The sequence below is a fragment of the Typopeltis vanoorti genome, chromosome 23 (assembly GCF_054136105.1).
Source record: "Typopeltis vanoorti isolate ZY-2024b chromosome 23, IOZ_Tvanoo_1.0, whole genome shotgun sequence".
NCBI classification, from domain to species: domain Eukaryota; kingdom Metazoa; phylum Arthropoda; class Arachnida; order Uropygi; family Thelyphonidae; genus Typopeltis; species Typopeltis vanoorti.
In genome coordinates this window covers 80,183,039-80,255,127 of record NC_143571.1, presented here as the reverse complement: position 1 = coordinate 80,255,127, position 72,089 = coordinate 80,183,039, and positions in this window count along the sequence as shown.

The following is a 72,089-nucleotide window of genomic DNA, read 5'->3' as shown; positions in this document are numbered from 1 at the left end:
AATTTAGTTTAATCCTTTATCCAAGTGTAAGCAAACAAAGTTTGCGCCTGAAGTATCTTCAGGACTGAGGCAACTCGTAGTAAAGGTGGACCAAGCTCTCATAACTCCTTGTTTATTAATTTCTTCCATAATACAAAACACTGTAACTTTAGCAACTGTAAATTGCTCAAGTGTGGGGACAATTATTGGTAGATAGTGTGCACACGTAGGCATACGCATGAGCACATACTATTGCCAAAAATAGCAAACTTGACTGATGTCACTTATTATTCTTAAGCATAAGAAAGTGCTGTTATGTTACATGTCTGATAAATTTGCCTTGGAATAATATTCTCCACACGGCTTTTTTGAAGAACTACAACCTCAGTTTCATCAAAAATGGATATTCAACACAAGATAATCTTTCCTATATTGACAATCTTCTCGAATATCTTTAGTTAATTTAAAAAAAGACTATAAAATAGCCTTTGTTTTAAAACACGTGCGGTAATGTGAGACTTCTCTAATGCTTTCTCATCAGGCTACGAAAAAAGGTAATGCAAACTTTAAAAAAAAATCCATTTTATTTAGTTTTGCTTGTAATCAGAGCCTCTAGAATGTGATCTTCAGTTTGATACTTAATCTAATAAGTGGTGGACAGCTGATGTTTTTATTAAGATGCAAGCCGATCTCTCTTTTTTCTTATTCGAAAAGTCCGTTGTCATCTTCAGGTGTGTCATTTTTCAGGAGAGAATTCTTTCTACATATTAGATGTTTATGAAAACCTCAATATCTTTCGACAGTGGCCGCGAAACTTAATGAACGTTTTTTGCGTTTTAAATCTAGTAATTGTTTTAAATACATTCTTTTTTATCGTCTTTTTTGTTACTTAGATGAAAAGAAAATATCGATTGTATATATCAGTTGATGGGTATTTTTTATTACGAGAAAGGAACCTAAGTCATAGACGATGAGAGAGAGAGAGAGAGAGAGAGAGAGAGAGAGAGAGAGAGATTGTTTAAATAACTGTATTGTTCTCTGAAGCGTTTAGTAGATTTGTGGCTAATATCCGCCTCTTGAATTCTCACCACACTTTCACAGAGTTATGCAGACAATACCATGTAGATCGGTCTTTGGGAATTTCGTCCTGTTTTGCTTCATTGACTTCTACATTGAAATAGCGAATAGTTTAAAGTGAATTTCTTATCTAAGCTCGAAAAACTATTTGAGCATGTTTCTTGTTGCAAGAAAAAGTCTAACAAAAATAGATTTAATCTTTAAGTGACTCCATGAATAATTCAACTGCTCTTTTCAAAGATTAGTTCACTTGATTCCCGTATGAGCAATAGAAGAAGACAAGGACAAATGCGTTTGTCTGTGTGTGTGTGTGCGTGCGCGTGAGTGAGAGAGAGAGAGAGAGAGAGAGAGAACTATGTAGAAAAACAGAAAAGATAAAACAGATACGAGTCATACAGTCGATAGACAAATAAATATATAAATATATATGCAAACGTAAAGAGTTATATAGATAGATATCTCTATCTATCTCTAACTAAAAATAATACATTTATTTTCCCAAGAATTATACATTGATATACTTTATTTATTTATTTAGCGTATGGCTCACACATGAAAAGTTACATTACATTAATTCTTAATATATATATGGACATAGTAATAGACATATGTACAATAATAAGACATAATACAGTCATAAAAGATACACTCAAGAATAGGCTACAACTGTATGTCTAGGTTGATTATCCAGTCAACTGCACTCGGTGTAGCATGGATGAAGTCTGACAGGTTTCCACTGTATGCACGTTGGACACATTCTGCTGTAACATGATTAATTGTCTGGCGGGGTGATCCACAGTCGCACCTGAGTGAGGCAATCATGTCCCATTTGTAAAGGCGGTCTGCACATCTGCCATGATTGGTGCGGATTCGGTTAAGGGTAGACCAAGTTTTCCGAGGTAAGTCAAAATCCGGGGTTGATCTGTGTTGGGTCCACTAATTCATGGAAGATCCCTGTTGAAGTGTTACACCAGGACTCTTTCCACTTCTCCTTCATGCTGAAGCTTGTCTCTGCAAGATCCTTCGCTGTTAAGATTGGAGGGTGCCTTGACTTTAGCCTGTTTATTTCTAGGGGTGGGATTTCTTCATGGATTGGAAGATTTTGGATTTCCATAATTTTGCTGTATTCATGTAGAAGAAAGTTGGATCTGTGGATGTGTGGAGGTGGGATGTTGCTTAGCACTGGGAGCCAGTAGGTTGGGGTTGATTTTACAGTTCCAGAAATAAAGCGCATAGTAGTGTTAAGCTGAGCATCAACCAAATACAAATGGGCGCTGTTCAGCCATACTGGTGAGCAGTATTCAGCTGCAGAGTAAACGAGGCCAAGAGCAGTGCAGCTAACCGTTGTTGCTGAGAAATCCCAAGTTGTTTCACATAGTTTTTGCAGTATGTTGTTTCTTGTTTTTAACATGGATGCTGTGTTAATGAGATGTGGTTTAAAAGATAGAGTTCTATCCAGAGTGACGCCCAGATATTTCGGGAATCTGTTGTAGCGTAGTAGCTTATGGTTGACGCAGACTATGAGTTCTTTGTTAGCCTGGTTATTGTTTAGTGGAAGCAAAACTTCTGTTTTGCTAGGATTCAGGCATAATGCCCATTTGCTGAATTATTCATCTAGGACTGCAAGGTCGTTTGGTAGTGTATCTTCCATTGTAGTAAAATTGGTGTGTCTGGTGGCTAGAGCAATGCCATCAGCATAGCAAAACTTCTTTGAGGATGTATTAGGCAAATCTGCGATGTATAAGTTAAAAAGGAGGGAAGCCAGAACTGACCCTTGTGGCAATCCATTATCCAGTGTTCTTTGTTTACTTTTGTTCTCGTCCATACACACTTGGAACAGGCAATTGCTTAGCATGTTATCGATTACTTTTGCTATTGTTCTGCATGGGACTGCACCGAGCAACTTGCAGACTGGGCCATGCCTCCAGACTGTATCATAAGTTGCGGTAAGATCTACAAAAGGTACAGCTGTTTTCAGGCATTGTTGGTAGCCTCTCTCTATATGTGTGTGTGTGGTGAGTGACAAAACCTGATTACAGCAACTTCGTTTATTTCTGAATCTGGCCTGTTCCACTGGAACTTGTTCTATTATCTTAGGGGAAATTCTACTGAGGATGCGCCTTTCTAGTAGGAGATTATAACAGATGCTAAGCACGGCGATGCTCGGTAGTTTTCTGGTTTGTTATTGGTTTTTCCTGGTTTTAAGATGAGGATAATTTTGTCCTCGTAAACTCTTTTGGAAGTCTACCAGTCTAAGGATGTCAGAGAAAAAGCAAGCCAACCACTGGGGAGCTTTTTGGCCTGTCTCCAACAGGAAATCAGGATGAATTACAAATTACAAAAACCTGGAGCCTTGCCTGTTTTCATATTCATTAGAGTAGTGTTAATATCTTCAAGAGTAAAATGTCGTGAATATAAAGGGTCTGATGGTCCGTTATTTTTCAAATATGTAAGTTCTCTTTTTATTTGAAGAGTGTGCTGTTTGTCCTTGGTCGTATATCGTGATGTGTTAACAATATGTGATGCATATTGATTAAGAGAAATAGCTGATTGTCCCCGGCAGTCAGGGTGCCACTACCTAGTTTCTTAGAAGGCTCAATGCTTTTCTACTGAAGTGCCGAAAATCGAGTCTTTCTATTGTCTCAGTCCATTTCTTCTGTCGGCTGGTGTCAAGGCTGTCAAGTTCATCTGCAATGTCAGGATAGCCACACTCTAAGTCTTCTTGATACAGTTTATTACTGTCATCGTTCCATCTAGGGATATACTCTTTCTGGAAGCCTCTTGGCATGGTCTTTTACCTACAGCTAATACAACTCCCACGAATCTCTTGTAATGTTGCTTGTTGGGAGGATCAAACGGACAGATTTGTCAAGAGAGGCAGCAAATGTATCCCAGTCGGCTTTCTGGAAGTTCCAGCTAGGACGTTGGATGGATCTGACGAGGGGTACCTGCAGACCTACCTCTAATATAATTGGTCTATGTTAGCTTCGGAGAAAGTTGGAAGAGACCTCTTCTCGATGTAAGTAACGGTCGTCCATTGTTGTCTTGAGTGACGAAGCAGAAGTTGGGGATATACTCCCTGTTCCAAGCTGCTGACCTGAAGGAAGATCTATCTTTTGCATCGAAATATAGGTGAATGTTGTGAATTTCTGCCCATTCAGTCAAAGTCTCTCCGCATTCACTATTGGAAGCATTTTTTCATAGCGTGTGGTGGCTGTTAAAGTCGCCTATATGCATCGCAGGGTGGTTGTCACACTGATAGAACTTGTGGAGGCCACAAGAAAGCAGAGGGGTTTATACACGTTGGGAATGGTTATGTTCCCTATCATAGTTGTTATCAGATTCACGCCGCCGACAATGCTGATTGTAATGCGGTGAGAATCTTCTAGGGTACATAGAAGACGTACATAGGTACGTACATAGGTGGCAAGGCCATGTGCATGATGGTAAGTGACTTCAATGAAAATGTAACCAGGAATTCGGCCCCTGCGGGGGGACTGATCCTCATCCTGACAGTGAGTCTCTTGAACAAGAACAACGTCGAAATTGTCATATAAAATCTTTGAGAGGTATTCACATTTTGTTCTACATATACCTTTGGCAAATTCGGACAACAGGTCCAATATTCCTAGTCATCTTGCCCTTAAGAGAGCTAATTCGTGTGTTTGAGTTCAAGTGTGCTGTAACCAGGAGATCGAAAAGATAGTCTTGTTGCAAAGTCGCTCTAGCTCTTTAGCGTTATCCAGGGTGCACCACGAGGAGGGGAGCTAGAATTACACCACTACATTGATTTTAATATTATTATTAGTTTCGAATTATTTTGGAATAAATAATTTTTTAACATAAACAATGATTTTAATAAATTGATATAAAAATTATTTTACGGACTATTTTGAAATATTTTGAATTTTCGGTCGAGATTTAAGAAGCCTTGCACTGTTACGAGGTCTGAAAAGTATTTTTAATGCCAATTTTATTTGTTAGAAGAAAGAAAGAAAGAGAAGTAAGGAAATAGAAAGAGTGAAAAAAGAAAACAAAAAACCAAGAGAATTTATTTCAGAACAAAGAAGAAAGGAAAATATGAAGCAAGACGATTTCGGGAAAAAGATATGAAGAGCGCTAAAAAAGGGAAATCGGACTCAATAAAGAATTCGAATTCAATACTAAATAAAGAGTCAAACATAAGTTATCTGTAAGTAAATAACTTATGAAAAGAGTGAAATAGAGAATAAAAAAGAATAAAAAAGAGTTATTATTGTTAGATTATTCCAAAAAAAATCTAAAGCTAAATAAGGTTAAAACAAAATCTACGTTCTTGAAGTAACTAACTTACATTCGTTTGAAAAGAGTTTAGAAAGATTTTAGAAAAGAAAGATTTTAGAAAGAGTTTAGAAACATATATGGAAATGCCTGGAAACAATTATAAAAAGGTGAGTTGTGAGTTTTGTAATCGCGTTCTGGTATAGCGACACCATTTATTTAAAATAATTAAATTTACAGCCACTTTTAAATGGTGAACTTCGCCAAATGTTTAGCGTCAGTGATATTCACCTTGTCTATCCATACGCATTTACAAATCTCTTTTTTTTATTATTGTAATCTGGGAATTGGAATCTTTCCTAAAATTGTAAATTTTAGGGAAGATTCCAATTTTAATTTAATCAGACTATTTTAGTGAAAAAAAATATGCAAAAAAATTCGAAACGTCAGAAAATTATGAGATAAAATTAACCGGTTTAATTTCTTTGTTTCTTCAAAGATAAGAAGGAACAAAACTCTCAAAATAATACGACAAAAATACTGCCAAAAACGATTCTAGGATTATAGATCATGTAATTTCTATTTTAAATTTTATTTTATTTTTTTTTCATCATGCAACTAAAAATGACTCGATCTGAAACACAACTGAAAGGAACAACAAATGTTGGCAAATATTCTAAATTTCTTCAAAATCCGTACACATTATGTTTATTTAAAATATCTTCGGACGAACAACTTATTTGATTGGTACTCAAGCATCTATGAAACTCACTTAAAATGAAAAAAAAAAAAAAGATTATGCAAGGGAAAGTAGAAGACAAAGTTAACAATGTCGTTAAACATGTGGGGCATTTTTTCCAGTTCAAACACGATTATTAGATATCTCTGTCGGTCTCCTGGAAAAGGAAGATTTTGTATTATTAATGAGCAGAGAAGACACTGTCTCTGTTTCTGTTCGCAGAAGTCAAACCACCAAAACTAATTTCCAGTGGTTCTAACACAGCCCGTTAACGATTCATTGATTTGCTTAATTGACAAAACGAATGGAAACAGATCGGCACGTGGACGCTAGCAGAAGGCGACCGCATCACTTCCGTGACGAAACCTCGAGAGAATGAGAAATGCTAAAGGTTTCTCGGAACCTTTGCGAATCGGAACACAAACGACCACTTAAAACTCTTTGCTTTCAGCGCTAATTTCGTTTCCACTTCCATCCGAAATGTTGACCCTTTTTATCAGAAGAACGGAAGAGCAAAAATAATAACGGAGATGACAAAACATTTCTCCATCCTTTTGCCAGTAATCGGATTATAGTGAAATAGAATGTAACGACGCGAGGATGAGAGGGAGGGAAGTGGGGGGCGTTGGAACAAATTGCAGAAGTGTGCAGAAAGAGATGCGATAAGTAATTTAAGGCTTAAAATAGGTGAGGAAAGCACACACACATGTGAAAGTTCGGGCAACTTTGTGAGTATAAGCATTAACTGGAAAACATCACGTGAAAATCTCTGACGTCATCACCTCTGCAATATGAAGTTTTTTTTTTTTCTTTTTGTGTTTTCTTTCTTCAACTTGATAGCGTTTACAAAACTTCAGATGAGCGTGATAAACCAGCAGATGATCAGGAGATGATGACAACTGTAGGAAGTTCGTGTAACATTTTTCTGACATTTCGATGAATAATTTGAATAATTATTTAGGACTTTTTTCGTGACCTTGAATTACACGTTGATTACAGGTAAGATGACTTTGACTTTCAAACCAAATTAGAAATGTTTATGTGCCAATAATCTTTAGTTTGATTCTTCTTAAAGCCTTGCTTTTTTTGTAAGTAGAAGCTATGTTCAGACTTAAGAATCTATTTTTTCTCATAATTTATGACAATGCAACTAAAGATCAACATAAAAATTTCTATGTATTGAGTATAGTAAAAATATTTTTTGCAACTAACGTAAGATCATATCAAAAATTGAAATAAACATTAAAATTACGAATAAATGAAAACTACTGTTTCATACCGAATTTGACTGGAAAACATACATATTTGTGTTCTGACAAAAAGGATGATTGCAGTGATTTTGCAATAGTATTATTCTCACTGACGTATCAATTATCCAAAATAAAATAATTAATTTGATTAATTTTTATATTATTAAAATTTTTTCTACAATAAAGAAACTTATTTAATAATCTTTGGGTACAAAATTTCGTATTATTTTTTCATGTTATTTATTAATAATATTATTCCAACACCAATTATAAATTCATATAAAGTGTTTAAAATAAAAAGCGGAACGATTATTGCAAAACATGGAAATTCTTATTTGACCCAGGGTAACGTATGGCAATGCTGTAGCCAATGAAGTTTTAACTGAGGCTCGGCTATTGCCGTTACCCAGCCATGACCAGAACGTTTAGCTCAATAACTCCCCATCTACACATTTTCTTCAATCAGATGAAGGGATCAAGAGTCAAGGACCCAGTCTATCTCAAAATATTTGACATAGGGTAATTTATGGCAATGCTATAGCCAATGAAGTTTTAACTGAGGCTCGGCTATTGCCGTTACCCAACCATGACCAGAACGTTTAGCTCAATAACACCCCATCTACACATTTTCTTCAATCAGATGAAGGGATCAAGATTCATTGCGGCTTGCGTTAGGTAGATATGTTAAGTTCCTGTAGAGAAAACCTAATGACTATTCAAATCAAGTTAGTAGCGGTATAATGGGAATAACGGTAATCAAAACTACAGCAGATTGTGTAAATCTATGCTGCTTTAGACATTAACATTACGAGCATCACTGACGCACATGATATTAAAAAAAAACAACGTGTGCACACGATTGATTTCTGTGGAGTTATAAGAAACGTGAGGTGCGCAGGACTTTTCTCCATTTCCCATCCACTCTAGGACGCTGCCCTTTCTATATTAATACATTACTAACACAGTATGACCCAGACGGAAAGCACTAGCATCAAATCACACATTTATTATTATTATGTGACGCCTTCCAGGGAGTCCAAAAACTCATTGAGGGGAGGGCACCTATTCTACAACTTTCCGTCTTCATCACTCAATCCGCCTTTCCAATTCACCAACTACAGCGAACCTCATCATCAGCACCAACGCCATCCACCGACCACCACGACTACTAGTATTTTCACAGACATCTGTGCGCATTGCGGGATTCGAACCCGAAGCCTTTTGGATGGAGAGCGGATACGCTAACCATTCGGCCAACTAGGCCGGCAGAGATTTGACAAATATTTGACAGATTGGCTGAAGGGCTTAGGATCCAAATGCAAAATTTCTCTGAGGTAATTTTATTACAGTTTCCTCTTCCGGTGAGGAAAAACCAAACTATATGGCCACATAAATCAGCTATCAGTTACCGAAGAATGTACAATAAAATGGCATACGTAAGCGTACCATACTCTCATCGAAATCATTACTCAGAAATATGGTGTCTAATATTTTTTCCAACAAGTGTAGTAATAATTGTTATTTTTGACTGTGGACAGTTATTTAGTGTAACATGAATATCAAAGGTGACACCATGCAATTTCTTTCCGATAAATTTCGTTCAAAGTTTTCCCAAAAGAAATTCTAACTTTTCTCATCATTACTCATTAAACGTCTGCGTCAAGGCGTGAAATATTTATTTATTAAACTGCACCATATTTTGTAGGTAATTACCGGACTCATTAATCAAACTTATGATGAAAATCGAAACCCCTTTCTTTTAAATTTCATAATGGTTTTAATTTTTTTTTTCTTTTTTTTTTGGCACCGTTCCCTGATAACACGAAGTTTTTAATTGCGAGATATACACACTAACAAATTGCTTTATAGCAGCTCCACCATACGGTTGCGTGTTGATAAACATACGCCTTTTTTTATCTCTTATCCTTTTGTTTAAAGAACAAACCGGTGACTGTGTCTTTGATTACTACAATACTTAATAAGGGTGCCCACACTCACAAAAAACGTATTAATGACGTTATCTGTCATGTTTAGTTAATAAAATTTGTTGCAAAGTTTGTTCGTTAAAATAGTCTTGTACTTTGCAGCCATTTTGAATTCACTAAGGTTAAGCTCACAAATAACAAGGGTAGAAACTAATTTTTTTTTAGACTTAAGAAAGTCAGAGAAAAATTCGATAATTTTATTTTTCAACATAAATTCTTCTTTGTAATTAGTCACAAAAGAGTATTAACAACAGAAATTAGCACTGCTGAAATAAAGGCTACATGTTCGTATTTTTTAAACAAAATCTTAATTCTTATTAAGATTTTATCATTTCATATAAATTATAATTTATATGAAATTATAAATTGTATAATCTTCATTTTTATTGAAAAATATTATTTAAAATTCAAACATTTAATCTATATATTAAAACACCATTTCACTTCGTATATATTTAAATTAAATCATGTATAGCCTAGTTATATTTAAACCAAAGAATCGTTGTTTAGAGCGTGGAGAATCAGGAATCAACCGTGATTAATACCCTTGGATGGTAATGGATGGCAATGCTGTAGCCAATGAAGTTCTAACTGAGGCTCGGCTATTGCTGTTACCCTCCATGATCAGAGCTTTAATAGCTCAATAACACCTTATCCCTACACTGTCCTCTACAGATAACAAGGCATGAAAAGCATTGTTGTTTCGCCCCTTCAAGCCAGTCCTTATAAGGATATAAGTTTGTAACGGATGCTAGAACAGTATTGGCAGTTTATTTATACAATTTATTACCTGAAAACTAGTTAATACTAAAGATTTGTATTGCTTTAAAAGAAGCGAATTAAATTTAGAAATCACTTGATTTCTTTTGTGCTGTGTATAGCAATGTAAACATGACAGTGGGTTATTAATAGATGTTAATTTAATACCCAATTACTACACAAACTAATTCAAAACAAAACTAAAAAAAAAAAAAAAAAAATATATATATATATATATATATATATATATATATATATATATATATATATATATATATATATATATATATATAATGTAGTGCAAATATTATTATTTGTACTCTTGTTATTATTACAACATAGTATGTTCTTTATCGGTATTTCTACCTAAAATATCCAATAAAGAACGAGAACGTGCGGTATGATAAAGAAAAAAAAAACAAAATGGTACTTTTTTGTTATAATTATCTGTTATCAGTTGTATCCAAAGGGCTAATGTGAATTTAATGACAGACACCATCCAGCATCAGTCTATCGGCCTGTAGATCTCTAGCTAACGGCTTGTAGTCTTGGTTCGTGCGATAATCGATTGATTTAGGAACTTGTAGCGGGCACACAGCTACAAGTTTGGATCATCAACAGTCTCCTGGAAACTTCTTGTCACTAACATATATAGTGGGGAAAAGTAATCATTTATAAGATTTCACATTTGAATGATGTCATTCATTATTACACAGCTGGTTGCTTGTAAGACGTTTTATCGTCTTTTTTTGTACAATACTAGCACCTGATTTCGTACTACTCTTTGCGAAATTAAAGGCATTAGAGAAACTTATGAAAGGTTGCCCAGCCGCGCCATCTCTATTTCATGAATTTTGCATACACAGAGAAAAAAAAATAATGGATGCTTACATATTATAAGCATTATTTCACAAAATATTTTTGAACATTTTGCCATATATTTTTGTCATGGTGACCGAATAGGTTTGTGCTGTTCTTTGAACTTTTTCATAAAAAATACCATAAAATACTATGATCCTAAATAGTTTTTCTTACATAGGACATATAAGAAAAACTATCTTGGAAAAATGTCCAATAACATAATTTCATGTTATACAACGACGGTTATCTAAATTTCTTCCCTAAGATTTATAGTAATGTAGAAGATTCTTAGTTTATTTTGTAAAAATCTAAGAACATTTAGTTACTCCGTGCTATTAACTTTTATGACTTTTACACCAATAAAGTTGTCATATAACAGGATCAAGAAGAGTTTTCCTTTTACCTATATTTAATAACAGAATAACATAAGGCCATTTTTTGGTGTAGTTATCTATATTTAATATACGCTAACGTAAATTTTAAAATTATTGCCCTAATAAATATGTATTAAAATTTGTTGCCTATTCATAAAAGAACATAACTTGTCTCTTCAACAACACGTACAAGTTATCTTTAAGAAGATATGAAAGATGCTTTCTGATATCTTTGAGGATGTATTATGATTCATTTTAATGGTACAATTATATTTTTTTAATTTTTGAAAACTGTTAATCTTTTATTGAATGATCCAAACATCAGTAGATGGTTCTTGAAAGTAAAATAATTATTTCGAATGTAAATGTTTTTAACTTAAAAACAAATATTAATATTAAACGTTTCATTTAAAATTAAGCCAATTAGAAAATTATATTAATATTCCAAATTCTTTCTAGCCAACTCCATAACCATTTATGATAACATAAATAGCTATTATATATTGAGAGAGAGAGAGAGAGAGAGAGAGAGAGAGAGAGAGAGAGAGAGAGAGAGAGAGAGAGAAAATTTCATGCGACAGTGAAATATTAGAAATATTAAACAAATACTTCGTTTTATATATCGAAAAGCATCTCATCAGTGCGAGCTGAAGGATAATAATAATAGTAGATTTGATTCTGGGATGTAAGTTATTAAGTTTATGCCGAAAAGATCTCGTTAAGTTTCACGTATCGAATAAACACAAATTTTTAATATTCAAAGCCCATAAAATCTACTCCTTCGAATTATCTCCTCCACATAAAATGAAGACTTTTATCTTCTTAAAAACTCACCATAGCTGGTATCTGGTAAACTCAACAATTGCTTATGCTTGGATCCGCCGAAACTTTTATAGTTTCTATATTCGGCTTTGAAATAATGTTGGAATTCAATATCCACTTAATCTGAACAGTTCCATATTTGTCTCTGATTTCTAATTATTTAATTTCTAATAATTTCTAAAAAATTATTATTATTAAACATTTCTAATTTTTTTCTAAAACTTTTCTAATTATCTAATCATTAGTTTACCCACGTTATAATTAATGTACTACAATTTGAAACTTTTCACAGATGGGATTCACATTTAAAAGAATGTAAAGAACAGACATAACTTGAAATTTTAATCGTGTCCAGAATGACATTGCTACCTTTTTTAGTGGAGGCTGGAAGGGGAGGAAAACAGTTCCATATTTGTCTCTGATTTTTAATTATTTAATTTCTAATAATTTCTAAAAATTTAAAAATTTCTAAAACTTTTCTAATTATCTTATCCTTAGCTTATCCACGTTATAATTAATGCTATGATTTGAAACTTTTCACAGATGAAATTCACATTTAAAAGAATGTAAAGAATTTAAAAATCTCAAATTTATTTAAAATGCGTTCGTAGACGTCAAAATCGTGTAGTGTGTAATCGCTCAAGCAAAAGATTAGTGGTGTAAAGAAGACGAAACCCCCGTCATCGAAGCATTATCAGTCTTCTATTGCTGTAGATTGAATCCAACTGTTATTTGGAACTTATGCTAATATGTGGAGAAATCTAATAATATAATATTACCTGTAGACTATAATATAGAATGAGTCTCCGTAGCTTAATCGATATAGAAGATATAATTATTAAAATTATAATAACTGAATTAACTGACGTAAAAATATTATTTATTAGTAGAATTTTCGCCTAAGTATCACATGCATCTTCAGTACATGTATAAAGCTAATTAAACAATAACTGATAAATCCAAAAGGCACCACCTAAGTAGCTAATGTAAGATAACTAAAAGAGGTCAATAAATATCCTAACTTATTAAAAAAATTATATATATATATATATATATATATATATACAATTAAAAAGTTAGGAAAGATTAGCTGATTTATAAAGTACTATTTCCCACAAAGGGGATAGACGTAAGCCATCGGATCTGTTTAAGTTAGGAGAGTGAAGTAAAGTTTCACATGGGCTTTTTAACTTTCATCAGGGCGTTTTAACTGAAGATCAGCTAGTCGGTCTCATATGGTGTTGATAGGGTTTTTCCTCCTGGATACACTGGTTTTTCATCCTGCAAACCGGCAGAGTGAACACACACTAACCGGATGCAACGATAAAATGGCGAGCCGTTTGTATTAAATTACCGGAAACCCCTAATTACAGGACTCAACTCGTCTAGGGTGAACTTGAAACTTGGACTCGGAATAGTATAATATAGTATATCCCTAAATGTAAAGGGTTCATCTGTAAAACGTCATTAAGCAAGGCATCGCGAATGGAACTCTAAATCTCCATAGTCCAAGTATCATGAGCTGTGGTCTTATTTCTAAAAATATAAACTAAACTATGAGCACTACATCAAAGTAGTAATTAAATAATTAATTAATAAAGCAATAATAAAGCAACACATTATTTAATTACCCGGTGTGGTGGCCGGGATAAGAATAGCTCCACTGAAACCCATGCATGTCGTACGAGGCGACTAAAATGGGTACCCAGGGAGGGTAATGGATGGCAATGCTGTAGCCAATGAAGTTTTAACTGAGGCTAGGCTACTGTTGTTACACTCCTGCCATGATCATAGCTCATAGCGCTATATTACCACATCAACACATTTTCTTCTACAGATAACGGGAAATATGAAAAGCATTCTTGCTTCAACCATCTATCCAAAAAAAAAAAAAAACTTAATTAATTATTGTTTACTGTTTAGAGATTGTTAAAATAAAAATCTGCAACTCTGAAATAAGGTATCTTTTTTTTCCTGGATAAATCTCTCTTTACCATTAAAAGCAAACTTCAGTTCTGTTTTGTTAAAAAGTTGTTAATTCCAAAACAGGATCATTAGTTCATAATTATTCATAAAAGTTTCATAAAGTTTATGAAATTATTCACAAAGTTAATCATTATTCAAACGTTTTCTGACCCAAGTCACTTTTTTTCAAAAAAAAAAAAAACTCGTAGTGCTATTTTAATAAGTTCCTTAATAGTATTCTTCTCTTAACACAAGTTCAGCAGTTCATTTAAATCTTCAATTGAGTTTCTCGAGCCAACTGATTTGCTGTCTCACCAACAGTTGTTGTTGCCTTTTCCAAATTAGATTTGAAACCTTCAAAATCTTCAACTAACTGTGAGCAAAGTTCTTTCCCTATTCTCTTCAGATTAGATTCGGCGAGTTCCTTGTACGCATCGCTAATGGTTTTTATAGCATTCAAGTTCTGAGGTTTCATCAAACTGGACTGTCTTTAGAATCTACTAAGTTTATCAGACCACATCCAAGCACACTAATCGTTGTTTTACGTTTTGTTTTTAAATTATCTGTAAAACATTTTATTCTTGACTGCATGCTGTGATTTCATTCTCGAAAGCCTGCTGAAGCAGCGCCCCATTTCTACAGTTCTAATACAAAATTTATCCCAGTTGTAAAAGCGGAGAGTCACGCAAGGCTGTACAGCTACTGCTTAGTATATAATAAAAATCATCGAAAACTAACAAAAATCAAGAATTTAATTAGAATGTAATAATACGTTACTTTATGTTTTATACTTAAAATAGTAGAGGAAAATTTATTTTTTTTTACATACAGTTACTTGAAAAAAGAAAACTAGCGTCACCTAGCGATTTCATTAACGTGTACAACCAGGATGTTAATCAGTTGAAGAAGAAAATTTTGTACCAACACTATTAGCACAAAATTGAAATTATTATTATGGACAAATAATAATGTCAAAACATATAGAATACCAAACACATCAAACGCATCAAACAGCCATCTAACGAAATTAAAAATATTCATGATGATGATGATCATCATCATCATGCATATCAAGGATTTAGGCTTAGCATGGCCTGTTCTGGCCTTAGAAGTCATCGTTGAATCGTTTAAGAGGACGTCCTGGTTTTCCTAATGGCTTGTACTTTAAGGCTTGTTTTGGTAATCTTTCTATTTTCATTCTTTGAATGTGTTCCATCCATTTATGTTTATATTCTTTAATTAATTTATTTTTTCTATTTGCTGATTCTTGGTTTAAAAAATTAAAAGATTAAAAAATTAAAAGTAATTAAAAACATTACTTAAGAAAATTGTTTGAACAGTGATTTGGAGGTCACATTTACCACAGCCAATAACAGAACCGCTTATGGCGATACACAAAATCCTGAGCATTAAAAAATTGGAACACTACATAATGTACTAAGGATTTACTTCAACATCACGTATCATAATAGTAGAGACACATATGGCACAAAAATCCACAACAACTCTTTACACCCTAATACCCTTGAACGACTCGTACGGTTCTGCAGTGAGATCACATCTTATACTCACGCTATTCAACAATTACTACAAAATTGTTAATATAGTATTAACACTTATATTACACTTCACAAATCACAATGGACAACATCTACATTCCATCCATAAAAAGTATCAAATAACATAAATAGTGTATGCTAATCCCACACTCTCCATAAAAGCTAATCCTAGCTTCAAAGTCAGTGAGTTTAGTCTGCCTCAGCACGTCGTACTCAACTAATCCCCATAATCATCATTATCGTAATTGTTATTAATATTGATAATGTTTCACTTAACACTGAACACCGAACTATTCGCTCAGACTGCAATGTGTTAACCGTATAACTGTAAATAGCCTGAATGATCATAATAATAATCTCTGGGAAATGTATGTTTATTAAAAAATTCAGAAGAATTGAGCACTTAATCCTTGTGGAGACAAAGGAATGTAACATCTATGTTTTAGTCGTATATAAAACATACAAAGTATGCAAGATGATGATAAAGATGATGACTTTTAATTTAAAAAATTTTTTTTTATATTTTTCTATTGATCTCTCAAATATTTACATATATATAATTATCATCTTGAGTAACATTCAGTATATTATTTTACAAAGTTCAGCACTAAGTGCTACATATATTTTTCACAATGAACATGAGATTTCATAATAATGATGATAACATATTTTTTTTGCTATTTTTTAAAATAATAATTAGTAATAATTTAAAATTATATAGTTAAGAGTTACACAAGTTAAATAATATCTTTTTTAATTTACAAAACATGTTGTTCAATTTTTTTTTTTGCAAGTGTATTTAAGCGCTGTAACTACAGCATTTCAATGTAATATATATATATATATATATATATATATATATTACATTGAGGTTGAAGAAAATGGATCTCTTCCCTTCCTGGACGTAAGACTTACTAAGACATCTGATTCCATTAAAATCTTAATCTTTAGAAAATCTACACGCACAGATAGATACCTGCATGCGTCCTCACATCACTATCCTGCACAGAAAGTGGGTATCATCTCAACCGTAGCACGTCGTGCCAGATCTATACTGTCAGATGATGAAGAGCTAAAAAATGAACTACAACATCTACGAAGAACCTTCACAAGTAATGGCTACTCGTCGAAAACTATTAATAAGCATGTATACCGCCGCCATCAAAACAACTCAAGAAACACAAGACAACCCTCAAAGGTTATACTCCTTACCATATATCAGCTCGCTCTCCACGAAGCTAAGAAGAATTTTACGAAAGTTCAACATAAAAATCTGTTTCTCTACTATTCCTAAACCGAGGTCGATTTTAGGCAAATACAAACAGGCTCACAACCATCTGCAATTCCCAGGAGTGTACAAAATCACGTGTGACTGCGGGAAGCAATACTATGGCCAAACTGAAAAATCCATCCTCCTACGTCTGTAAGAACACCAGAGGGACATTGCCTAGAAAAGAACTAGAGCAAGTGCCCTGTCAAGCCATGTACTGTTTTCAGTAAACACAAATGATGAATGCCGTCAACATGAGATAAACTGGACAACAACTTCAAACCTTCATATGCAGTGACGAGGTGGAGTGCCGCATAGTCGAGTCTAAAGAAATTGTTATGGACCCTCATCACATAAATAATAAGCTTAGCTATAACCTACCGGACTCTTTCAGCTCTGCTATCCGATATTGGCACACGCGTGAAATCAGAAGCACGCAGCTGCCTAACAATAGAACTTCAACACGAACTGTAGCTACAGCTCAAAGCTAACGTGCTGTATGCTAACGTGCTAGCAAAAGTGTTGGCTGTATCCCTTAAAATGGATAAATATATATATATATATATATATATATATATATATATATATATTCTTTCTGTTGATCTCGGTTGAGATATAATATTTAGGCTTGAATCCTCGAAGCTTTATAATAAGCTTATCGGTTTGATTGCTGTGTTGGAAGTAGGCTGATGTTTGAGGGTCAAATGAATGATCTGAAAGGTTTGATCAAAGTGAAATTGCCGATATATTCGGGTGTTCTTGATGGTTCACACTCATTTTTATTGTGATCTTCTTTTTGGACTAATTAGGAGACTTTTGTTTTCACTGTGGCAGCCTTTCTATGGCTTCTGGCTTTTAATTAGTATCGGCTTTGAGGTGTGCGACTTCCTGAAGGATATCTTGGCATCTCCGATCCACAAAAATTGGTAATTTGTTTCTGTTTTTGCTTTTCTTGCTTGGTAAAATAGATTCTGGTTGAATGGTGTTAAATATTCGGATAGGAAAATTGGTTTATTGTCTTTCAATACGTTCAAGTCTTTGGCAACTGGTTTTTTCTGTCTGCTGGCGTTTATGAGATTGTCTCTTGTGGACTTGCATGTAAGGCGAACTATGACTGGTGCAGGTCGTGGCAAGCCTTGTTTTTTGCTCTTCCTAGGAATCCGATTTAAGTTCTGAATGTCGTTGAGCTGCAGGGGGATATCAGTTGCATGGCCTAATTTTAAAACTACGTCTCTGAAGTTTTCTGCAGGTGTAGTTTCAGGAAGACCGTTTATGACAAGATCTTCTTTATGTTGTTGCTAATTTAAACGTTCGTCTTGTAGTTTTAGGGAATCAAGTTCTTAACGGAGTTCAGGTGTCTCTTTCATCAAATTGTGTTGCCTGTCAGTTAGTGTTTTAATGCTGATTTTAATGTTATCGTTTGCAACACTTCTATCACTGCTAAATTATTATGTTTGACCAAATCTTCATATTCGCTAGATTTATTTGTTTGTCAAAGAATTGTTGCTCAAGATCTACTAAACTGGCTTTTATAGTCTCTAGAATGTTTTCTATCAGTATATGTAAAGAGTTGAAATTATAGGACTCACCTGTATTTTTTTGTCTGCTCAGTTCTTCGTTTGATTATGCCTCCGGTAAAATCTGCTGCGTCGTAAGTGTCTGGCTGCCTTAGGTGCGTTTCTTTGTTCCTCCTGCAGAATACGCACTTCCATTCTTCGCGTGTTGCATCGAATTTACTTTGCAAGGTTGTTTCTGAAAAGCCGGAACATTTTAGGTGTTGAATCCTACTGCATTTCGTACAGGTTATTTGATTTCCGTCGAACGATAAATCCTCCAGTATTTGATGCACTTCATGACTCACCTTTCTTCCCTTGAGCAACTGTGATGTATTTGTAAGATGGAGACGTCCTTTGTTCTTCGCTCGTTGTTCACCGTGGTCCTCTCTGTTCACTTTTCGATACTTCAAAATTTGATTTCTTCTTAGACGATTTCGGTGGATTTTATATCACTGTCTTCGGCGTGACAAGTAAAGTTACTTGGAAACACTTTCAATTAAAAAACAGAAGTTGGAACCACTTTAAAACTATAAACAATGTGAGCAGAGATACACCATGCACCCGTTCTTATGCCTACACAGTGCCCTCTAGTAAACAGAGCTTCCAAACTCCAGTCGGAATAATTATAATATACGAGGGTGGTCTGAAACGTTCTCAGCCTCGATCATAGATGGCAACACTATCGGCAAGAGTTTTTTTTCTAAGTTGGTACATCTTTCATAAACATCCATGTGAAATTGCAAGTCATTCTATCAAGTACTGTAGTTTCTTTTATACAGTTGCTGAAGCAAAAGTGTTGACTGTATCCCTTGAAATGGATAACATTGAGTATCGTGCGGTTATAAAATTCTTTGTAAAAGGTTTAACTCCAAAAGAAATTCATTCGAAGTTCATAAAAGTTTATGGGCACTCTTCTCTTTCGTTTTCAACAATTAAAAAATCGGCTGCCGAGTTTACTGTTTTGATCATCTTCAAGGCTGGCCGTACCAGCTTTGAAGTGATCCACGTGAAGGACGTCCAAAAAGTGTCATAGCACCAGAAATCATTGATCAAGTGCACGATATGGCATTGGATGATCGGCGAGTCAAAGTGCGTGAAATTGCTGAATCTATAAGCATTTCAAAAGAACGTGTAGGATATATTTTGCATGAAGAATTGCAAATGAAAAAGCTTTGCATAAGATGGGTGCAGTGCTTGCTCACAGCAGATCAAAAATGCACTCGCATGAAAATCTCTGCACAGTGCTCGGAGCATTTTAACAAGAAAAAAACTGATTTTGTGCGTCGATTTATTACTATGGATGGGACGTGGATTCACAATTACCCACCAGAATCCAAATAGCAGTCAAAACAGTGGACAGAAGCCGGTTGTTCAGCCCCAAAGAAGACAAAGTCGGTTCTATCAGCAAGAAAGGTCATGGTATCGGTGTTTTGGGATGCTAAAGACATTTTGTTTATTAATTATCTTGAAAAGGGTAAAACAATAACCGGAGAATATGATTCCGATCTTTTAACCAGACTAGACGAAAAACTTCGTGAGAAACGATACGGTTTGCAGAAAAAAAAAACAATCTTTCATCACGACAATGCACCAATCCACAAAGGTGTTTTGGCAATTGGAAAATTACGGTACCTGCGCTACGAATTGTTGGAACATGCACCCTATTCTCCAGATTTGGCTCCCTCTGACTTCTATCTCTCCTCAAAACTAAAACTCCTCCTTGCTAGTCAGCGTTTTTCTTGAAATCAAGAAGTGATTGCAGCTGTAGAGGGGTATTTTGCAGATCTTACTGAGAACCACTGCAGGGACGGGATAATGGCGCTGGAGCAACGCTGGAATAAATGTATTAGTCTTAAGGGCGATTATGTTGAAAAATAAAAATAAGTTTGAAATTATAAATTAATTTTTTCATTGTTAGGCTGAGACTATTTCAGAACGACTTTATATGCTTTGGTTGAGAAGCCCTAGTTTGGACCCCAGGGCTTCGCAATCTTTGAGAGGCGCCTTTTACATGGGCTTGGGGCCCTTTTAAAAGGCCTATCACTTGAATACGAGTAGCTAGTCTCCTGTTCAATGAAAGATGGCAGGATTTATTTTCCTGAAAACTATGGATTTCATTCTCTCCTAAAGTAGTTACACTATCCTTGGAACACATGCATTTGGTAGATTGCAAAGTATATTTAGAATAAACACCCTAATTCATATCACAGGTTTAAGAAGAAGTTGAATTGTGTAAGATTTCCCGAAACAACTAAGGTGATGAGGTAGTGTTTTATTCATGTTAATTGTGGATTTTATGTTTTGTCCTGTTTTCATTGATGAAAAAACTAAATTTTCCAGGAAAGGGAAACTCTCCGACATTCATTTGAAAACACAAAGTTACATTTTAGGCCTAGTGACTGTAATAAGTTATTAAACCTAATACGTAAACGAAGAAGAAAGAATATAATCATTATGGTAAAACACATTAGGTTTTAAATATCATTCGGAGACCTGATATGGTTTCTATGAAACATATTTGACTAATTTTGTTTTTTACATATTTACATTATTATACACACCTACAGTTATTTGTGCCTTCCTGAATATGCACTCAAAAAGTTCATTTAACACATGCATTAAGCCTCATGGGAAAGCTAGAGTCAATAAACACGAAGGGTACAGACATGAAAGAAGCACATTTGTGTTTCATATGAAAATGCTGTTCCCCCATCAGTCTTGTCAAGCTATTTTGTTCTCATCACAATGCATATATAAGGTATTGATCACTCGGGGAGATACTGCCACTTGTAATCACAAAGGCGAGTGGCTTGTCAGATACTCCTTGGGAAAGAAATGCAAATCAAGAATGAATACTTCCTGTTGAGGGCATCTGCAGAGTATAACCAAGAGAAGGTTATATGATCGAATATTCATTGTGTTAAATATTGAAGATGACGCAGACCTTACCTCATCCTTTTAGTGTTTGCAGTAAGAAGCATGGAAAGCAAAATAAGTCACTTAAAAGAATGCGTAGTAGTTCTTTAAGAAGCGGAAGGAAATATGAAAGGTTTACTGATCAATACAAAGGAAGCATTAAATTACCTTGAAAGTGAAAAAAAAACGTTAAGCAGAAATGAAAGGCCAAGACAATGTTTACCCTGAAGACGACTTGCATTACAATATAGCCAAGAAAATCTTATTGGCGAAGAACATGCCCATTGAAATCACAATGGAAAATTTCCAAGCCAAGGAAAGTCTTGACAAATGTAGCAGAGAAGTATCTTCATATATTGTAAAATATATGCAGTAGAGAGTCAGCAGGGAATCCCAGAATTCAAAGAAACCAAAATATTTCTAGACGACAGTATTTAAATAAATTCGAAAAGTTTTTAGTTATTAGAAGAAAAATTCAGATCACACAGTTGAACCTACTACTTGGCATTAAATAAAGTTACACTTAAAGAGCTGATAGTATAAGATATATTCATCGTATCTATCGACAACTGATATCTTCTCACAACTACGGTTGGTGTGATTCAATCAGCAAAAACAAATAGAGAAAATAGTATAAAAATTGATTTTAGCCCAATTAAAATTGGGCTAAAATCAATAAAAATGTGAAATAATAATACGGGAAGTCGAAATTTTAGAGAAGCGCTATAGTCCAAACTATACCCACGTGAATCTAGACTTCAAGAGTAAAGTACTCACCTGGGTACTGTACACTAAAATGCACAGAGTACGATGACTCCATCCAATCGGTATTTCCTTCTGAGTACATAAAATCATCACCAAACTTAAGAATAGGAAAGCACCAGGCCCGGATGGGATTTGTAACAGAATCATCAAATACTTCTCAAATCCGTATTGTTGCTGTTATTGATGCATATCACTACTTTCCCGCACGATTGAAAGTAGCAGATGTAATCTTAATCCCCCAAATCAGGAAAAGGAGCACACTTCCCCCAAACTATTGCCCGATCAGCTTGTTTTCCTGCCTAAGAGTAGCCGAGAGGATAATAGGTCATGTTTAGCAGCCCCTTTCCATTTCAAGCAGTAGACAAATCCTTAGAGGTAAAACTAGATAACAGGATTCGCTTCACGACTCATGTCGATCATGTCTACTTCAAAGCAAATAGGACAGCTATACAAGTTACCCAACCGTCGTAGCCGGCTAAGGGCAGAACTTAAACTATTCCTATACAAACTACTGATCAGGCCAGTCCTGATTATGGTCCACAAGGAAATATCAAGAATAGTGAGGGAGCTTGCTCCACCTTTACTTCGAATTGCCTTCGCCGATAGTTTTTCGGCATGAAACTTATAGATCGTAGTTATCGATCTTTAGTTTCGCTTACTGGCTATAAAACAACAAAGGATGTTTATCCGCTTATTTTCTATATTAAGGTGCCAGAAAACTAACTGTTTGACTTTTTATTTTAACTAAAATATAATTACACCTTTATAGCATTCGTATAGTGGAGGTATGTAAGTTCTTTTCACTAAACTTTGATATCTTCTTTTAGCTCAGATTTACCCGCTAATTAATAGAAATAGCAAGCTCAGCAACAGAATCAAATTGCAACTTTACCAGATGACGATTCGTCCCATAATCACCTATGCCTCTCCAGCCTGGAGCCACACCTCTAACGCTAACATTATCAAGATTCAGCGTGTGCAGAACAAGTGCTTGAGAATGATTCTGAACGCCCCGTGGTATGTTAGAAACAGCCAGCTCCATAGAGACACAAATATTCCATATATTCTCTCTTATCTACAATCCTTAGCTTCCAAGTTTTTTCTAAAGACGTCCACACACCCCAATGATTTGATTCAACAAGCTGCAGCATATGAGCCAACGGACATATTCAAATATAGAAGACCAAAAACTATATTAGCCTCCTATAACGATGCATAATCTCCATGCCCATTCAGGGCGAGCAAACTGCTCGTAAATTTTACCCTCACTGTAACCACGACAGATAGCGGGGAATATGAAAAGCATCTTGCTTCACCCTTAAAGACATAAATGTCAATTGTCAATTGTCAATTTGATATCTTCGATCAATCGACCGTGAGATGCGGTGATTGATTCATTCAATCCAATACCCTTGGAGGGTAATGGATGGCAATTCTGTAGCCAATGAAGTTCTAACTGAGGCTCGGCTATTGCTGTTACCCTCCTGCCATGATCAGAGCCTTAATTGCTCAATAACAGCTTATCCCTACACTGTCCTCTACAGACAGATAACGGGGAAGATGAAAAGCATTCTTGCTTCGCCCCTTTAAGCCAGTATAAGGACTTTGATATCTTCGGTGGGGGAGAAAAAAAAAGTCCTTTTTAGGACTTCCAGGGCAACAAATGGCAATGCTGTAGCCAATGAAGTTTTAACTGAGGCTCGGCTATTGCCGTTACTCAGCCATGACTAGAGCTTTTAGCTCAATAACACCCCATCCACACAGATTTTCTTCATTCAGATGACGGGATAAAGAGTCAAGGACTCGGTCCATCGCCCAGTTCTTTTAAGAACTTTGATATCTTCCAGGTCTACCTACTCACTGATTAGACCTCAAAAAAGGTTGAAACCGGTCTGGGTAGTGACCTCCCCTCATAATGTAATGAACAGTATTACATCTCCTAGGAGCTGTGTTTTACATTATGAGAAAATATCAAGAATAGTGAGGGAGCTTGCTCCACCTTTACTTCGAATTACCTTCGCCGATAGTTTTTCGGCATGAAACTTATAGATCGTAGTTATCGATCTTTAGTTTCGCTTACTGGCTATAAAACAACAAAGGATGTTTATCTGCTTATTTTCTAGATAAAATGTTTCTTTTTTATTAAAAAAAAACTTATTACTGGTAAATAGCCCACAATGGGCGAGCCTAGAGCTCAATAATCACCATTAATAGAGAAATTTCTTGCAGATTGACAAAGGGATAAAGGACCACAGGCCCAATCAATTCATCGTGTCAGAAGAGTTAACATAAAATAAATATTTGCTCTTTCTTCTACAGTCTGAATGACGAATTCATCGAAACGGAGCGCAGTGTCGTCGGTTTTGTTGTTAACCATCCGTATTAGATTTGTTGTTTGTAATCTTTTTGAAACATTTTTATATTCCATTTATTTCAATAATTTAATGTCTTTATATTCATATTTGTTCGATTTCATGCTTATATTTTAATTCCTTCATTTAGGCTCTACTTTCCAAATTACATTTTCACTTTCATGCTGAATGTCTTCCTTCCTTTAAGTTCTATACCCAAAAATTCTTCCAGTATATATAATCTTCTAAAAATCTTTAGATCATTATATAAAACAATTTCTTCCATTTCACAGATATTCGGTTATGCCTCCATATAGATGTATGCCACTTGGAAAGAAATCAATGGGCATCCCCATGGTCAAAGTGCATCGTGCTATGTAACGAGTCACGTGGTCAGGTGTTTTCAGCCGGTATAAATTGGAGTCAGTGCAACTGCGTCGGGTGAAATGGCTGCGAGAAGAGAACTCACGAAGTTTGCAAGAGATGTTGTGATAGGATGCCAATAATATGGAAAAACGCCATTCGTCTGCCGACACATGGAATGCGGAGTTACGGGCATCGAATGGAACACGAATCTTCACAAAAACATTCAGAACCGAGGCTCAGACAAACACGGGTTTCCATGGTAGGACTGCAGTATGGAAGCCCCACATTACCCGATTACTCGAACAAATATGCAACGCCATTTTTTTTTCCAGTGGTGCAAAGAGCGTGTACAGTGAGAGTGGAAGCTCAGAAGCTGTGTTATGGAGCGACGAATCACGCTACACCCTCCATCGAGCAGATGGACGCGAATATGAGTATGGCGGATGCCGAGTGGACGTCTCTTACCAAAGTGCGTAAACCCAACTGTGAAATTGGGATGTGGCAGTATGATGGTATGGTCCTGCATTTCCTGGTTTGGCCCCGAATTTGTTTTTTTGATGCCACGAACATTGAACGTCGAGCGGTATCTGAACATTGTGGACAATGCAATGCTTTCTACTCTGTGACATTTTACGGAAGTGACCATTGTCTCTCTCAGCAAGACAATGCATCGTGTCGCAAGGCTTCTGCTGTAATTGCGTGGTTTGTGGACATGGCACCACAATTGACTAGACTCCACAGAGCCCTGATCTTAATCCTAAGAACACATGTGGGCTGATCTGGAGCATCGGGTGAGCTCAAATGACTTCCGCCCCAAACGGTCTCCGACCTTATCACATGTCTACAGGAAGAATGGTCCCAAATTCCCATCGATCGCTATAGTAGTACGCTGTCGAAAGGATACTCTGTAGGATTTCTGCGCTCATCTCAGCGAGAGAGGGTTCTACATCGTATTAAGTTGGGTGCAATGGCTGTTTGCAGGGGAAATTCTCCATGCTTGCCGCGCAAGCTCATTACTTGAGAAAGAAGTAATATTTATTTGTTAATAAATGCATGCATTTATAAGCATTCCATTTAGGCTTTTATTTTTGTAGACAGAAGCTTGCCCGGCAATAATTGACCTTCGCGTTGTGTATCGAAGGTCGATGCTTGCTCGTCTAGTCAAAGCTACCTTGGCTTGCTCGGTTGTGGGTGCTTCCAGGTTCTCGCTGCAGCACTGCAATTTCATGCGCGCATAGCCATTTCCGCTCCCTTCACGTCGTCTTAAACACAGATCATACGAAGTCAAAGTAGCTCTAGCCAGTGAGCTTCAACCAGCCTTTACAAGTGTTCGTGTTGCTTGGGAAAATTATGTTACAACCAACTTTTTATGACGATGTTATTGGCCAGTTCATAAAGAAGAACTGTAGGGTAGAATTTGTATTCAAGTAGCTAAATTGAAAAAGACAGAATATCATTTGTAAAATAAATGTTGTATTTGTATGATTAAATGTACATAAATATCTAAATATATAGTTTTAAATATCAGTAATTCATTATTCGCTAATCAGACTTCAATCACACCTCTCACTCCCTGAATGATAACAAGAGCAAGCGTTAATTTCAAGACCAGCATTCGCCCCTGGCTGTTTGTTCCTCACACTATGGTGTCCGTTAACTTCTTTGCAAGCAGTGTATATCTTTCAAATCTGCCACTTGGTTAGTCAAGTGGTTAGCGTGTCTGTTTTCCTACCTACAGCCTGCGGGTTCGAATCCCTCCGCAGGCATGAATGCTTGTGATTGTCTTTAGTTGGGAAATGAATTTCATTGTCTAGTATAAGACCCCGTATCGCTTATTGGAGGAGGTCTAAAGTGGTTTGAAAAGTTCCATGTTTGGTCTCTAGGACAGCATTTGTGGACTTGTTAAAAATGAATAAAATGCAAAGAATATATAAATAATCACTGGTGAGAGCAACTTATAAAATTGCCTTGCTAACCAGAATTTTAGCCTTTTTTCTGTCTGAATTATCGCTTTCATTTAAACTTTTTTTCACACTTTCAAATACTTGAATGGTGATTGGTGATATAAAAAATAAAACTGTATTTTAATGATAGTCTCATTAAATTTTTAAGATATAGAAAATTATTTAATTTTTCATTACTTTATTACAGTCTAAATATTATATTGTTATTGATATTAATTTCAGAATCTTTTTAGAATAACTATATAATTTATTTTGTTCTTTAGTTCGCTGATAAAAACTCCTCTCTTGGTGTAAATTATAATAGTCGAGATTATTACTAAAGCATGTCTTCTGATATAGGATTTAATCTGATTCACTTATCAGCAAAATATAAATTATGAAATTATTGTATCACAAAAAAGAGAGACAAACTAAAACATTTATTTATTCATATGGAGTTTCCTCACCGTCCCTATTGGGGCGAGTTGAGCCACCTCATGTGGGGGGGGGGGGATTAAGTATTTATGGCTGTACATCCGTGTGTTCAAGGTACCGGTTTGCTTGCGGGATGAAAAACCCCAGATAAACTGGGAGAAAAAACCCTGTCGTCCACGCCCGGCTAACTTGGCTATGGCTGAAGAAGATCCTTAAGCTCCTCACGTCTTCAACGGGAATCGAACCCAGGACACTCCTTCCCTAGACATATGGTTATGAAGCGCATAGCCACTAGGCTAACTGCGCGGACACTAAAACATTGAAGCAATGCGATACACCATATGCATTTAATATGATTCATGTTTTTTTTTATTTATATTGCACTCTTTATGAAGTCGTGAAGATAACACATCAAGATAATGGTGAATGATTCTTAGCAAGGTTCTTGATAAGTTGACAAGAAGGGCACAGCAATGAATTATTCTGATGACCCGTCAGTTTTTAAGAAAATTATCTTTACACTAGAACAATGAACGATAGTTATAATATTAATATGGACAAATACAAGTATGGGTATTTGTCAAAACGTTGGTACAGTAATTGATAGATATGAAAGATGGCCGTTTAGACGTCGAGCATTTTATATTTGATAGAAATCTAAGTTTTGAAATGATATTGATAAAAGGAAAAATTGTAGCAAATTTTATAGGAAAAATATAGGGGGAAAAAGTTTCGATGCCCTTATCATTGGTGTTTCACGAAATTTTATTGAGAATTATTGTTTGAAATTCTGATAAAAGTATATTGAAAGTATATTGAGCACCATTTTACTCTGACTTTTCAGGACAAACGAGAGAAAACTGTCGAATTTGTATATTTAAATAACTTCGATGTGGCTAAATGAATTTAACGACATTTGGACTTTAGGTTAAACACAAAAACAAATGAAGTTAAAAGTTTGGTTTTAATCGAATTATTTTTTATTGGGCAGATTATTCGAAATAATAAATCATTTCAATCTGGCTATAGGGAATGTAACGAAATTTCCCATTTAGGATTTATTTTCCTCCAAGTCCTTCACTTTCATCTTTACATTTATTTGGGAAAATAGTTTCCAATGATGCGTTTATGGAATGACCATCTAAACATGTAAATGAAGCTACGTTCAAGTATTGATGGATGCCTTTTAAACGAATATATAATTCATTCATGGTTCAGTAGGCTAATTAAAATTGACACAACTTTGACAGTAAAATTAGGAGTTAAAAATAATTTTTTAATAACTAATTAAAAAATGTACGCTAATTAATTGATTAGCGTCTTGTACGCTAATCAATTTTTTCTCTAGGTTGAATATCAGAATATTTAATTGGTGACTGCAATTCTTTATTCGATGATCTTAAGAGATTGGGCAGAATACTGACAAGGGACTCCGAGTTCAAATTTAATGTGAACAAATAGTAATATATTCGGTTTAGTAAGAAAGTAATATTAGTTGGATGAATAGACTTAATGTACACTAAAAATCCTCCAAATTGAAGTAATGAATTTAGATGCTTTTTCAAAAACAATTTATAATTCCTTCAGGTAGAAGAAGGTAGCATTCATTCAACGTATGTTCATTTAATGCTACCTTCTTCTACTTCTAGGCTTAATGTACACAAAGCGTTGGGTATTTTGCTTGACAGGGAATTTACGTACAATAGAATAACTAACAAAACTAAGAGTATAGTTTAATTAAAGTCAACTTTGGTTTTAGGCAAAAGCAAGATGGAATGCGGGTCTATTGTTCGGGAACAATGTTGGACTTTGTCTCAGTACTTTACTAATCCAGGTTTTTAAGGAATACCAAGAAAAGTGAAGGTATTCCATGAAGACTCAATACGTTGCTGCAAATACCAGATCACGTCAGTTTATGAGAATAAATTGGTTAGCTGTATTTTGTTGAATTTAATTTATTTAGCAAAAGATTGACATGTGATTTAGTTGAAGTTTAAGTTAGTTTAGGATATAACTACTTATTGGGTAAATTTTGTAAATATGTGAAATTTCCCTCAGTGAGGGGTAATAAAGGCATTGAAAGTTATCTAACTTTAAGAAACGAATTGCACTGCTGTTTCTGGCTAGAGCGGTGGTTCCCAACCTTTTCCCACTGAATCCATTTCTATAAATTGTACCCCTTGTTTTTAAAATAGCTGTTTTTAAGTACTGACACTTTTGTTCAGTGCCTATCTTAACGTAAAATAGCTTACTTTACTTGCTTGTCCTCCATTACTGATTATTTTTCGTGTACCCCTGAATAGCCCAGCACGTACCCCCCCTGGGGGGGGGGGAGGATACGCGTACCACCGGTTGGGAACCGATGGTCTAGACTCTAGACTCTAGAGGATAGATTAATGAAAAACTATATATGGTGATTATTTAATCTAACAATATTGAAAATGTGGGTAGTTTTGTGATTCTGTGTATAAATACATCTGTACAAATAATAAATAAATGAAATATTCAAAATAATAAAAAGAATGTGAGGGGATGAAGCATACCAGATTTTTTTTTTTCTTGTAACGTATTCACTTGTATTCACTAATATTCACTTGTAACGTATCTTCGGGAGAAGATACGTTACAAGTGAATATACCCAAGCTAATGTACATGATGTAATGGGGAATATCGATGGTATCTCTTTGGCCACAGTGGTGATTACTCATCATGTGTTTAATTTTTTTTTATCGTATTTTATTCCATATATAATAATATCAAGTCAACGTAGTGAAAAATTGATTGACTTGGAGGCACCAATATTTTTTTTTTAGATAAATAATATTAAATAATAGAAAGACAAAGAGTAACCATACTGGTGAATTCCTTTGGAGGGTAATGGATGGCAATGCTGTAGCCAGTGAAGTTCTAACTGAGGCTCGGCTATTGCTGGTACCCTCCTGTCATGATCAGAGCTTTAATAGCTCAATAACACCTTATCCCTACACTCTCCTCTAAAGATAACGGGGTAGATGAAAAGCATTCTTGCTTCGCCCCTTTAAGCCAGTCCTTATATGTAACCATACTTGGAAGAACAAGATGGAATCTCTACCCTTGGAGGGTAACGGATGGCAATGCTGTAGCCAATGAAGTTTAACTGAGCTTCGGCTGTTGCTGTTACTCCCCCTGGGGCGCTGAGATTCGAGGGTTTTGAGTTCGCTCTCTTAAGGTTTTTGCCTTAAGGGAACAATTTGAGTCTCCGGGGAAAGTGTTCTCCGTCACTGCTCGCTGAGTAGCTTTGTCGGTGAATGTTTTTCTTCGGAATCTTCGGAATATTAGCGGTTCTGATCGATGGTGGCGTGTGGGTGGAAGGCCATCACTGAGTGGAGCCAACGCCGAGATGGACGGTCTTTCGCACACGATTGAGTGGCCTAGGGATCGTCCGAATTTTTAGAGACGGCTTTACCTTTATATATGGCAATGCTGTACCAATGAAGTTTAATTGAGGCTCTGCTGTGCTATTACCCCATGGGGCGCAGAGATATTGAGAGTTTGAGTTGGCTCTCTTAAGGTTTTTGCCTTAAGGGAGCAATTTGAGTCTCTGGGGAAAGTGTTTCCGGCATGGCCTGCTGAGGGGCTTTGTCGATGAATGATTTTCTTCGGAATATGAGCGGTTATGCTCGGTGGTGGTGGTGGTAGTGTGTGTGTGGGCGGAAGGCCATCACTGAATGGAGCAAATACTGAGATGGACGGTCTTTCGCCCACAATTGAGTGACCTAGGGATCGTCCGATTTTTTAGAGACGGCTTTACTTATTCAAAGGGTAACGGATGGCAATGCTGTACCAATGAAGTTTAACTGAGGTTCGGCTGTTGCTGTTACCCCCTGGGGCACAGAGATTCGAGAGTTTGCGTTCGCTCTTTTAAGGGTTTTGCCTTAAGGGAGCAATTTGAGTTTCCGGGAAAAGTGTTCACCGGCACGGCTCGCTGAGGGGCTTTGTCGGTGAATGAATTTCTTCGGAATAGGAGAGGTTCTGCTCGGTCGTGGCGCGTGGGCGGAAGGCCATCACTGAGTGGAGCCCCCGCTGAGATGGACGGTCTTTCGCCCAAGATTGAATGGTCTAGGGATCGTCCGAATTTTTAGAGACGGCTTTACCTTTAAATATGGTAATGGATGGCAATGATGTACCAATGAAGTTTAACTGAGGTTCGGCTGTTGCTGTTACCTCCTAGGGTGCAGTGATTCGAGAGTTTGAGTACGCTGTCTCAAGGTTTTTGCCTTAAGGGAGCAATTTGAGTCTCCGGGGAAAGTGTTCTCCGGCACAGCCTGCTGAGGGGCTTTGTCGGTGAATGCTTTTCTTCGGAATATGAGCGGTTCGACTCGGTGGTGGGGTGTGTTGGTGGAAGGCCATCACTGAGTGGAAGCAACGCTGAGATGGATGGTCTTTCGCCCACGATTGAGTGGTCTAGGGATCGTCCGAATTTTTAGAGACGGCTTTTACTTTAAATATGGCAATGCTGTAGCCAATAAAGTTCTAACCTAGGCTCGGCTATTGCTGTTACCCTCCTGCCATGATCAGAGCTTTAATAGCTCAATAACACATATCCCTACACTGTCCTCTACAGATAACGTGGAAGATGAAAAGCATTCTTACTTCGCCCCTTTAAGCCAGTCCTTATAAGGATATAACCATACTACATCTTTGACATTAGTGACATGTAAAAATTATAACAAAATATCTCTTCAGCAAAAATTATTCTTTTATATTCCTGTGTTCCAAATTTGTTCACTCCAAAATTTATATGGTCAATGTCTTGACTGTATAAAAGTATTTCAGTTTCCTCATTGAAAAAATAATATCTTCCTTTTCAATCATTCCAATTCAATTTCTTTACTAATTCGATTAGTAAAATAAGAAAAATAAGATAAACTTTCATACAAGAATCAGTTTTCATGTTTGTAATTTTAAATTTCTTGATGCAACTTAAAAATAACTTATTTTAATTTCCGGTACTGACTATAAATGCCACCAGGATAAACAGGACTCGTAAAAAATAAATAAATTACTCCTTTTCCCAAGATATCAGAGATAACTTTATTCAGTAGTGCCTAAAAGAGCTGTGCTGAATTCCGTGCGCCCGCCCTGGGCATTCTGGTTAACTCATATTTGGTCCACGATGTCGTAAGTATAAAATATCAGTTTTCATTCTTCAAAGGGATCTGGTTATATTTGTTCTTCAAATGTACTTTGAAAAGACAGAAGCGCCTTTAAGAGGGACTAATAATCTTCTGTTTTATTTATAAAGAGGAACGTTTATGGGCTCATATAAGTTTTTTCTCATATAAGAAGAAAGCATAGACAACAAATCATATTCTTGTTTTAATCTTTTATAAAAGCATTACCAAAGAAAAAACATAATAAAAATAAAAATGAATCAAGTATCTTCAAAAATAGGCTGTTTTTGTAAAGTCCTTATAAGGACTAGCTTAAAGGGGCGAAGCAAGAATGCTTTTCATCTTCCCCGTTATCTGCAGAGGACAGTGCAGGAATAAGGAGTTATTGAGCTATTAAAGCTCTGATCATGGCACGAGGGTAACAGCAATAGCCAAGCTACAGTTAGAACTTCATTGGCCACAGCATTGCCATCCATTACCCTCCGAGGGTATTAATGTTAATTATTAATTACCGCCTCTCACGGTCGATTGCTTCTCTCACCAGCTGTTTGTCAAGTACAGTAATGTAGATATCATATTTTTTATATACAATTATTAAAATGGTGTATTATCATATTATAGTACTCCAAATCAGAAAAGATTAGCAGATACTCTGGAATAGAAGTAAATTATGATAGACAAGAAATTCAATTCTATTCTTATTTTGATTCTTGAGCCAAACATACGTAAACTGCAAAATTACAAGTGAGGAATCTTCAAAATTAGGCTACTTTTTCTGTAGGACCATACGGGAAAAATTACTGTAAAATCGAATGCCTTCATATACGCATGGTCGTGAAGATACTTCACACACAAACGTTTATTTTTCTTATTCTTGGTAAACAATTAATGCAATTATATAATTTGTTATCTATTACAATTTAGTATATATGTTCAGCAACCTTGTAGACAGCCCATTAGTCGAAATCTCAGTTTCCAATTTAAATTTTCTAACACGTTTTAAAAGGTATATAATTCCTGCCTGAACATTTCTGTTCTATAAGTTGTTCAAACTTAGCAGCATACTCCAGTGGTGTTGTATAGTGCCTTGAAATTCGATTTATGTGAACTTTGATAGAATAGTAAAGGATGAACCAAGTATCGAATTTCTGGAATAATCCCGTTGAGAAATTCGAGATTGCAACAACATTATATTCCTGGCGGGGTGGGTGGGGTGGTGGGATGTCTAGTACTTTCTGAAACAAGTGCTTCATAAGGATCTAATGAAATAGTTTTTTCGAAGAAAAATCTCTTGGAGATCAAAAGATTTAAAATGAGAGTAACATAATTGGGAAAAAACTAGAAATTAATGAAATAGGATTTTTTTTTAAAATTCCACGTTGTGCAATCTCAAAAGTAGTTTCATCGCAACAAAATTAAGAATTCCATCACTACAAATAATATCAAAGGTATTCATGACTACTAAATGAAAAGCCAAAAATTCACGAAATAATTTAATTTAAACCTTTACATTAAAGTACGGAAAGTAAGGATGCAGCTACTGTTTATTTATTAAAATTCCTTTTAAAGTCAGAGATGAGTCTAAAATTTTTAATTCCCTCTGATATTTCTTATCGATTGAAAATAATTCTATTTTTATAACAGAAGCAAGCAATTCTGTGTCCAAGAACGCCTCTCATGGAGTTCCTGAAATAATGTATATACAACCTTCAAAGCCTCTCAAGGAATTGCAAGCATATATTAAATTGGCATCCTTATCATGATGTAAACATGTTTCCGCGACTTATGAGTTGGTCATACAATTAAATCGGAAGTCTTTGGTTTACTAGAAATGGAAGAAGGAAAATTAGATTGATCATTTGACATAGACATTTTTACAAATCTGCATTTACGATCCTTAATGTGTAACCATTTTTATATTTGTAACACCACAGATGCGCCCCTTCGCAGTTGCTGTCTTTTGTCTTTATTCAAAGATTGGTCAGCCCTTTTAAATTTATATTTATCCGTTTCTGAAATTCTTGAGTCCGTTTACGATTGGCGATCATTGACAAAGTCCTCCTTTGAAGTTTTGTACGAGACAAACTTAGTATTCATTTCTTTGTTCATTTCCTCTTTCAAACTTGATATTTCTTTCTTAATTGAGGTAAATATAGAACAATCCACATTTTCTAATTTTTCTAAAGGTTTATAGCCTTTGAAGATTTTACTGAATGAAACTGCTTACTATAATTAAGATTAACACTACTCATCAAATTCTCTTCAACTAAAGCTATTAAGCTGTCCAGTGCTTGTATTACTACCTTTGTTATAAATATTCCTTTTCAATTCAGGTTCGAAGGTATTCTTAACTTGAAAAATAGTGTTATTGCTAAGAAATCATTATGAAAGGATTTCATATCAAAACCATAAATAATGTTTGTAAGACTGTTATCATACCAAATGGAAGATTTGTGGAAAACTTCAATGTTACTCCTCTAAGCACATATTATGTTTATGGCTATTTAGTCTATTTTTGTTCAGGAGTACCCCTTTTTATAATGTCATTGGCTTTTTATTCAATGTTTAGAGCATTACTAATGTTTTGAAGACAGATATATGAAGAATATACAGGAAGAATAATTCGGACATATCTTTGTAGGATGTTGCTGGTTGTCTTCTTATTCAGCGCCATCTGGCGTATGGCGATATACATTTATCTGCTGTTAACGTATGATTGAAAGGAAGAGGGGTTGGAAAAGTGGGGATAGAGATATGGGGTAGAATTTTCGGTGAGGCAAGGGGTGTGTAAATTTTAAACCTGGGTTTTTTTTTAAGGGTGGGCAGAGAATTCTTTGGGAGGGAGGTGAAAGATGAAGAGGTGAAAGAAATGTGAAGAGAAGGAGAAGGATATGATGGGATAAGAGGGGTGGAAGTAACGGGGTGTGAGCCGTTTCGACAGTGCGTTTTCGGAGCTCATGGGGAGGTGGAGGCTATGATGCCGGATTGGTGTTTTTGTCTTTGGTGTATCTGTGTTGTATTCCATTAGTCGGAGTCGTGACGTAATTTTTATGTTTTGGAGCTTCCAACTCTCGGAGATTATGTAGGGACGATGGACGTTTATTTAGTTTTTGTCACAATTTATGGCTATTGTTTCCGATATTCTAAGCATTGTTTCATTTTCCTGTATGTCTATTATGGCTTTGTCGATTTGTGGGGTATGCTTCTGTTCAAGGGCGTGGGCTGCTATTTCTGCTTTTCCTGTATTTTGTATTCTGTTTTTCTTTTGGTTGTTGCATTATTTTTTTTATTGTTATGATGTTCTGGAATTGGTATGTTACAGTCATGGTAGTGTTATGTTATGATAGTTTACTTTGTTTCCGAACGCATTCATGAGTTTCCAGTGATCAGGACTTATATCTAATTTCTTAAAAAATTCCTGTAGCATCAGGTATGTAAATGTTTTAAAATCAACGGCCTGTCTCACCCGTCTAAAACGGTGAGCAAATCTCTTAGAATATCCTTAATTTTGATTTTATAATAAATAACAATGAAGTGTCTAACAACTCGCCACGAGTCCTAAACTGTTTCAGAAGTCCGAAAAATACCTCAATGATTTTCTGAGGTTCACCATTCAAAGTATGGATTAATATTTTCTAATGAGTAAATTTGGAAAATTCTTTATTTTGTAGAGGTGGAAAAAATCAGATGAATTTTCAGGTGATTTTGTTTTTATCTTTACAAATAAAATAATATCCTGAAATAAATTTTAAATTAAATAAAAATGGAAAGAAAAGTTCAAGAAATACAAAACTAAAACTTATATGATTTATTCTTAATGTATGTTCTTATCTATCTCATGTTGACTGTGTTAGTTACCATTACTCACGATGATTTTCGCTCGCAAATGTGAGACCACCACCACCTCAATTACTGAAGACCTACAGTGGCTTTAAGAGTAAGATAATTTTCAAAGGTTTTTGTGGCTGGAATTGACATGGAAAGTTATAAAACCAGTAAGACAGACAGTATCGCCTTGGGTAGGTGGATTACAGTTGAAGAAAGAAAGAGAAAAAAAAGAGAGAGAGAGAGAGAGAGAGAGAGAGAGAGAGAGAGAGAGAGAGAGAGAGAGAGAGAGAGAGATGTAAGTTAGAAGAAATGGTTCTACAAATTCAATTCAACAGAGCAAGTTCCTACAATAAAGTAACGAAGAATAATGAATATATGTAAATGAAAAATCACTTTAACAGTGACGATAACCTTTGAAGTGTTACTCTCACGCAGCGATAGATGCTTTAATTTAAGCGAATTTTCTAGCTTTCGATACAGCAATAGAAATTATTTTCTGTCAAACTGTTTAAATGAATTTCAGACTTCTACGGTGTCTTCTATTGATCCCTTGAGGTTTTCTTTCTTTCATTTTTTTTTTTTTTTTGCAACAGAAAGAAGTGAGACTTGGTCAAGCTCAAATAATAGGACTAATTTTCTAGAACATTTTTTCCCCTTCTTGCTACTATAAGAAACAAAAACTTTATTTATTCAAAACTTCTAAAATGTGGCTTCATATCACACACGCAAGCACGCCCAGAGACATGTTAATACTACATATTTCAGTATAAGAGTAGATCCCAAGCCACTGCTGTAATAATAATCTGTCGCAATAATATCAGTCTCTATAATTCATTCTCAGAGTGTGTACACGAATGTTTCAGCGACAGAGAGAATCATTTAACTGAACTCTGGAACACAACCAAGGGAAGCTGTAAGTGTATTATCTACAGCGGAGCCTCCGTAGCTCAGTCGGTGTAGACGAAAACCGCTGGTCGCAAAGACCAAAGTTCAATTCTCGTCCATGATCTGAGGAACCTTCATCTGGTCTCTTTAGACTAAAGATGAGTTAGCTGGTCTCATACGTAGGTAGAGGTCCCCCCCCCCCAGAAACTCGCGTTTTTCGTTCCTCAGAACAGGCCAATTGCACGTGAACACTCACAGATCTACAGCAGAGCTTTTTATTAGGAGCTCAACCGGTCCTAAGGGAGGGTGGATGACTCGGAGTAACCCCACACGAATAAATAAATAAATTACTCTATACATAATTTCTATTGTGGAACGTAAACTAATTGGAAAGATTTGGTTTCAAATTCTTCAGTACACGAAAAATATTTATAAGAACCACTGAAACTAAATTTTTGTTGTTGTGGTGGTGGTCATAGCCTTTCGGCTGTTTAGGGAAACTATATCTAGGGTGACTATGAGCAAGGTGGTTTCCCGTTGCCTTCGTTGCCGTACTATATCCTATGACTGTAGCCTGTGTGTTCACGGGGCCAGTTTGCCTGCATGCGGGATGAAAAACTCCAAATAAACTGGGGGAACCCTGGTGTCCACGCTCAAGACCGGCTAATCTGGCTTTGACTGAGAAAGATCCTCAGTCAAAAAGATTTGATGAATAACCATTTTTGTACACACTGAAAGTCCCTCTTTTCTGTGGTCTAAAATCCAGGTATTCAGTTCTGCCTCAAGTTCTGGTCATTTTGCAGTTTCACTTGGAAGATTATGTTTACTGTGGGTTGGTTTTTTTTAAATCCTGATTTCGCCAAGTTCATATCATTTTCTTAGTTGGGGGGGTGGCCCGAAATGCCTCTCTTCAACCCTGTTTCCATGTTCTTTGGTATACGCAATCACACGTAGCTTGTATGCAATATTGCAGCAAGGCCGACATTTCTCAGCCATAATTTGCCAAGAAATTTAGAGAAAATTTCACAGCAGAAATTAATCACCGTTCGCTACAATTGGAAAGTTTAAACGAACAGGAACACAGCTCTGATCGTCGATGACAGCGCATGCGCATCCACTGAACTCTACGTAACTGGAATGCTCTCACACACACAGCAACGAAACGAGAAAGAGATCACGTAACTCGAAACAGAGAAAATTTCCAGAAATGAAACTAATAAAAATCTGAGTATCGACGTATAAGATGCACCCTGCTTTTCAGACATATTTTCAAAGAAAAAAAGTGCTTCTTATACGCCGGCAAATACGATAATAGGCTTTATCCTGGCAAAGACATAATATTTTAAATTTAACATTGACAAACAGCACTGAAATTAAGAACTCTTCCTTTGATACTGATAACAATTTCTTCCATGTCTATACATTTAGCATCTGTCACATCCCCCCCCCCCCCGCATTTCTTTGAGAAATAGACAGATGATACTCTAAGCTCCATTCCCTAAGCGTCTTATACACAAACAACTAGTCTGACAGCCGATAGAAATACACATTTCATGACTAGAAGGTATTCCTATCAGTCCGCTTTGATATTACTCAGTGGAAAAACGTGTCTGGGTTTTATCTCTGGCCTTTGCTTTGACGTGAATTAGAAGGATTAGACTATAGAATGTGACAGCGCAGCAGTAGACATATAACCATGTAGAAGCTAATGCAAAAATAGTAGCGAATACTATTGAATTCCGGTATTGTAAACACCCTTTCGATTGTCTGCAATAGTAATGCCGAATAAAAGCATGACGTCATAATGTAATCCTATCTTATTGTCAGCAGTGGTTAACATCACTGATTATTTTTCTCATATAGAGAGTCAATTCTTTAGGATCCTTTTCAATATGCGAAAGGAAGTTCAAAACAATTGATATGCTGACTTAGTGAGATGTCACATCCACAACAGAATTATAAAATAGCGACTGTGATTTTTTTTACATTTCAAAACATAATTCAAAAATATCTTATAGGAGAGAGAGAGCGAGAGAGAGAGAGAGAGAGAGAGAGAGAGAGAGAGAGAGAGAGAGAGAGAGAGAGAGAGAGAGAGAGAGAGTAGTAATGTCTAGTCATGCGTCACAACAAACACATCTAAGTGGGATTTCATTAATATGGCTATAGGTTTGACTTCGGTTTGTTCAAAAGAGAGATATTTATAAACTATAATATTTACTTTACAAAATATCGTATAATACCAAGTAAAATAATATTAAACAACTAATAATTATTGAGTGAAATAACTGTACAGTTTTCATTTCAGACTTTAATCGGAGTATCTTATATCTCATCTTTTTGTTTATATACGAGGATGGTCTGAAAAATTCTCGGGCTAACAATGAAAAAATGAATTTATAATTTCAAAATTATTTTTATTTTTGAACATAATCTCCCGTCCGCGCGGTTAACCTAGTGACTGTGCGCTTCGCAATCATATGCCTGGGGAAGGAGTGTCCTAGGTTCGATTCCCGTAGATGACGTCAGGAGCTGAAGGATTTTCCCCAGCCATAGCCAAGTTAGCCGGTCTTGGGAGTGGACAGTAGGTTTTTTTCCCATGTTTATCCTGAGGTTTTTCATCTTGCAAAGCAGGCATACCGGCTTTGAGAACTCAACACTACCGGACATAGGATCACAGAATAAGGATGACCACCTCATCCTTTGAACGGTTTGAGGTCCGATGATTAATAAACCCTCGACACCGCAAGGTAAAAGAGGGTAAAAGGAAGATGAGATGAGAGGAGATGAACATAATCTTCCTTAAGGATAATCCATTTATTCCAGCGATGCTCCATTATCCCGTCCCTGTAATGGTTCTCAGTAAGATCTGCAAAATACCCCTCCACAGCTGCAATCATCTTTTGATTCGAAGGAAAACGCTGACCAGCGAGGAAGAGTTTTAGTTTTGGGAAGAGCTGAAAGTCAGAGGGAGCCAAATCTGGGTAATAGGGTGGATGTTCCAACAATTCATAGTGCAGATCTCTAAATTTTTCCATTGCTAAAATTCCTTTGTGTGCAGGTACGTTGTCCTGATGAAAGATGATTTTTACTTCTGAAAACCAGGTCTTTTCTCATGAATTTTGTCGTCTAGTCTGGTTAAAAGATCGGAATAATATTCCACAGTTATTGTTTTACCCTTCTCAAGATATTTGAACACTGTCGTATACTGCTAGTTTGGTGTTTTGACTAATCTCTCTCTTATTTCATATAAATTTATTCAGGTAACCCACCATACCATCTTTGCTTATTCTATTGTATATTTCGATTTAACCTACCACCTAAATAGCTGACATATTTTACTTGTTCTATAGGACCTCCATTCAGAATGCAGCAAAGTTTTCTATATTCCTGCCTAATTTTCATACTTTTGGTCTTTTTATTGCTTATTTTAAGCCAAATTTGTTACAGCTGTTATTAAATTTAGTTAGAGAATCCTGGAGACTTGCACTAGATGTGTTTAAGAGTACATCATCATCATCATCTGCAAAAAACAAAGAGCTAAGTTGGACATCTTCAATTCTGACATCACACCTAATGTGTTCATAACGTGATCCATATAAATGATGAATAAGAATGGAGTTAATGTGCATCCTTGTTTTACCTTGATTTTATATCAAACCATCTTCCTGTATTTCCTTCAATTTTAACTGCTGACTTACAACTTAAATATAGACTATGTATTATTGCCCTATAATATATAATGTTCCATTAACCCTATATAAGTGTAGTGTTTTGAAAAGCTTTTCTCTGGCACGGAACCTTGTTTTATGCTTTTTTCAGATCTAGACCACTTAAGTACAGATTCCTGTCATATTCCCATGGTTTCTCAAATGTTTTTCTTTAAGTGAAAATCTAATCTTAACAAATGTCTATTTGGTCTGAAATCACCTTGTTCTTCTCCAAGTTTCTGTTCCACAATATTTCTCAACCTCTTTTCAAGTATGCTTGCATAACTCTTACCTGGAACACTTAGCAGAGAAATTCCTCTCTAATTCTCAAATTCAGTTTTATTCCCTTTTTTTATAGATGGTTACTATAAGAGCTCTGCTCCAATTATTCGAAATTCGACCTTCTGACTCTACCATTTTGCAGTGTAGCCACTGCAGAACTTTCAGAGCTCCACTAGTAATCATTTCTGGTCGCATATCATTTACACCAACTGCTTTTCCACATTTCAAGATTTTGATGGCTTTTTCTACCTCAAGCATTGATATGTACTCCTCTTTGCATTTGTCTTGAAAATTGTCTATTATGGATCTGTCACTGCTTGTTCGTTTATCAGTATTTCAAAGTTCCTTTTAATTTCTTTTCAGTACTCTTTCCTCCATTTCTAAGCTTCTTCAGATAACCTCCAGAACATTTTTCTACCTTCCTGGCATTTCTTTTACATACTTTTACCAAAGTCTTCCCATGACGTTTGTTTAACTGCTTTTACACATAGCGTAACTATCTTCCATTTTTCTCTGTATTCTTTTAGGACATCTGCGGACTTATTTGTTAGGAACTTCTGGCACGCTTTCTTTTTTTCCAGGACTGTTTCTTTAACTTCTTGTGTCGACCATGGTGTTCTTATTTTTCTATCTCTTCTTCACAACTTCACCACATACCTCCCTATCTGAATCTGTCAATGTCTTCTTCAGCGTTTGCCACTGAGACTCCAAGGGTTGATTCTTATTTTCAATTTATTTCATTTTTTATTTAATAATGTGTGTATAGTCGAGTCTACAATAACTTGTAAAAGCTGTTCAACTGTAATTATTTTTAAAACATTCTTACATTCTGTTCTTTTCTATGTGATATCCATTTTTATCCTGCTTAGACAATATAGCATAGAATGTTATTATGCTAATGAGATTATTCACAGTGTAGCGGTATAATCCCACTGGTTTCGAAGTTAGAATTAGCTTTTATGAAGGGATTTGAATTATCATTACTTTTTGTGTTTTAGGTGAACATCATAAATATTTTCTCTTTAATCTCCGAGGTAGTTTACCTTATTGTGACCATTGCATCTGCTTTGTGGGAAAATGAATGTTCTAATTGTATTAATACAACTTCGTCCTTCGTGTTTTAAACTAAAGTTGTTTATTTTTGTTTATGTTTGCAACGTTGCCCAGAAAAGGAGGTATGAGATGTTCTTCAGTTTTTAATAGTCTGAATGATTATTTTACGTCGAACGATTTTCCACTTTTAGAATTTACTCATATGCTGTTTCCATTATTCTGATGCACGCGTATATGTATGTACGTATATGCTTGCATTCGTAGTGATGAAAGCGGATATAATTCAAAAGATTCTAAGATATGTAGACCATAAATAAATATCTTTCATATTATTACAGTTGTAAATTTTCATCTCGCAACCCATTGAAGCATAACGAACGACTTCTACGTTTCATAACTCTTCTATTTGTGCGCTGGGCATTCGTTCATTGGAGGAGAAAGACAGTTCGTTCGGTTATCTGCATAGACCAGCACGCTTTCAGGCAAAACTGTGTCATTTATTAGGTTTGTCGAAAAGACTTACGGTCCTCCTTTAATTTGACCTCTGGCAGAAATACTGCAGTTACAGATTCTAACTAGAATATTATTTTCCCGCTTTTTACCTTTCATTTGATAGTGCATTCGATGGAAATTAAACACAGACTTGATGTTAGAGGTAGTCGTTTGTTATTTGTGTTGCTCACGAAGAAAAATAATGCCATAGTTTAATGGGAGATTTTCTAGGTATTTATTTTACCCTTACGAAATGTCTGAGATTCAGAGAGCGGGGAAAAATACGAGTCGCACATAAATGCATGTGATTATGTATGGAATAGAGACATTGTCATGGTTTTTATTACGCGTAATGTACATCCATGCTGTCTAATTAATTCAAGCACAAAGCAGCATTATAGATATCTATCTACAATTTTAAAACACGTAAAAATAACTACACTAGTTGCATCTTAAAATATTTATTCATGAATTGAATTTCAAGGTGTCTTTGTCTATATTTTATATACACAGTCCATAAATAACTTAAAATCAGTTCATATCCATAACTTATAATTAATTTGGAATTACATTTATATTTTATACCTAAATAGTCACACCTACCTACCTACCTATCGCCATCCTATACCGTGGCGCATAAGGCCCGTAATGCATATTTTCCAGTTATCCCTGTATTTTGCAACTAATTCTACAGTTTTTCCAGCAAGCATCCCTTTTTCTTTTTCTGCTAGGTTAATTTAGGCCTTCTCGCTATTCGTTTTTCCTTCCCGGATCCATGTCAAAGTTACTTTTGAATTATCAGTTCATGTCAAATCCATCTGTGTCTTTTTTTATTTCACTGATACTTTTTGCTGTGTCTGTTTATTTACTTTTTCATTTGTTATGTGTTGTAGCCAAAATAGTTTTAATATATTTTAAAAATGTGTCAACTTACATTTCTATATATAAATAATACGGCCTTGAGAATGAAGATTTTTATTGAAAGTTGCTATTGCAGATTTTTATTTTGGTTTTACACCAAAATGAAGTGTAATATAATAGTTGGATGATTTCTATTTATTATTCAAACTTGTGAAAGCAGTATTTGCTTTCGACAATCTTTTATGTTATTATATTATGTTATATATTATATTATATTATATTATATTTAAACTTGCAAATCAACACCAGAAATTTCTTTAATTGTCTTTAATATTTCTGTAACTATATTGTCATTGCCACATGCAACTATTATCTAAATTTAATTATCACTTTTAATGATTATTTATAGACATAAAGTTAAAAATGGAAATTTTTAACTCTATGTCTCTTTAACACAGCAAAAATTCTGGCACAAATAATTTTGGAGAGAATTAAGAGTAAAATAGAAAAAGAAATGAATGAAGAACAGTTTGGTTTCGAACTAACAGAGGAATTAGAGAAGCTAAAACTTGTTTAAGAATTATTAGGGAGAAAACACTAAACCATGGTGGAAAGGTGTTTTTGCGGTTTCTAGATTTTGAAAAGGCATTTGATACAGTGAAACATAAAATGCTTTTTGATATTCTAAAAAATATTGATATTGACTCGTATTATTTGGAAATCTTAATAGAATGTATTGGACACAAACGGCGTCAGTATGTGTAGATGGAGAGGAAACAGGAGAATTCACGGTGGAGAGAGGAGTTAGACAAGGATGTAAGTTATCACCATTATTATTTAACCTTTATAATGAACAGATGCTTAGAGAGGCACTAGTAGATGTAGAAGAAGGAATAAAAATAAGTGGAAGAATCATCAGTAACTTAAGCTATGCGCCGATGATGTAGTGATGATGGCAAAAAGCGAAAATGGATTACAACAAATTGTTCAAAGAATTGAAAACTCCTGTAAAGAGTAAGGACTAAGGATTGTAAATCCGGTAAAGAGTACGGACTAATTTAGATGTGGAAAGATTTCAATATTTAGGTAGTTGTATATCAGAGAAAGAAATTTCAGAGAGTTGGAGATTAGAAATAGAAGAGGTGAAGCTAAATCGGCATTTATGGAAAATAGAAGAGAATTTTAATAAATAAGAATATTAAAATAGGTGTGAGAATTGGAATAGTTAAAGCAACAGTTTGGAGTATTGCAAGTTGTGGAAGTGAATCATGGACACTCAGAAAGAGAGATATGGAAAGAATTAATGCTGGAAATGCGGTGTTATAGAAAGATGGAAAAGATTAGCTATACAGAGAGAATATCATATCAAGAAGTTTTAAGAAGAGTTGGGATGGAAAGAACACTGCTTAAAAACATTATGCGAAGAAAACCAGATTTGCAGGACATCTGACAAGAACTATATTACAAGGGAAAGTTGAAGGGAAGAGAAGACGTGGAAGGCCAACCAAAGAGTGGTGTAATGACATCGTGGAATGGACTGGTTTAAGAATGACGGAGGGAACAGACCGAGAGAAATGGAGAAGAGCTGCTCACCTGCTGCAAACCTCTTTTAGAGGATGCTACTGGATGACGACGATGAAGGCGAGAGTTAAAAACCAGCAGATTAAGTTGAGGCATAACGAAGTAACAACACCTAGAAAAAAAAAAGGACTGGCTAGATAGGCGAAGCAAGAATGCTTTTCATATTCACCGTTATCTGAAGAGGAAAGTGAAGGATAGGGTGTTATTGAGCTATATAAAGCTCTGATCATGGCAGAATGGTAACAGCAATAGCCAAGCCTCAGTTAGAACTTTATTGGCTACAGCATTGCCATCCATTACCCTCCCAGGATACTCATTTCAGTCGTCTCGTACGACATGCATCAACTACATTGGGGCTTATATGTAAGTAAAGCCTTCTCTAAAAATTAAGACGATCCCTAGACCACTCCATAGTGGCGAAAGACCGTCCACTTCAGCGTTAGTGTCCTGGGTAGTGTCCAGTGATGAGACCGCTCACGAGCCACGCCAAAGAATACCCTCCCCAGAGACTCAAAATGCTCTCCCAGGGCAAACCCCCCGAAATCTAGGCCCCCTCACCGCGGGAAAAATTCCGGAAGAAATCTGAGAGAGCGAAACTCTCGAACCTCAGTGTCTATTTTAGTCGCCTTTTACCACACGCATAGATTACGTCGGCACTTTTATTAAAGTAAAGCCGACTCTAAAAATTAGGACGATCTCTAGACCACTCCATAGTGGCCGAAAGACCGTGCAACTAAGCGTTGGCTCAGCTCGGTGATGGGGCGCCCCCCACCACCGAGCAGAACCGCTCATATTCCAGGGAAAAGCATCCACCGACAAAGTCCCTCACCGGGCCGGGCCGGAAGACACCCTCCCCGGAGATTCAAAATATGCACTCCCAGGCAAATCTCCCGAAATCTAAGCTCCCACTCACCGGGAGCGAAATTCCGGAAGAAACATGAGAGGGCAAATTCTCGAAACTCTGGGACCATTTAGTCGCCGCTTACGACATGCATGGATTTGCGGTGGAGATTATAAAGTAAAGCCACCTTCTAAAAATTAGGACGATTCCTAGACCACTCAATAGTGGCCGAGAGACCGTCCAACTCAGCGTTGGTTCTACTGAGTGACGGGCTTACCCCCACCACTGAGCACAACCGCTCATATTCCAGGGAGAAGCATCCAACGACAAAGCCCTACACAGGCCACGCCAGAGAACGACCTCCCCAGAGACTCAAATTGCTCTCTCAGGGAAAACCCCCCGAAATCTAAGCCCCCCCTTACCGGGAGCAAAATTCCGGAAGAAATCTGAGAGAGCGAAACTCTCGAAACTCTGCGTCCATTTAGTCGCCTCTTACGACACGCATGGATTTGCGGTGGAGATTATTAAATAAAACCACCCTCTAAAAATTAGGACGATCCCTAGACCACTCCATAGTGGCCGAGAGACCGTCCAAGTCAGTGTTGGTTCTACTCAGTGATGGGCTCACCCCCACCACCGAGCACAATTGCTCATATTTCAGGGAAAAGCATTCACCGACAAAACCCCTCAGTGGTCCGTGCCGGAGGACACCCTCCCCGGAGACTCAAAATATGCACTCCCAGGCAAACCTCCCGAAATCTAAGCCCCGCCCCCTCACCGGGAACGAAATTCCGGAAGAAACCTGAGAGAGCAAAACTCTCGAAGCTCTGCGTCCATTTAGTCGCCTCTTACGACACGCATGGATTTGCGGTGGAGCTATTCTTTCCCGGGTACCACTCGGGAAAATTCAACATCACCTAGACCTTATCCTTATAAAGACTGACTTAATGGGGCAAAGCAAGAATGCTTTTCATCTCCGCGTTATCTGTAGAGGACAGTGTAGGGATAAGGCGTTATTGAGCTATTAAAGCTCTGATCATGGCAGGAGAGTAACAGCAATAGCCGAGCCTCAGTTAAAACTTCATGGGCTACAGCATTATCATCCATTACTCTCCAAGGGTATTAATCACCGCATCTCACGGTCGATTCTATTCATGACAACTCTTAACAACACCTAGTCCTTATCCTTATAAGGACTGGCTTAAAGGGGCGAAGCAAGAATGCTTTTCATCCTCCCCGTTATCTGTAGAGAACAGTGTAAGGATAAGGTTTTATTGATCTATTAAAGCTCTGATCATGGCAGGAGGGTAACAGCAATAGCCGAGCCTCAGTTAGAACTTCATTGGCTACAGCATTGCTATCCATTACCCTCTAAGGGTATTGGATTGTAAATCAATCACCGCATATCACTGTCGATTGATTCCCATCTCGTCCCCAACAACACCTAGTCCTTATAGTCCTTATAAGGACTGGCTTAAAGGGGCGAAGCAAGCATGCTTTTCATCTTCCCCGTTATCTGTAGAGGACAGTGTATGGATAAGGTGTTATTAAGCAATTAAAGCTCTGATCATGGCAGGAGAGTAACAGCAATAGCCGAGCCTCAGTTAGAACTTCATTAGCTACAGCATTGCCATCCATTACCATCCAAGGATATTGGATTGAATGAATCCAACAACATCTAGAAATTCGCTTTCGTTATATAAGATAAAATTATGCACTAAAATTAAAAGTGCATTTATTTTATTTGCAATTTTTTTCAGAAAAAAAGAAAATTATGAAAAGTATATTTAAAATCGCAACGATCATTTTAATTGACATTTTATATAATGTATATAGCTCTTTTATTTTAAATTTTTATGATTGAGTTATAAATATAACTGTAAAATGTTACAATGATCTAAATCTTCATGTACTTGTGATGTACGCCTAGATTAGGCACTCTCTCTCTTTCTCTATCTTCCCATTCTTTCAATAATTAAAAATGCATTATCTATAATTTTATGATTGCTCTTGGTTCCTATAATTTTCTATACTTTTATGATTTGAGAGACAGAATCATTAAAATAAAATCCTTTTTAGTATAGACGAAAACCGTTTTATGATATGACGAAACAGAACACCGTATACCATATTGTGTCATCTGAGTCTTTTTATGAGTGATCGATCTATACAGAACAATAAAATCCAGAATTCAGTTCACGTCTACAGTGGAAATATTTCAAGTTATAATATCGCACAATTATAAATTTATACCTAATAGCCCATATAAAAGCAATTCCTCATTTTAATATGTACGTGTATGTATCAGAGTGAATGGCATCAAACTCCTGGCAGTTTTTTGACTATTGCATTTAAACACCAGCGAATTATTATTATTTATTTTATTTTATTTTATTTTTTTTTGGAATTACGTTGTGAATAAAATGTCCGTAATAAAATGCTAATATTACTATCTGCAAGTGAATACAATACTTGGAAGATTTTAGTGTTCGTTACATGCGAATCCTCCGTAACACAATGGTACAGAAGAGCCCGTGGGTTGGAAAGATCCGGTTTCGAATCTTGCCTGTGGCATGAGGAACCTTTATTAGGTCTTTTTAATCAAATGGTGAGTTAGTTAGTCTCATACGGATGGATTTCCCCCCCTTGAAATACATGTTTTTCGCTTCTCAGAGCAGGTTAACTGGACTTGAGAACACACGGATACACAGGCGTGAATATTTGCCCTTAGGGACTGTAGCCGAGAAGTTGCGTGCAGGTTGCATTAATTTCGTTACTACTAATCACCAGGGGATTCTAACCGTCCTCAGGGATTCATGGATTGAAGTAGACGACAGGGCAGAGCGGCTTAGATCAAATAGAGCATCAGATGAAACAAATCTCTAGCACCCCCCCCCCTCCCCTCTAAGATTCCTAGAGACCGAAGTTTTCAAGTTAACAATGACCAACAAATCAAACTGAGGTACTGTTAAATGTGCCTATGAAGTTCACGTGCGTCTGGATTCCAAAGGGAAAGAATCACACGAGATTATACATGACATCTTCCTCTAAGACTCAGTATGATTGTAGGATTATTAGCGCAGCTTCATCTGAAAAGGGTGGGAAAGTGTTCTTTTTCTGATCTCTTTCTAAACCATCCACTCTATGAGTAGACGGGACCGTTAGGTGCTGTGACACCAAGTTTGTGAAACACTGTCCTAAACCATTGTCCAAAACAAGTAAACAGGATAATCAAAATTAACTAATCTCTGTTTAAGGCCTTGTGGAGCACCGTCTAGTGATACGAATGCTGCGAAATTTTGCAAGAATACATTGTGCGTCATGAGGCAACAATACCAGAGAAAATACGCAGTTCTAAATTTCACCATCAGGGGAGTTATAAGCACCAAATGCATGAAATTTGCATGTCATGTAACTCAGCAGCTGCCAGAGAGTTTAAAAATCTTCACGGAATTTTCCCCTTTCAATCAGTTTACATCAAGTGACTGAAGATGCTACTGCCGATGTGGAGCAGGTCATGAATAATCGCATTGTTTCCTGTAGTGCACGTGATGTGTTGTATTAAGATACTTGGACGTGCCTTACACAACTGTCTGGAAATTTTTTCGAAAGATTCTGCATTTCTATCGATAACCCTGACACAGGAGTTGAGCCAGCAAGACTTTTCCTGGTCGATTAGATTTGGAGTCTGCGTGCCCGTGAATGATTTTGTGGGGATATGAAGTTCATTTTCACTTGAATGGAGCTGTGAACACCTACAATTGCCGGATATGGCCTACTCAAAATACTCACGCAATCCAACAAATTCCTTTGCATTCACCAAAGATACTATGCGGTTCAGGTTTACAGCCTCGTTTATCACTGGATAATTCTTATTTGAGGACATTCGCCAGTCGGGTCCTGTGACCTGCTCAGTTACTGCAGAGAGGTATCGCTACATGATAAACAATTTTGTTGTGCCACAGCTACAGCAGTCCCTGTGCATGGATTCAGTCATTTTTATGCAGAATTGGACTCCTCCATACATCGGTGGAGGCGCCCTTCTCTGTTTCCCACTGCATGGCAGGTTCGGTCATGTGATTATGACCCCTCGTGACTTTTAGTTGTGGGGATTTCTCAAAGACAGGATTTGTATCCTGAAAGGCAGCATAATGCAGCATGTGCGCAACATCAGTCCCGATTACCTGCGTTCTGCCTTCGTACATACTGTGCAAGGGACGCGGTTTGTGGCATGCTAGGAAGGGTTGTACATTGAACAGTACAGCCCATGAATGCATAAAGTATGTGAATAAAAATGTATTATGACTGTCATATTCTGTCTTTTTACACATACAGAAAATTGCTACAACTACATGCGGTAGCGTACAGCGCCCCTGGTGGCGAATTTTGGAACTACTTTCTTTTCTCACATATCGCTTTTGCATGACCACTATGTATTCCTGCAAAGTTGCGCAGTATCTGCATCACTGGGTGGCGCTCCACAAGGCCTTAAACAGGAATACTTTAACTTTGATCACCCTCTATTTCACCTAGCATTCCACAGATGATACACATATTTAATATCACACACAGTATACACAGATTTAATTCGACGCATTTAATATGGAATTCCACGCATTATAGTTAATATAACAACTTCCAGGAACTAGAAAGTTTGCAGCTGACAACAGGAGATGACTTGTTTTAGAATTATGAACGAAGAAACTAATTTAGGAGGCTAGCAAATTATATTTATAATTAATAACGTGTGTTCTTCATAATGGTTCGCCTGTTTTGCAGAATGTAAAACCAAAGTTCCTTCATGCGAAGACTCTCGAACCTTTGCACCTTCATTTGAAGCGTGTTAAAGAGATTCTACGCACCCCTATTAAAATTAAAACACCTAATAAGAGGTACAGGGAAAAAAGAATCTATATGATGCGGTTAACTCCAGGAAATGTCAGCGTGAATGAACGAAGAGAGGATAATATGAAATGATGGATGCTGTCATGAAAAATGAAGAAACTGCAACTACCAGGAGAATGAGCAAGCCAGTGACTAATATAGTATTGTGTGACAAAGAAAATCAGTTAGCAGTTAGAAAAGAGAAATGGAAAAGACACCGATTAAAGGCAGTTCATAAGCTAACATGGAAAAGATTTGATGACACAAAAGTAGTATCCTTATATAATGTTAGCTATTGATTACTTTTATTAACAGTTCATTTGCTGTTTTAGCAGTCAGTTTAACAGTAATGAACTCATTGATAATGAAAACACAGGGTAATATATTTCTTTTAATTTTCAATGTTAATCGTTTACCCTAATAACCCAACGGGCTTTCAACAAAGGCCTATAGCTAGAATTTTATGTGGAATGCAAAACAAATATTGTATGATGTTATGCCTATAGTGCGTTGTAAAAACAATTCTTTCGAAGCCTTTGCGTTTCATTTATTGATGCACTTTTCCTTCTTATCATACCTCAACCATGTACAGAACATATTATGCAAAAATATAAAATTTTATACACAAAAGTATCAAATCGAAGTGCTGTACAAAACTATAGCAACTAGATTAACTCAGGTATAAATAATGAGTAAGTGTTTGACTAGAGTACCGTTTACAATCAGATAAGGAACAGGAAGGAATTTGCTACTAAAAAATCTGAACCCTGCTCTAGAGATCCTGATTTTTTCTCTCCACAACAACTTTAGACTTTTAATAGGCAGAGCGAAGGTTTCAAGTATCGAGCAATGAACCTGTCATGTTCATCAAATACTATATGTTTTTTGTTAATGAAAATTTCTGCGCATATTTCTATATGTTTTTGCTTTCCTTTGTATTCCATTGAAGTTATCTTTCCGTCTGTTTTGAATAGATCATCCAATATTCCTTCTGTTTTCGTTTTGCTTTATATACTTCTGTTTGGAATAGACGGCACTTTATTTAGTAATTTGGAAGTACGTAAACCTTGTTTGCTATTGTGGTATTTGAGTACATTTCTATCGACATGCTAGACAAACAGAGAAGACACCAGATATTTGTGTCATTATTCCTAACTAGTATTTCTCAGCTGTGACGTTGATAAAAATGAGTTTCTTCCGGTAAGAAATTCTATTCACCCGCGCCAAATATCGACTAACTTTGGAATATAAATGGGATTTAAAACAGTCTAAAAATATCTTACGATGCTTTTCTGTAATCGAACGGAAGATGGTCTTTGATGCTTCTCTAGCATCATGGTGGTTATCATGAGACTACACAAGCATCTTGTTTTGTTTTATTTTATTAGTTATATTTCTGATTATCGAGATTTATTAATAATATCGTTTAAATATGTTTGAGGTTAATTTTCCTACCAGTTATTATTTTAAATTTATCGTTAAATTAGGCTTCCCGTGTTTCTGGATATTTAGGTTTTTAAAGACATTCAATCTAGGACTTTCTTAGTAATTCGTCTTATATTGCCTTTATTTTTAATTTTGAAAAGGGGCATCCACTCTTTTGCATTTTTGTCAGTTAAAGATTGATGTAAGATGTATAGCTTCCATTTTCTTCTTTTCTTTTCTTCTCTTCTTTCTTTTTTCTTTTTTTTTTGTAGGAATTAAAATTAAACATTTCTTACTTTTCTGTATTCTGTAAATCTAAACATTTACAGAATAAAAATTTATTTAAAAAATTTAAAGTGTTAATATATAAAACATTTGAACAAATAATTAGCTATACAGAATTGTGGCATTAATTGTTCGTTATCGTATGAATATTTTATTGTTTTATCATTCCATTTAATAATTGAAATCGAAATGAGATATTTAAATATAAAGAGCCAATAGGCTTCATTTCGGCGATATAAACATTATTTAACTTAAGGGGATATTAAATCCTACATTGTTTTAAAACTGAATAAGAAATTCAAAGATCGGAATCAAAGAGTTTCATGCCGAATATAGTAACTATAAAAGTATCGGCGACTACTAGTGTGAGCTAATGCACGTAGTTCAAGTACGTAGTACAAACTAGGGCAACTCGTAGCAAAGGTGGCAAAGTTCTGATTGCTATTCTTGGTGTTTTCCATAATGTAAAAACACATTTCCTAGGAAATGTATGCTGTTATACATTATGGTGGGAGGTCACTACCCAGACCGGTTTCAGCCTTTATTGAGGCTTCATCAGTGAGTAGCTAGACTAAATTAATACCAAAGGGTATAGCGAAAAGAACTTTACAGAATAATTAATACCTTTTTTAATACCTGTCAAAAAGGTACACCCATTAAGTTACTTAAATATCAGAACTTTTCCACCTTTGCTACGAGTTGCCCGAGTTTGTACTACGTACTTGGACTACGTGCATTAGCTCACGCCAGTAGTCGCCGATGCTTTTATAGTTTATTATACTATATTCGGCATGAAACTCTCGGATTCCAATCTTTGAGTTTCTTATTCGGTTTTAAAATAATGTGGGATTTAATATCCCCTTAATTTAAATAAAAGAAATGAGATATAATTCATTTAGGAAAAATCATCATCATCATCAATTTCCTGAAGAGGTATTCATGGTTAAGTTTATGACTAATCCCCTATCAACAATTTTCCAATAAGCTTCTTCAATAGCCTCCAGAATATTTTGCCACCTTCCTGATATTTATTTTTCATATTCTTACCAAAATCTTCCCGTGTTTAGCTACTTTTACACAATAGCTTAGCTTTCTTATATTTTCTGTGTATTCTTTTAGGTTATCTGCTGACTTATTTGCTAGACACTTTTGGTATGCTTTCTTCTTTTTCCGGACTGCTTCTTTAACGTCTTGTGTTCACCATGGTGTTCTCTTATTTTTTTTTATCCTTGCAGACAACTTCACCAACTACCTCCCTAGCTGAATCAATCAATGTCTTCTTCAGAGTTTGCCATTGAGATTGATTGACAAAAACAAACCTTGGCGTCAAGACTCCAAGGTTTGTTCTTGTTTTCAATTTATCCATTTCATTTCATTTGTTTCATTTTTTCCTTCGATGATGTTTGTATACTCGAGTCTACAATTTACTTGTAGAAGCTGCTCAAGTTTAATTATTTTTAAAACATTCTTACATACTGTGATATCCATTTTTATTCTGCTTAGTATAAGTAATGGTTATTTCCAATTTGAAATCCTCTGTACAATCTTGTGTCCTGAACAAGCATGAAGATATCACTATCAATAATGACATAATAAATTAGGCTTTTCTTATTTCGTGTGCCTTCTCTCCATATGAACTAGTAAGATATCACCCTGTTTTTGTCTCAGTAATGCCAATTATGTCCACTTGGTACTTTTCCGATTCTTTCACAAGTTCGATTTGCTTTCCATTAATACTCCTTATATTGATGGTTCCTATCTTCAGGTCTTCTGCTGTTGGGTTTATTCTTCTTCTACTACATGTTGAATTGAAGCTTGTTCCAGTAGCTGAGTTTTCACTGTTCGCCCTGGTTCCCTAACGAAAAACAGCCGAAGCCTTACTGAACCGGGACAGTCCCCAGCAGGCATGAAATTTATTAATCTCAAATAATCTCTCAAATAATAAAACAGTGTATGTTTCAACTAAATGAAATATCATATCAATAGTGTAACTGAAATTAAAATATTGTGCATTTTTGATCCTTATAAGGACTGGCTTAAAGGGGCGAAGCAAGAATGCTTTTAATCTTCCCCGCTATCTGTAGAGGACAGTGTAGGGATAAGGTGTGTTATTGAGCAATTAAGGCTCTGATCATGGCAGGAAGGTAACAGCAATAGCCGATTCTCTGTTAGAACTTCATTGGCTACAGAATTGCCATCCCTTACCCTCAAGGGTATTGGATTGAATGAATCAATCACCGCATCTCACGGTCGAATCTGAAATAAATAATATAATCATTGTATATTATAAAATTTAGGGTGTTGTGCAATTGAATGCTCTATTCAATTTAATATTATAATAAAAAATTATATTTTCTATTCTAATAATTATTTGAATAACATTAAATTTCTTTTTCCTTTTTTATGATTTAATTTTTTTAATATTTTAAATTGTTATCTTTTCAATTTTTAACTTTTCGATATATATACATATACATCTTGTCATGTTTTTGGAACGCATATTGAATTCAGCGAAGTTCACAAAAATCTTCAGGAATGCAACTTAATATGAGAAGTTTTACAATAATATTATATTGAAGTTTTTCGTGCAAGAATTTTATATTTGCTCTTGGTCCATGGGGAAGAGTTATCTCCACTCTTACATCAAAGAACAATTTTCAGAATAAAGAAATACAATTCTAACCGAATACCAAATAGCCACGTGAACACTTTTGGTTTTATAATACAAGCAAAAGACCGTGATCGACTGTATAGAATGGCCAATGCTTATAACAACCTAATAACATAACACAATTCGTCATACAAGAAAATCCACTGGACACTTATATGAATGTCATACGTTATCAGAAAAAAAAATAACAACATAAATTTATTGTAGAAATATTTCTAAATAAATAGAACAAGGTATCGTATTTAGAATAAAAGAGATATTTATTACAGTAGCCAAAGTTGGTCAAGAAATTGATAGTTCATTTTAACAATTCACGATTTAAAACCTAATTCCCATTATTCATATCATAATTATTCAGATTATGATATAAAATAGAAGATAACAAATTAAATTACTTAATATTTAAGGAAAAATTTTAAGAATTTTTCTATATCAAGAATTTCACAATAATATTGGGAATACACCATTTTATTTTTTAAATAGAAAATTTAAAAATTAAAACATCAATTTATAACTGCCTTTTATAATAGGATCTTCCTGTTTATTGAGCCAGTATATCCTTGGTATATTATTTGCCCTTCGCTATTCACTTTTGATATGATGACGTGTTATTTAGGCCGCACCTGATTGAATTTTATAAGGTTTTTTGGGAAACTCAATTGCACTGGAGTTAACACAGTTTGAAACCTACTTTCTCCCCCTCTGCATGAAAAATGCACGAGGTCTGATGGCCGCGTATACCCCACCCGCAACAAGGACCAGTGGTGGATGAATCGTACTTTAGGGAGGTAGGTTTCCACACTGTAGCCAAGTGAATTCTTGACACTCTTTTCCCCTGTTTTTAGGGCATTTTAAACTATAATATATTGTTTTGCTGGTAGACACCTGTGTGTGTCTCTACGGGATTTGCCAGTGCTGGATTTCCGTATAAGCTAAAAAAGGTACAGCTTAGGGCCTCGCAATTAAATTTTTAATTAAATAGGAAAATTAAAAAAAAAAAATTTTTTTTTTTCCTATTTTAATCTAAAACTTTCTGTTCTATGAGCCTTATTTGTCGTTTTTAAAACCCTTTAATTATATAATTATTTCTGTGATTTTGTAAACGCATACTTTATTATTTTTTTAATAAAAATTAAAAGACAATATATTTTCATATATTAAAAAGGAGTATATATTTAACATTTTTCTGAGACCAGCTGATGCAATTTAAAACAGTTGGGGGCCTCTGGGTTTTTATAGCTTAGGGCCTCAGCAAGTCTAAATCTGGCCCTGCAGTGGACCCTCGAGAGTCCACAGGATTATCTTTATCTGTAATTTGTTCGTGACCTGAATAACCTTTATTCTTTCTCTATCTGTGTCTTTCCACATTTTTCACTTATTAGTATCATGACAAAATTTGATACATCTCCCCCCTCCCCCTCAGCAGTCATAGAAGACAAAATGGATGACATAAGTGACGAATTCATTACACAGACACAATCAGACTTTGTACACTCCCCAAATCTAGAAGATGCTACATCCCATGACGTTGGAAACACACACAGGATTCCAAACGGTCAAAAAGAAGAAAAAATCTTTACCATCACAGAAGAACCCAAAACAACAGAGATGGAATCAGTCAATGTACCTAAAGAAAAGGTACCACCAGTCATCTTAAGGGACAAAGAAAAATGGATTCCTGTCTCATCAGCCCTCAGGGAACATACCATCATATTCTCATGGGCCAAAAACTCCGATGAAGCAGTTAAAATTCAACCTACCACAGTCACAGACTATAGACAAATGACTAGATTTATGGACAATGCAAATCTCCCATACCACACCTTCGCTTTACCCAGAGAAAATAATGTGAAAATGATTCTTCGTGGGGTTGCCGAAGGTATCACCCCTGAAGATGTGATCACCGACCTCTCCAGACAGGACCTGTCCCCAGTTAAAGTGAGCAGGATGCTCAGGTCAGATAAAAGACCAATGCCTTTGGTGCTGGTAGAAATCAGCAATACACAAAAGCAAATCTATGAACTGACAGTTGTATGCGGACTAAAAATATCAACTAAGCCGCTCAGGAAGAAAGCATCAGCAGGAGAGTGTCATAGGTGCCGAAGATTCGGGCAAGCCCAAAAATTATGTAAGGCTGACTACAGGTGCTTGAAGTGCGGTGAGGGACACCAGACCAACACCTGCACCAAGCTACGATCTACTGCTGCCTGGCTGTGCTAATTGCAGAGGACCTCACCTCGTCAACTACAAGGGATGCCTTTTCAATCCAAAAAAATCAAGGGTCAGCAAGAGTCAATCTTGTTCCTAATCGCAACGACACCATAAGCAACCAAGTAGGTCGCCCACCCAGTCCGAAACACCTCAGCTTCAACCACACAGGAAGGAACATAATCCACAACCACGACCAAAACATATGCCGAGGCTGTACGAATTAAGATTCCTACATCTCTCGAGCAAGCAAGCTCCAACCTAACACCAGTTTTAACTACTTCACTTGTCATCATGCTGCAGGGATTCAGCAAAACAAGCTTCACCATCTTCCAGAAAAAGATTCCTGCAAGGCACTCAAACCATTATAACGGCACGGAAGTGCATAACAGCAACGCTGGCAGTCTCAAGATCTATGCTGCTTATAATCCTCCGAGCATTTCTCTGCTGACAACAGATCTGGACTCCATGCTCTGATTAAATGACTCCATAATAATAACAGGAGACGTCAATTCAAAACACACAGCTTGGTACAGCTCTTCAATTAACACCAAAGGCTATACGCTATTCAACTACGCAATGCTCAACTCAGCTGTTGTGGCCGGACCTACCGAGCCCACCCACTTCAGCCCATCAGGCAGCTCGGATGTGCTAGACATCGTTATTTTTAAATATTTAACATACCAATACAAATTGGAAACAGTTAATGAATTATCTTCTGACCACAGTCTCATAGTGCTTAATATACGTTCATCAGATCAATTCTCTACCCCCCTCCCGCACACATTCATATCATGGGACAAGTTAGCCAAGGTTCTTCCGGATTATATTGGTCTAGTGCCCAACATTAGTAAAAAGGAAGAGACAGACTCAGCAGTAAATAATTTAACCATCCAAATTCAGAAAGCAATAGAATCAGTCAGGCAAATCACTGTCTTCCACCCAACCAACCGTATCCCAGAGGAAATCATGGACCTAATTAGAGCAAAAAACAGAGTCAAAAAGTGATTCCATAAGACAAAACAGTACTGAGCAACCTAAACAGACAAGTTCGTGAAGTTCTCCAAAAACACAGAAACCATCAATGGGAAGCCAAATTGGCTAACATCAATGCCGAAGATCACTCCGTCTGGAAATTCTTAAGAGCCATTCGCACAAAAAAGCAACTCATACCCCTATACAAACCAAGCAAGGGATTTTTCATACAGATAAAGAGAAAGCTGAAGCACTAATAGATAACCTTGAATCACAGTGCAATCCATATTATGCAAATCTAAACATTAACTTTGTATACAAGATTCACCGTCATGTTAGGACAAGTTTACGACAGCATATTGATAACTCAGAACATATCACTCCCACTACTCCGGCAGAAATAAAAATATATTTTAACTGATATGAACAGTAAAAAGGCTCCAGGCCCAGATGGCATAAACAACCGAATAATAAAACTACTTCCAAGAAAGGAGGCCATAGTCCATCTCGTCAACATTACCAATGCCATTTTTAGATACCTGCATTTTCTCATTGCTTGGAAGACAGCCACCATCATACCATTGAAGAAGCCAGGAAAAAAACCCTCGACACCCCGAAAGCTACGACCTATCGGTCTGTTGTCCAGCCTCGGAAAGGTGACAGAGAAAGTGATCCTCACAAGGCTCAAGCAGAAACAGATAAGTTAGGAATTTTGCCTAACAAGCAATTTGACTTCCGTAAGGCTCATAGCACAGTTCAACAAGTACACCAGATAGTGGTGTACGATGCTGAGAAGGCGTTTGACAAAGTATGGCACCAAGGCCTTCTTTACAAACTCATAAAATTTAACTTGCCAATCAAGTTAACAAAAATAATCCACTGATTCCTGAAAGACAGATATATGCAGGTCAGGGTCGGCGAAACGGTTTCGTCCAGACGCAGGGTCTTGGAAGGTGTACCTCAAGGATCTCTTCTGGCACCTCTCCTGTTTTCAATCTATGTAGCAGACATCCCTCTGAACCCAAGAACAACATTCACTGCATTAAATGCAGATGATATTGCACTGATGGCAAGATCACTGAGCCCAAAACTGGCAACTAGAAGACTTCAAACCAGTATACATATACTAGAGAGGTGGCTGATAGACTGGAGGATCCAAGTACAAACCCCAGAAGAGCTCAGCCATACTGTTTACAAGAAAGAAAATCCATAGTATGGAGGATATTCATCTTTTGGGAGTTAAGATTCCATGGCAGACTGAAGTCAAATATCTTGGAGTGATTCTTGATAAAAAAAACTCCTATTCAACAATCATATAAGACACATTGCTTCGGAGACATACAAAGTAATAACACAGCTCTACCCTGTGATCAACAGAAAAAGCAAACTGGATACAAACAAAGTTAATAATTTACAAGATGGTAATAAGACCGGTCATCACTTACGCATCCCCCGCATGGAGTCATACTGCGAATATAAATATTCAGAAACTACAGAGATTACAGAATAATTGCCTGAGGATGATTCTAGATGCCCCTTGGTTTATTAGAAACTCCCAGATCCATAGAGAAGTCAACTTTCCTTACATCTCTTCTCTTCTCCTAGATCTAGCTGAGAAGTTCTTTACCAAGACAAACAACCACACAGACCCGTTGATCAAGGAAGCTTCGGAATATAATGAAGCAGAAAGCTACAAATATAAAAGGCCCAAGTCAATCTTACGTCCAGTTGAACACAGCTAATTTCACTGCCCTTACTGGATGAGCTTATAGCTCATAAACACTCCATTCAAAGTTCTTCCTTACAGACAAAGGGGAATATGAAAAGCATTTTTGCTTCACCCAGCTCGCCTGAAACGTTATTCGTTATAACATTATTTGGTGCGTGTACTAATCACTACCTGTAGAAAGAAGGAAGGAGGTATGTTAAAAATTTATAAATTATGCAGGTCATTTGCTAATGAAATAAATGTTAAATGAAGTGATATTTTTCAGTTGTTAGGGCTCTGTTTCATTTAACCGAGCAGATAATTTTCCAGTTGCGTAAATTATACATGGTATAAATAATTCACGTGTAAAACGTGAATTATTGGTGCTACTGCTTTAATTTCTGAAAGGAATAGTCACTTTTAACGATTAAAACGCCCAATTTAGCCAAGTAGTTTGCTTTTAAATTATAGCCGCCTCTTTCGCGCGGATTCGAAGTCGATATGGCATACATTATGTTTAGTCAGAAAGACTTAGATATGAATCCCAAGACGCGAAGAACCTTTATAAGGTATTTTCCATTTTATAAGGTTAATTCAAAACAGAAGATGAATTAACTAGTCTCAGATGAGAGTATTTTGTTTTCTCATCTAAGACTACGGTCCTACTTGTAACGAAACGAAAAAAAAAACAGCTTCTAAATTGCAGTACATTTCTCGATTCATGGCTTATTTGATTTTATAACATCTGAAGTATTTTTAAATCCTTCAATTATTTTGAGTCTACAAAAAATGGAGCATCATAGCAGTGTTACATTTTATATTCCTCAGGGTTATACAACATCCATTAGGAATAAGAGAGATTAATAAAGTCTACCGTCCAACTACCTACCATTCCTCATTAATGCAGAAAATCATCAACGGTCAACTTCATTACCTAGAGGCCCACCCACTATTTAATCAGAGACAACCAGTATGGATTTCTCCAATCTAGATCCACAGCTGGTCTCTAAGCTTGCATTACCCATCAGTGGACACGTGCCTTGGAAAGATTCGGAGAAACAGGTGTTGTCGCCCATGATGTTTTCAGGGCTTTTGATTGTGTTTGTGACATCGAGACTAGATTAGCAAATTGCTATTCTTCGGTCAACATGCAATCTTCTTTAATTAGACTGCCAGCTTTCTCTTTCTCTCTCACTCTCTGGTCGTTCACTGTGTGTTATGTTTCATTTTTTTTCCATTTTATATGCTTTGCGAAACAGCTTTTAATGTTAATATTAACGTATGAAAAACGTTATAATAATTTTTTTATTATTACATATGATACATACATTAGATGCATTTTACATATGATACATACTTGATTACATATTTTTCATTAAAAAAATTCAATTTTTTTATTATTAAAATTATGATTAATATTGTGATTACATGTTTACAACACATTAGATTACCTATTTACAACAGGTTTAGTTCTGTTTATTTTTCTAACGATGAAATTCGTACAGATTTTTTTTTCTTTCTTTTCTTTTTTTTTCCTGTATAACGTATTGATAATAATGATAATAACAGGGCATTTATTCATTTAACAATTATTGACATTTTTGATTTTTTTAGTATATTTAAGCGCTGTAACTACAGCACTGAAAAGTGATGTATGGGTTTGGATTTTTTTAAAAATCTTGTATGAGATGTAATTTCTCTGCTTTCATCCTCGAAGCTTATTTGTAAGCTTATCTGAGGATGACATGACACCAGTTGGTTATTATTTATTAGTTTGTTTGCTGTGTTGGGAAGCTACGAAATCAAACCTATGTTTAATAGGTTTGATTTCCACTGCAGCCGTTGATTGAGAAATTCGCGTGCACACACACACGCACTCGCACACGCACACGCACGCACGCACGCACGCACGCACACACACACACACACACACACACACACACACACACACACACACACACACACACACACACACACACACACACACACACACACACACACACACACACACACACACACACACACGCACGCACGCACGCACGCACGCACGATAACTTGGAATGTCTTGATGTGTTTCATTTTGATGTGTTTCATCTTGATGTCTTGTGTTTCATTGCATTTGTATGATATTTTGGGTGCGTGTTTCTTGTTCATAGTATGTCCTTAGAGCTCTTTTCAGGCTATTGTAGTTTGTAAGGTTTCTGTATTCAAAAGGTAATTTGTTTATCATGTCTGGGATGTAGAAGTTTCGCGTGGCCTTTCTAGTGATTATTGTATTTATATGTGATATAATTAGTAGTCTGAGGCTTGTTATACGGTATGTATTTCTAACTGTCCTGTAGTTGGCATCGAAATAACGTTTTAACAAAGCTGCATAGTGACATAAATGTTTTGCTGTCAGTATTTTTATTCTGACATTGCAGTGTATATAGAGTCATCATTGTCTCTTTGTTTTTAAACGATCAGTTTTATCATTTTGTACTTAACGAAATTAATCTGTTTAGTTTGCACAGAAATCATATGTTGTTATAGCGTATCTTAGTATATTTTGGCATAGTGCTTTGTATATGTCTTTAAAAACTATGTCTTTAACCTGTAGAGTTTGCCAGTTATTGTTCGGAGTTTGTTGTGTAGATGGTTTATGTGGTTATTCCAGTTCAATAATAATATAATACTAATTTTTTTTAAACATTTTATTGTCTCAGATACATTGCAGACATATTTTTTTAATAATAATAATAATAATAATAATAATAATAATAATAATAATAATAATAATAATAATAATTTATTACATATAATTCATACATTACATAGTTTTGATTGCATATGATACAACATTACATGCATTTGTTTACATGTGATACGTACATGTAATGAAATGCATGTAACATGCATTTCATTACATATAATATATTTATTATTTATTTATTTATTTATTTTATCTGGGATGAGATGAGCTGTATTTTCTCAGCTTTCATCCTCGAAGTTTATTTGTGAGCTTATCTGAGGATGACACCAGTTATTATTTATTGGTTTATTTGCTGTGTTGGGAAGCTATGAAACCAAATCTATGTTTATAATAATAATAATAATAATAATAATAATAATAATAATAATAATAATAATAATAATAATAATAATATATAATTTTATTGATTTCTAAAATATTTACACATATACAATGATCACCTTGAGTGATATTCTAACTTATAATGTTTACAAAATTCAGCACTAAGTGCTGCATATATGATTAATTATCTACATTGGATTTCAATTAAAAATTTCAATTTTTGCCTCTATATTATGTATTTACAACACATGTTCTTCGAATATTAACAATAAAGATTGTACAGAATTTTCTGTATAATGAATGACTAATATAATAATGTTAATAATAATAATAATATTATTATTATTTTTTTTTTCACACTGAGAAGATTTATCATACATAGTATTTACATATATATACATGAGACATATTTTCTGTACATTACAAAGATTCAGTACAATATGCAGATTTTTTTTTTTTTTAAGTTTGAGAAAGAGTGATTATACATACAAATTGCTGCATTTGCTTATAAGGATTACTTGTAGATGAGTGAGGCAAGTTAATCCCACCTACGTCGAAGCTTGGGTTAGCTTTTGTGAAGAGAGTAGGATTTAGCCTTCACTATTTGTGTTGTTGCTACTGTTTATGTATGGGATGTAGGCATTGGAAGCTGGTGATTTGTGATGTGTATATTAGTGTTAATGGTATATTAAAGTTGTTGGTATATTTTCCAGAGTTCGTTTTTTAATGTTCTGTAGTTATCTACGTGTTTTAACTTTCTTGGTAGGTTGTTGAGTTGCGTGGGTATCTGATGTGATCTCACAAAAGAACCGTACGTGTTGTCGAAGGGTGTAGGGATGTAAAGAGTTGTTGTAGGTCGTGTTATACGATATGTGTCTCTGTTGTTTCGATGGGTGATGTTGAAGTAATTCCTTGTTAATGTCATGATGTCATGTAGTGTTTCAGGTTTTTAATGCTCAGAATTCTGTGTATCGCCATGTGCTTATCGGATATTGGTTGTTGCGTGTAAGGTGTCCAGATCACTGTTGACACGATTTTCCTGTGTAGTGTTTCTAATTTTGTTAGGTGGCTGTTTGATGTATTTGCATAGACTGTTATTCCGTATCTGAGTAGGGATTCGCAGATACCGTGATATAGGAGTTTTTTTATGTTGGGTGGAATAATGCCTTTAACTTGGAAGAGTTTTGCTGTGATGATCCTGAGTTTGGTGTGTAGGTATTCTATATGTTTTGTCCATTTAAGGTGGGAATCTATATAGAGACCGAGGTATTTTGCGTGTGTTACAGGTTTGATTTCTGAACATTGGCAGGTATTTTTGTTGTTAATGCAGCGGTATGTGTAACAATGTATCGATAGTGATGCAGGGCGTATGATTCTTGGGTTGTGTAATATCAACATCTGTGTTTTGGTGCCGTTGATTAGAATTGCGTTTTGGTGGAAGTATGTTGTGATTTCGTTTAGGTCTTGTTGTGCTATGCAGAGAGCTGTGTTAATGTCTGTGTGGATTGCTAGTAGTGCAGTGTCATTTGCGTATTGAAATATTTGACTTCTTATGGATATTTTATGAACATCGTTAATGTACATGTTGAATAGAGTGGATGATAATGTGGCACCTTGAGGTACACCGTGTTTTACTTGTATACTCCGACTATGACATGTACCTGTTTTTGTTACCTGTGTTCTGTTCGAGAGGTAGTTCTTGAACCATGTATGCAGTGTTCCTCTTATACCTATTGAGTATAGTTTGGTGAATAGTATGTCATGTTCAAGGGTATCAAATGCTTTGGTTGGTTTCAGCAGTATAAGGACGGCGTACTTGTTTTGTCGAGAGCTTTGTTTATTGTGTCGGCGATGTCTTCTAATAAAGTAATGGTGTTTTTTGTTTTCTGAAAGCCATATTGGTTTTGTGAGATGATGTTGTACTTTTTTAAATAGTTCTGTAGTCTGGTGTGTGTTATTTTTTCTAGAATTTTTGAGATGACTGGTAGTGTAGCTATTGGTCTGCACTAATAATAATAATATTTTTTTTATTGATCTGTTAAAATATTTACAGGTACAATAAACATCTTGAGTAACATTGCAACTTATAGTTTTACAGAATTCAGCACAAAGTGCTACATTTTCTACATTGGATTTCAATTAAAAAGTTTTAAAAGTACTTTTTGCCTCTATATTATGTATTTACAACACACGTTCTTCTAATATTTACAATAAAGATTATATATACTTAATAATAATAATAATAATAATAATAATAATAATAATAATAATAATAATTTATTTATTTTATTTATTTATTTATTTATTTTTTATGTGTCAGATAAATTGCATACATAGATGCTGTAATAATTATATATATATATATATATATATATATATATATATATATATATATATATATATATATATATATATATATATATATATATATATATATATAAACAAAAATTCATGAATATTTTCGGAGATGTAAGTATTTACGACTTCAAATATTAGGCGCTTTCCGACATTGGAATGTGCAATGTTGGAAAGCACACCTGTAACCTATTGTTATCAATGGACTTTCTTTCTGTTCTAGCGATTAATCATTCATTTGTTGGCCATGCCGTCATCAAATCTCACCTTGGACGAAGTTTCCCAATTAATTGTTAGCAGCAAAAGCAAAAACTTCATCAGAAATAACGAAGTTTTTCTTTCGCGCCAATGTAATTTCCTACGTTAAAGGAAACTTTCTCTCACGAGGTGTCGCTCCAAGTTGTCCATAACCACTGAATTATATATTAAGATTTTATTAAATCTGGAAAGGTTTATTCGTTATATTATTATTTATTTGTAAAAGATTTTGAAGATTTAATAAACAATTAAGGGAAATTTTGTCATTTATTTTTTTAGAACATCAATGTGTATAAGAAATAAAATTTAATCAATTTTGTATAAGGTGACAAATTCCTTTTATCCGAACACGAAACTATGCAAGCAGGGTCTTTCTACGCTCATCAATTATCTCATTACTTCCACCACAACAGTTCACCAAGGACGTGATAGTCTTAGCTAGATCTGTTTTGTTAAAGCCCTAATACGGCTTTGTTTGTCACAAGTGTGTGCGTGCGCTGGCTCTTGGCAGATGTGAACGAACCGAATGAGCTTCCAAAAAGTTACTCTTCAATCGAAGTGTGACGTCATTGGCTTATTCTGGACTCTTTATTGAGATAATCTTCTAAAAAACTGCTCTTTAAGCTCACTTAAACTACTCATTCCGATAAGATATGCTATCCCTATTCAAAGTCAGCGGGGAAAGTGGAAAGACATTAGCGGATTTCTGCGAAACTGTAGGTGTTAATGAGGACGATAATTCATAAGTGGGATTTTCGTCGTGAAAATAATTAGTTCCTTGTTAATATCTAACAATCCTTTTTAAGTGACACGAAACCTACTGTTATTGTGACTTTCTTCGTTATCTTTGATCGATGTTAGTTGCCTTCTAACCACCGCCATCTAGTAGTCGACACAAGAATTATTTTCATAGTGTTCTGTTAACGGAATAAATAAAATTATTATAATTGCGTAATTATATAAACAGAGCGATGTTATCTAGGAAATCAATTAAACAACTTAATACATATCAAAAATGAATGGTCACAGAGAAAGAATTTTTCTGCTCAATAAATAATAAAATTTATTATTAATATTGTTATAAATTTTTAAACTGTGATAACATTTTATTTATCATCTTACAGAGTATTTTCATATATACAATAAAGTATATTATTACATTTTCTGTTCAATACGAATGTAGATTAGAGTGATTTTTTTAAATATAAATGCACATAATTTTTTTCCCCCAATAACAATATCATGGCTTATTATTATACAAGCAATTTTCATATATACAATCTTTTTTTTTTTAATATCAGCATCTTCATTATTGTTATATACTTTACTGACTGTTTCATTACATAATCTGCATTCTTTGATTATAAGGATTATATGTAAATGAGTGAGGCGAGTTAATCCCACCTACTTCAAAGCTTGGGTTAGCTTTTATGAAGAGAGTGGGATTTAGCCTTCACTATTTATGTTGTTGTTACTGTTTATGTATGGGATGTAGGCATTAGATGCTAGTGATTTGTGATGTGTATATTAGTGTTAATGGTATATTAACTTTGTTGGTATATTTTCCAGAGTTCGTGTTTTAACGTTCTGTAGTTATCTACGTGTTTTAACTTTCTTGGTAGGTTGTTGAGTTGCGTGGGTATCCGATGTGATCTCACAAAAGAACCGTATGAATTGTTGAAGGTGTGGGGATGTAGAGAGTTGCTGTAGGTCGTGTTATACGATATGTGTCTCTGTTGTTTCGATAGGTGATGTTGAACTAATTCCTTGTTAATATTATGTAGTGCTTCAGGTTTTTAATGCTCAGGATTCTGTGTGTCGCCATGTGCTGGGCGGATATTAGTTGTTGCGTGTCAGGTGTCCAAATCACTGTTGACACAATTTTCCTATGTAATGTTTCTAAATTTTGTTAGGCGGCTGTTTGATGTGTTTGCATAGACTGTTATATCGTATCTGAGTAGGGGTTTGCAGATACCGTGATATAGGAGTTTTTTATGTTAGATGGAATAATGTCTTTTACTTGGAAGAGTTTTGCTGCGATGATCCGGAGTTTGGTAGGTAAGTATTCTATATGTTTTGTCCATTTAAGATGGCAATCTATGTAGAGACCAAGGTATTTTGCATGTGTTACCGGTTTGATTTCGGGACACTGACAGTTTTTTTAATGTAAATAAATAAATAATAATAATAATAATATAATTTATTTATTTATTTTTGGTATCATATATAATGAAGGTGGTTAATTAAATATTAAAATACAATAATAGGATAACCAAGGTTAGAAAACTAACTGAATAAACGTTTATGGAACTTGAGAAAAATTAGCTGATTTCATTCTGATTTTAGCATATGAATTAGAGCGTTCGGTTAAGAAAAATAATCTGTTTATTATGCGTAGAATGCTATTAAAATATTAAAGAAAAGTGAATGTATTAGAAAGATACTTTTCATTCAAAAATGTGCGAGAAAATCTGACCAAAGATAGTATGAACTTCATGCAGAAGTGGATATAAAACACCTATATTAGCTCAAATCACGTGATTGAGACCAAGTAAGTTGATCATATTAGAGACCTGAAAAATCATAGATTATTTTGCAAGGAACTTCTTGATGAAAACTAGTCAAGAAATTTAATTATTACCCACTGCTATTATCTAAGACATCTTGAGATAATACATAAGAAAAGTAATGACATAACTGCGCTTTTTTTATTTCGCAAAGGAATTCGTGAATGCACTTTGTTGTTCCTCACTTTTTTTTTTGAACATTTGTTACAGGCAGTTTTTTGTTGACAACCTTCTTCGTCATTGGTGGAAAATTAGTGCAATCGGTAGTCGAAATGAATGAAAGCAAAAACGAATATAATAATGAAAAATACAATGATGAAAATAAGAATGAAAATGAAAATGAAAAATATAATAATGAAAACAAAAATGAATGGAATAATGAGAATAAAAATGAACAACGCAATAAAAGAAAATAAAACTGACTTCTAAATTTAAATTCGAAAACAAAAAAAGAAGAAATTATCCACAACCAATATCATAAAAGTTAGGATATATATATATGCAGTTCACAATGTGGAATTAAATGTGAGCCGCTTGTGGCTTGAAACAGGAATAATTTCTAACTTAGTTCGTCCGTGAAAAATCAACTTCGGGAGAACAACAAAAGCTACTTTCAGTTCAACATCATAAATTTCGAAGTGAAACCTTTCATTTGAAAAATTTTGGACTCATAAACGGAACAAAACAATATAATGTGATTAGCAAACAAATTAAGAAATAATTTATTACAGTAAAATATACATGAATCTTTAAGTAGTTTTATGGAAATTATAGTATGGCGTCACGTAATATTTGGAATTCCTAAAATCAATATTTTAGGAATATAATGATAATAATGTTCCTCAGATACGAACTTTTAATTTACTCCGTATCGTAAAATTTGTAAACAGTTGCACTAATTAATTACTTTCAGTAGAGATTTTCTGCTGTTAAACTATCTGCGAGGTTTATTTTTCATTGCATAACTCTGAGAATCAAAAAGTCAATATTTTTAGGACTTTGTGAACTGGATATTTTCACTTAATAATATTTAGATTTTATATATTTTATTCCATTTAAAAGTCACTTTTTTATGCGACACTCACTAAAGATGTTAAACCAGTATTATTGTAGTAAAGCCAAGTTTTTTAATCTTTATAATTTTATAAATACTTTTAATAAATAGTTTTAATAATAATTTTAATAATTTTATAAATAGTTTTTTAATAAATCAATTTAGATTTAAAAAAATCATTCTAACCAATATTAATATTTTCTTATGTTCACGTTAAAGATAAAATAAAAATGAGCGAATTATAGAAAAGTAAAGGGATCGTTTTGATTGGATTGGGTTAACTAAGGAATTAATGGTAATTTATTATTTATTAATCATCTGGTAATTTATTTCGCCTTTTAACTGTTATTGAATATTATAGGGAAAGATATTTCTCTTTTGAAGGAAAAAATAAAATCCGAAGTTTCTCAGAGAAAATATTCCCAGATGGAGAACTCTTTATCCATTTGCGATTTTAAGTCTGTTTGTGCACTCATCCTGCTACGTCCTATGTAGAATCAATTTACTTTTGGGTAATTTATCTGGATGCGGAATAAACTTGAGACAACATATATGCACAATGTGTATATAATGGAATCTTATGACGTAAAAATTACTACTGTTGTTGCCTATACTTTTTTGTTCTGGATATTCCATATGTGGTTATGGAGCGGTAAGGTGACAGAGAGGAGGATTCCAATGTGTATATTTAGAACGTCCAGTGACGAGATAGATTATCTCTTGATTGTTAAGGATAATAAGCGAAATCCCTTCCATCACTTGTTTCCAAATAACTTTGTCCTATTAGGACAAAAAAAAGTGCTAATGTTTAATTATTTATTTTAAGTGGCTCTCAAGAACCTCCGTAACTTAGGCGGCATAGACGAAGCCGTTTCGTCGGAAAGACCCTGGTTCGATTATACGGACGATTCTTGTCCATGACGTGAGGAATCTTTATCTGGTCTCTTTCGACTGAAGGTGAGTTAGCCGTTCTCATACGGAAGTAGGGTTTTTTTTTCACCCGGAAACTCGGGTTTTTCGTTCCCCACAAGAGAAAACCGGCCCTGTGAGTGTGTTCACAGGGCCGGTTTTCCACCGGCCCTGTGAACACACTCACAGACATAGGATACACCGGGAGGTAGAGGGCTAAACGCCTTAACCTCGAAGCGGTTTCGGTTTCGAATCGTAATAGGTCATGCCTAATACGAACGTAACAAGCCACTAGACTTAATATACGTATAAGGAGGAGGAATTGGCTCTCGCTTACGAAACAAAGTGGTAAGCCTATAGCAGTACAATGGTACCGTGAGTACGCTAAGGACTCTCCTGCCACACACACACACACGCAGTGATCAAACTTCAAGTATCCCTGGTTAAGGCCTTGAGGCGCGCCACCCAGTGATCCAAATGCAATATAAAACTTTGCAGGAATACATAGTGCGTCATGTGGAAACGATAACTGAGAAAAAAAAAGTAGTAGTTAAAACATTCACCACCAGAGCGCTCTATGATGTAGCGAATGTAGATATTGTAATTTTTCTGTGTGTGTGTGGGTATAAGAAGAAAAAAAGCGACACAAGCATGAATAACACATTTTTATTATTCACTTCTATTATGCATTCATTGGCTATACCGTTCAATGTGCTGCCCTTCCCTCTATGCCGCAAACTGCATACTGTGCACAGTGTGTTCAACGGCAGAACGCAGCTGTCGGGACTGATGTTGCGCACATGCTGCGTTCGGCTATCTATCAGAGTTGGAAAATCATCAGGATAAACCCTATTTTTGAGAAATCCCTAGAGCCAGAAGTCGCAGGGGGTCAGATCAGATGAACGAGACAATCATGCGATGGGAAACACACATAACTCTGGCTTTCGTCAAATGTTTTCGAAGAACCTCCTGTATCGACAATGTGTGGAGGGGTCCCATACTGCACGAAAATGACTGAAATCAAGCTCAGGCACTGCTGTAGCTGTGGAACAACAAAATTATTTATCATATGGGTACCTCTCTGCAGTAACTAAGCAGGTCACAGGAACCGACTGGAAAATGTCCTCAAGAGAAGAATGGTCTAATGATAAACGAAGGAATCCTGCACCAGACAGAAACTTTAGATGAATGCAAAGGAATTTGATGGATTACCTGCTGGTTTTGCGTAGTCTATACCCGGAAACTGCGGGTATTCACAGCTCCGTTCATGTGAAAATGAGCTTAATCTCCCCCATAAAATCATTCACTGCCACGCAGCGCCCAACTCCACTCAAGCAAGGAATTTTAAAGCGAATGTCAGTCGACTTTCAAAATCTTGCGGGCAATTCCTATGTCAGGGTTATCTTGAATAGGCAGAAATGCAGAATCTTTAGTAAAAATTTCCAGACAGTTGTATGAGACACTTGCATGTGTTTTGACACAGTACGTGCACTGCAGGAACCAACGCTGTTATTCATGGACGGCTCCACAACCGCAGTAACACCTTCAGTCACTTGATGTAAACTGATTAGTTTGCGACTTTTGCCAGGTCTAACTCCCAATTTTCATTTGTCGTAGAGAAAATGGAGATAGTGGACCTTGTCGACATTTGTTTAGGCATGGAAATTCGCGGAGTGCAGCAACAGCATTGCAATTGTTTAAGTAGTACAGCTTCGCGAGCAAAGCAAGTTAAGGCAAGGCTAGTGCCATCCCTGAAAAAGGTATTTTAACAACCAGAACGAAGAGAATAATTATTCCGTGTC